The sequence below is a fragment of the Triticum urartu genome, chromosome 1, assembly GCF_003073215.2.
Source record: "Triticum urartu cultivar G1812 chromosome 1, Tu2.1, whole genome shotgun sequence".
Taxonomy (NCBI): domain Eukaryota; kingdom Viridiplantae; phylum Streptophyta; class Magnoliopsida; order Poales; family Poaceae; genus Triticum; species Triticum urartu.
The window spans coordinates 575,876,699-575,948,787 of NC_053022.1; the positions used below are offsets into that span (position 1 = coordinate 575,876,699).

At 46.4% G+C, this 72,089-nt stretch overlaps 3 protein-coding genes across 3 annotated transcripts; 2 read left to right on the forward strand and 1 right to left on the reverse strand.

The window, feature by feature from the left end:
- Window positions 1-23,020: 23,020 nt before the first annotated feature.
- Window positions 23,021-24,301, forward strand: LOC125540442 (protein RESTRICTED TEV MOVEMENT 2-like). Its single transcript, XM_048704061.1, has one exon. The coding sequence runs from the start codon at window positions 23,103-23,105 to the stop codon at window positions 24,063-24,065; it is 963 nt and encodes a 320-aa protein (XP_048560018.1). The 5' UTR covers window positions 23,021-23,102; the 3' UTR covers window positions 24,066-24,301.
- Window positions 24,302-31,692: 7,391 nt separating this feature from the next.
- On the forward strand, window positions 31,693-33,226 carry LOC125532143 (inactive protein RESTRICTED TEV MOVEMENT 2-like). The gene has a single exon (XM_048696304.1). The coding sequence runs from the start codon at window positions 31,784-31,786 to the stop codon at window positions 32,999-33,001; it is 1,218 nt and encodes a 405-aa protein (XP_048552261.1). The 5' UTR covers window positions 31,693-31,783; the 3' UTR covers window positions 33,002-33,226.
- Window positions 33,227-33,611: 385 nt separating this feature from the next.
- Window positions 33,612-38,162, reverse strand: LOC125532136 (stress response protein NST1-like). The gene is made up of 3 exons (XM_048696296.1): window positions 37,828-38,162; window positions 34,416-35,883; window positions 33,612-34,030 (listed from the first exon to the last, which is right to left on the reverse strand). Exon 2 carries the CDS (start codon window positions 35,781-35,783, stop codon window positions 34,455-34,457), a length of 1,329 nt encoding a protein of 442 aa, XP_048552253.1. The 5' UTR covers window positions 35,784-35,883; window positions 37,828-38,162; the 3' UTR covers window positions 33,612-34,030; window positions 34,416-34,454.
- Window positions 38,163-72,089: the final 33,927 nt, after the last annotated feature.

Here is a 72,089-nt window from a genome sequence, read left to right on the forward strand (position 1 = left end):
TGAACACTGAGCTACGGCTAATTCATCCATTAACAGGTTCAAACAAGCATGGCAAAAGTGCAAATGATAACAGGTTTCAGACTTAGTGAAATTAACACAAGTCTGGAATTTTATCATCAAGAAACAAACTTTAGAGCATGAAAACTACATGCTACAGGAACACATCATGGCAAAGCAAGGCATGGCATGAAGCTACTCTAAGAATATAACAAAAGTCCCTTAGTGACCTTGAGCCAAAAGGGATCATAAAATACAATTGCAAGCATGTGAACATAGCAAAAACACAAACAGATTCAGACTTTGTGAAAAACTGGAGCATGCAAAACAGATTAACAAGTAGACATGTTTACGAGCTTGATGCACTCACTACAGAGTATGGAATGACAAACTAAGGGCATCTCCAGCTGTTGGCCCCCAGGAGGGGCAAAAAATCGCCCCCTGGGGGCGCACCGGTGCTAAACCGCGCACTGGGGGCGTGATGCCCCCCAGTTGCGCCCCCCACGGGATTTTAAAAAAGTCAAATACGGCGCAAACACGACTCAAATTTAACGCAAACTTCGGCGAGTTCGTTCAAATTTAAACATACTTTACAAAAAAGGAAAAACTACCGCGGGCTACCCCCGCCGTCTCCCTCGCCGCCCGCCTCGCCGCCCGCCCATGCGGTTCTATATGCCGAGTAGGCGGTAGAACCGCGTGTAGTCACCGCCACTGTCGTCGTCGTTGTCGTCGCCCCCGCCGACGCCTCCGCCGTCCCTGCTGCATCCCTCCCCCGGTTGGCGCAGCGGGTTGGACGGTCCGGGGGCGTCGTCGTCGTCGTCGCTGAGGACCACGACGCCGTGCTCGTCCTCGCGCCCACGTTTGCGGGCGGCGATCTCCTCCAGGGCCCGGCGCTGTCGGACCATCTCGTCACGGAGGTAGTCGTCCCGCGCCCACCGCAGGGCGTCCTCGTCGGAGAAGCCACGCCGGGCTATCTCCTCGTACTCCACGGGGAGGCCGGGCTCCGGCTTGGGCTCGACGAGGAAGAAGCGGCCGGTGGGGAAGGCGTTGTCGCCAATGCAGACGCCAGAGCTGCGGGTGCGCATGCTGACAGGCGCGCCCTAGGGCTCCGGCTTGACGGGGCGGAGGTGGAGGCAGGGGGAGCCGCCGGACGAGGAGGAGGACCCCCCGGTCTCCATGCGCCTCGGGGTCCAGGAGCTTCCCCGGCGGCGCGTGAAGGACGGGGGAGCGGGGTACTCGAGGCGCGGCGTGTTGCCGCCCTCGATGTACTCGAGGACGGCCTCCAACGTGCGCCCGGGCACGCCCCACCACCGACGCCGGCTGACGGCGTTGAGCCTGTCGGAGGGCTCGACGCCGTTGGTGGCCTCGAGCTGCTCGGTGTGACGGCGGCGGAAGTAGGGCTCCCAGAGCGGGCTGTCGGGGACGTACCGTGGCCCCTCCCTCGCTGCACGCGGCAGGGACGAGCGGATGCGTGCGATCTCCGCATGCCGCGCCGCGCCGGTGGGTATCGGGGGCACCGGCACGCTGTCGGCGCTGATCCTCCACGCCCCGGGTACCCGCATGTCCGGCGGGACCGGGTACTCGGCCTCGAAAAGGAGGCGAGCCTCGCTCTCGTGAAGATGGCGGCGGCCGAAGCCGTTCGCTGCCGCGCCGTCGCCTGGGAAGCGCTCGGCCATGGGTGCTGGAGACGGCGAGGGAGAGGAGAAGGAAGAACGGCAACGGCGAGAGAGAGGCGAGGGAGGAACGGCGACGGCGAGAGAGTACGAGTCGCCGAGTGCTCTGGGGCGCGTCTTATATAGGCCGAGGCGCCGCCCGTGCGCGAGCCGCCGTGAGCACGCGTGGCGGGCGAGGGAGGGCGAGGGACGCGCGTCATCCGGTCTTCACTGCGCCGCCCGTGAGGCATCAATGGCGCAGGCTGACCGGCGTGGCAGCTTTGGCATTGATTCGCCGCGGGAAACGAGGCGATGAGGACGACGAAGGGCCGAGAAGAGGGTAGAGTCGCTGACGCGGCGGGCCCGCGGCTGTTTTGCGCCAAAACAGTTCGCCCCGGCGCCCCCGGGCGCCCCCCAGCATGCTGGGTTCGGCCTGGATCCGCCGGCGCTGTTTTCGGCCCAAGCCAGCGAAAATCGGGCTCCTGGGGGCGCGACTGGGCCGATTTTTCGGCGCCGGCGCAAAAAAAACGCCTGGGGAGGCCTTCCTGGGGGCGCGGCTGGAGATGCCCTAAGCATACACTCATCAAGAAGACATGGCATAGAAGCCAGACATGGCAAGAACAACAACATAGCATGCACGGATCAATAGCAACATCCTCGGCAAAATCGCTAAACATGTCAACAATCTGCCAGGAACAGTTTATAGCAAAAGTAGAGCTCGATTGACTCAAGCTAGGGTGCTCCAAAATTCCAAACAAAGACATGGATGGATAGATCACCACAATATTAACAAAACATCCTTAGTGATCATCCTCAAAAGAGGCACGGATCACTAGGAAACAACATGAACATATGGCATAAAAACAAAAACAGGACAAGGACTTAGAGAAATTCTAAGTCCCTGAAATCAGCATCAACGATTACGCTACTTTGCAAGCTTGTGCTAGTCACCACAAATATCACAAAAATACATGGCATACACCCCCTGTAAAGATGGCATGGCATTTAACAAAACACATGTAGAGCTCAGGATCATATCATGCACACATTAATCATGGCAAAAATGACAAAAGGCCATTTGCTGAAACACATCTGAAATATTCCTCACATAGCCCTCTTCCAACAGCATTTCGGGCATCAAGATGAGCTCAAATGAAAATGATGCAATGAGATGAAATGATGTACTCGACGAGATGAACATTTTTATATGCTACACGCACGAATCGGAGCTACGGATGCAGAGTTATGGCATGCGGAAAAATGCTAAAGAGCTAGGGTTTCAGGGAGAAGTCAAACCTTTGAAACTTCAGATCCAGATCCGGATCGATGGCGCGGAAACCAAGGTTCGACGGGGTTCGCTGCTCACCGGAGGAGGGCCGGATCCGGCGGCCGGAGACGAGGAAGAGGCGAGGACGGGGCGGAGTAAGGCGGGGCGCCGGGCGGCGAAGTCGGCGGCGGTGGCCGGAGCGGCGCCGGCGAGCGGAGGAGGGCGGCGCGGCGGCGGTGTCTGTTGGAAATATGCCCTAGAGGCAATAATAAATTAGTTATTATTATATTTCCTTGTTCATGATAATCATTTATTATCCATGCTATAATTGTATTGATAGGAAACTCAGATACATGTGTGGATACATAGACAACACCATGTCCCTAGTAAGCCTCTAGTTGACTAGCTCGTTGATCAATAGATGGTTACGGTTTCCTGACCATGGACATTGGATGTCGTTGATAACGGGATCACATCATTAGGAGAATGATGTGATGGACAAGACCCAATCCTAAGCCTAGCACAAGATCATGTAGTTCGTATGCTAAAGCTTTTCTAATGTCAAGTATCATTTCCTTAGACCATGAGATTGTGCAACTCCTGGATACCGTAGGAGTGCTTAGGGTGTACCAAATGTCACAACGTAACTGGGTGACTATAAAGGTGCACTACGGGTATCTCCGAAAGTGTCTGTTGGGTTGGCACGAATCGAGACTGGTATTTGTCACTCCGTGTAAACGGAGAGGTATCTCTGGGCCCACTCGGTAGGACATCATCATAATGTGCACAATGTGATCAAGGAGTTGATCACGGGATGATGTGTTGCGGAACGAGTAAAAGAGACTTGCCGGTAACGAGATTGAACAAAGTATTGGGATACCGACGATCGAATCTCGGGCAAGTATTGTACCGCTAGACAAAGGGAATTGTATACGGGATTGATTAAGTCCTTGACATCGTGGTTCATCCGATGAGATCATCGTGGAACATGTGGGAGCCAACATGGGTATCCAGATCCCGCTGTTGGTTATTGACCGGAGAGTCATCTCGGTCATGTCTGCATGTCTCCCGAACCCGTAGGGTCTACACACTTAAGGTTCGATGACGCTAGGGTTGTAAAGGAAGTTTGTATGTGGTTACCGAATGTTGTTCGGAGTCCCGGATGAGATCCCGGACTTCACGAGGAGTTCCGGAATGGTCCGGAGGTAAAGATTTATATATGGGAAGTCCTGTTTTGGTCACCGGAAGAGTTTCGGGGTTTATCGGTAATGTACCGGGACCACCGGGAGGGTCCCGGGGGTCCACCAAGTGGGGCCACCTGCCCCGGAGGTTTGCATGGGCCAAGGGTGGTGAGGGACCAGCCCCTAAGTGGGCTGGTGCGCCTCCCACAAGGCCCAAGGGGCAGCTAGGAGGAAAAAAAGGGGAAACCCTAGGCTTAGATGGGCCTAAGGCCCACCCTAGGGGCGCCTCCCTTGCTCCCCATCTAGGGCTGCCGCCCCCCTTGCTCCCCATCTAGGGCTGCCGCCCCCCTTGCTCCCCATCTAGGGCTGCCGCCCCCCTAGGGGTGGGAACCCTAGAGGGGGCGCAGCCCCTCCCTTCCCCTATATATATGAGGCCTAGGGCTGCCCATAAGACACGCGATTCGATCTCTCGTTGGTGCAGCCCTGCATCTCTCTCTCCCTCCTCTTCTGTGGTGCTTGGCGAAGCCCTGCAGGATTGCCACGCTCCTCCATCACCACCACGCCGTTGTGCTGCTGATGGATGGAGTCTTCCTCAACCTCTCCCTCTCCCCTTGCTGGATCAAGGTGTGGGAGACGTCACCGGGCTGTACGTGTGTTGAACGCGGAGGTGCCGTGCGTTCGGCACTTGGTCATCGGTGATTTGAATCACGACGAGTACGACTCCATCAACCCCGTTCACTTGAACGCTTCCGCATAGCGATCTACAAGGGTATGTAGATGCACTCTCCTTCCCCTCGTTGCTAGTATCTCCATAGATAGATCTTGGTGACACGTAGGAAAATTTTGAATTTCTGCTACGTTCCCCAACAGTGGCATCATGAACTAGGTCTATGCGTAGTTTCTATGCACGAGTAGAACACAAAGTAGTTGTGGGCGTTGATTTTGTTCAATATGCTTGCCGTTACTAGTCTTATCTTGATTCGGCGGCATCGTGGGATGAAGCGGCCCGGACCAACCTTACACGTACTCTTACGTGAGACCGGTTCCACCGACAAACATGCACTAGTTGCATAAGGTGGCTGGCGGGTGTCTGTCTCTCCCACTTTAGTCGGATCGGATTTGATGAACAGGGTCCTTATGAAGGGTAAATAGAAATTGGCATATCACGTTGTGGTCTTTGCGTAGGTAAGAAACGTTCTTGCTAGAAACCCATAGCAGCCACGTAAAACATGCAAACAACAATTAGAGGACGTCTAACTTGTTTTTGCAGGGTATGCTATGTGATGTGATATGGCCAAAAGGATGTGATGAATGATATATGTGATGTATGAGATTGATCATGTTCTTGTAATAGAAATCACGACTTGCATGTCGATGAGTATGACAACCGGCAGGAGCCATAGGAGTTGTCTTAATTTATTTATGACCTGCGTGTCAACTTAAACGTCATGTAATTACTTTACTTTATTGCTAACCGTTAGCTGTAGTAGTAGAAGTAATAGATGACGAGACAACTTCATGAAGACACGATGATGGAGATCATGATGATGGAGATCATGGTGTCATGCCGGTGACAAGATGATCATGGAGCCCCAAGATGGAGATCAAAGGAGCTATATGATATTGGCCATATCATGTCACTACTATTTGATTGCATGTGATGTTTATCATGTTTATACATCTTATTTGCTTAGAACGACGGTAGTAAATAAGATGATCCCTTACAACAATTTCAAGAAGTGTTCTCCCCTAACTGTGCACCGTTGCGACAGTTCATGTTTCGAAGCACCACGTGATGATCGGGTGTTAGATTCTAACGTTCACATACAACGGGTGTAAGACAGATTTACACACGCAAAACACTTAGGGTTAAGTTGACGAGCCTAGCATGTACAGACATGGCCTCGGAACACAGAAGACCGAAAGGTCGAGCATGAGTCGTATAGAAGATACAATCAACATGAAGATGTTCACCGATGTTGACTAGTCCGTCTCACGTGATGATCGGACACGGCCTAGTTGACTCGGATCATGTAATCACTTAGATGACTAGAGGGATGTCTATCTGAGTGGGAGTTCATGAGATGAACTTAATTATCCTGAACATAGTCAAAAGGTCTTTGCAAATTATGTTGTAGCTCGCGCTTCAGTTCTACTGTTTATGTTCCTAGAGAAAATTTAGTTGAAAGTTGATAGTAGCAATTACGCGGACTAGGTCCGTAAACTGAGGATTGTCCTCATTGCTTCTTAGAAGGCTTATGTCCTTAATGCACCGCTCAGTGTGCTGAACCTCGAACGTCGTCTGTGGATGTTGCGAACATCTGACATATACGTCTTGATAACTACGTGATAGTTCAGTTAAACGGTTTAGAGTTGGGGCACCTAAGACATTTTGAAACGTCGCGAAACATATGAGATGTTTCGAGGGCTGAAATTGGGATTTCAGGCTCGTGCCCACGTCAAGAGGTATAAGACCTCCGACGATTTTCTTAGCCTGCAAACTAAGGGAGAAAAGCTCAATTGTTGAGCTTGTGCTCAGATTGTCTGAGTACAACAATCATTTGAATCAAGTGGGAGTTGATCTTCCAGATAAGATAGTGATGTTTCTCCGAAGTCATTACCACCAAGCTGCTAGAGCTTCGTGATGAACTATAATGTATCAGGGACATATATGATGATCCTTGAGCTATTCGCGATGTTTGACACCGCGAAAGTAGAAATCAAGAAGGAGCATCAATTGTTGATGGTTAGTGAAACCACTAGTTTCAAGAAGGGCAAGGGAACAAAGGGATACTTCATGAAACGGTAATTCAGCTGCTGCTCTAGTGAAGAAACCCAAGGTTGAACCCAAACCCGAGACTAAGTGCTTCTGTAATAAGGGGAATAGCCACTGGAGCAGAATTACCCTAGATACTTGGTAGATTAGAAGGCTGGCAAGGTCGATAGAAGTATATTGGATATACATTGTGTTGATGTGTACTTTACTAGTACTCCTAGTAGCACCAGGGTATTAGATACCGGTTCGATTGCTAAGTGTTAGTAACTCGAAATAAAAGCTACGGAATAAACGGAGACTAGCTAAAGGTGAGCTGATGATATGTGTTGGAAGTGTTTCCAATGTTGATATAATCAAATGTCGTACGCTCCTTCTACCATCGAGATTGGTGTTTGTGTTGAGCATAGACATGATTGGATTATGTCTATCGCAATACGGTTATTCATTTAAGGAGAATAATGGTTACTCTGTTTATTTGAATAATACCTTCAAATGGTCTTACACCTGAAATGAATGGTTTATTGAATCTCGATCGTAGTGATACACATGTTAATGCCAAAAGATATAAGATAGTAATGATAGTACCACCTACTTGTGGCACTGCCACTTAAGTCATATCGGTATAAAACGCATGAAGAAGCTCCATGTTGATGGATCTTTGGACTCACTCATTTTTGAAAAATTTGAGACATGCGAACCATGTCTGTTGGTGTGTATGCATGAAGAAACTCCATGCAAATGGACCATTTGGACTCACTTGATTTTGAATCACTTGAGGCATGCAAATCATACCACATGGGCAAGATGACTGAAAGCCTCGGTTTCAGTAAAATGGAACTAGAAAGCAAATTGTTGGAAGTAATACATTTTGATGTGTGCAGTCCAATGAGTGCTGAGGCATGTAGTGGATATCGTTATGTTCTTTCTTCACAGATGATTTGAGTAGATGTTGAGTACATTTACTTGATGAATCACGAGTCTGAATTATTGAAAGGTTCAAGTAATTTTAGGGTGAAGTTGAAAGATCGTCGTGACAAGAGGATAAAATATCTATGATATGATCATAGAGATGAATATCTGAATTACGAGTTTGGCACAGAATTAAGACATTGTGGAAATTGTTTCACAACTAATACAGCCTGGAACACCATAGTGTGATGGTGTGTCCGAACATCATAACTGCACCCTATTGGATATGATGCATACCATGATGTCTCTTATCGAATTACCATGATAGTTTATGGGTTAGGCATTAGAGACAACCACATTCATTTTAAATAGGGCACCACGTAATTCCGATGAGATGACACCGTATGAACTATGGTTTAGGGAAACCTAAGCTGTCATTTCTTAAAAGTTTGGGGCTGCGACGCTTATGTGAAAAGTTTCAGGCTGATAAGCTCGAACCCAAAGCGGATAAATGCATCTTCATAGGACACCCAAAACAGTTGGGTATACCTCCTGTCTCAGATCCGAAAGCAATAAGGGATTGTTTCTAGAATCGGATCCTTTCTCGAGGAAAAGTTTCTCTCGAAAGAATTGAGTGGGAGGATGGTGGAGACTTGATGAGGTTATTGAACCGTCTCTTCAACTAGTGTATGGCAGGGCACAGGAAGTTGTTCCTGTGGCACCTACATCAATTGAAGTGGAAGCTTATGATAGTGATCATGAAACTTCAGATCAAGTCACTACCAAACCTCGTGGGATGACAAGGATGCGTACTACTTCAGAGTGGTACGTAATCCTGTCTTGGAAGTCATGTTGCTAGACAACAATGAACCTACGAGCTGTGGAGAAGCGATGGTGGGCCCGGATTCCGATAAATGGCTCGAGGCCATAAAATCCGAGAGAGGATCCATGTATGAAAACAAAGTATAGACTTTGGAAGAACTACTTGATGGTCGTAAGGCTGTTAGGTACATATGGATTTTTTAAAAGGAAGACGGACAATGATGGTAAATGTCACCATTAAGAAAGCTCGACTTGTCGTTAAGATGTTTTCTGACAAGTTCAAGGAGTTGACTACGGTGAGATTTTCTCACTCGTAGCGATGCTAAGAGTCTGTTGGAATTATATTAGCGATTACTGCATTATTTATGAAATCTTGCAGATAGGATGTCAAAACATTGTTTCCTCGACGATTTTTGAGGAAAGGTTGTATGTGATACAAACCGGAAGGTTTTGTCAATCCTGAAAGATGCTAATAAGTATGCAAAGCTCCAGGAATTCTTCTAAGGACTGGAGTAAGCGTCTCAGAGTTGGAATGTATGCTTTGATGAGATGATCAAAGATTTTGGGTTTATACAAAGTTTATGAGAAACTTGTATTTCCAAAGAAGTGAGTGGGAGCACTATAGAATTTCTAATGAGTATATGTTATGGATCAGAAATGATGTAGAATTTCTGGAAAGCATATAGGGTTATTTGGAAAGTGTTTTTCAATGGAAAGCCTGGATTAAGCTACTTGAACATTGAACATCAAGATCTATAAGGATAGATCAAAACGCTTAATGGTACTTTCAAATGAGCACATACCTTGACATGATCTTGAAGGTGTTCAAGATGGATCAGTCAAAGAAGGAGTTCTTGCCTGAGTTGTAAGGTATGAAGTTAAGACTTAAAGCTCGACCACGGTAGAATAGAGAGAAAGGACGAAGGTCGTCCCCTATGCTCAAGACATAGGCTCTACAGTATGCTATGCTGTGTACCGCACCTGAAGTGTGCCTTGCCATGAGTCAGTCAAGGGGTACAAGAGTGATCCAAGTATGGATCACAGGACAGCGGTCAAAGTTATCCTTAGTAACTAGTGGACTAAGGAATTTTCTCGATTATGGAGGTGGTAAAAGAGTTCGTCGTAAAGGGATACGCCGATGCAAACTTTGACACTAATCCAGATTATTCTGAGTAGTAAACTGGATTCGTATAGTAGAACAGTTATTTGGAATAGCTCCAAATAGAGCGTGGTAGCTGCATCTAGGAGATGACATAGAGATTTGTAAAGCACACACGGATCTGAAAGGTTCAGACCCATTGACTATAACCTCTCTCACAAGCATAACATGATCAAACCCAGAACTCATCGAGTGTTAATCACATGGTAAATGTGAACTAGATTATTGACTCTAGTAAACTCTTTGGGTGTTAGTCACATGGGGATGTGACCTTGAGTGTTAATCACATATCGATGTGAACTAGATTATTGACTCTAGTGCAAGTGGGAGACTGTTGGAAATATGCCCTAGAGGCAATAATAAATTAGTTATTATTATATTTCCTTGTTCATGATAATTGTTTATTATCCATGCTATAATTGTATTGATAGGAAACTCAGATACATGTGTGGATACATAGACAACACCATGTCCCTAGTAAGCCTCTAGTTGACTAGCTCATTGATCAATAGATGGTTACGGTTTCCTGACCATGGACATTGGATGTCGTTGATAACGGGATCACATCATTAGGAGAATGATGTGATGGACATGACCCAATCCTAAGCCTAGCACAAGATCATGTAGTTCGTATGCTAAAGCTTTTCTAATGTCAAGTATCATTTCCTTAGACCATGAGATTGTGCAACTCCCGGATACCGTAGGAGTGCTTAGGGTGTACCAAACGTCACAACGTAACTGGGTGACTATAAAGGTGCACTACGGGTATCTCCGAAAGTGTCTGTTGGGTTGGCACGAATCGAGACTGGGATTTGTCACTCCGTGTAAACGGAGAGGTATCTCTGGGCCCACTCGGTAGGACATCATCATAATGTGCACAATGTGATCAAGGAGTTGATCACGGGATGATGTGTTGCGGAACGAGTAAAAGAGACTTGCCGGTAACGAGATTGAACAAGGTATCGGGATACCGACGATCGAATCTCGGGCAAGTATTGTACCGCTAGACAAAGGGGATTGTATACGGGATTGATTAAGTCCTTGACATCATGGTTCATCCGATGAGATCATCGTGGAACATGTGTGATCCAACATGGGTATCCAGATCCCGCTGTTGGTTATTGACCGGAGAGTCATCTCGGTCATGTCTGCATGTCTCCCGAACCCGTAGGGTCTACACACTTAAGGTTCGATGACGCTAGGGTTGTAAAGGAAGTTTGTATGTGGTTACCGAATGTTGTTCGAAGTCCCGGATGAGATCCCGGACGTCACGAGGAGTTCCGGAATGGTCCGGAGGTAAAGATTTATATATGGGAAGTCCTGTTTTGGTCACCGGAAGAGTTTCGGGGTTTATCGGTAATGTACGGGGACCACCGGGAGGGTCCCGGGGGTCCACCAAGTGGGGCCACCTGCCCCGGAGGTTTGCATGGGCCAAGGGTGGTGAGGGACCAGCCCCTAAGTGGGCTGGTGCGCCTCCCACAAGGCCCAAGGGGCAGCTAGGAGGAAAAAAAGGGGAAACCCTAGGCTTAGATGGGCCTAAGGCCCACCCTAGGGGGCACCTCCCTTTCTCCCCCTCTTGGCCGCCCCCTTGCTCCCCATCTAGGGCGGCCGCCCCCCCTAGGGGTGGGAACCCTAGAGGGGGCGCAGCCCCTCCCTTCCCCTATATATATGAGGCCTAGGGCTGCCCATAAGACACGCGATTCGATCTCTCGTTGGTGCAGCCCTGCATCTCTCTCTCCCTCCTCTTCTGTGGTGCTTGGCGAAGCCCTGCAGGATTGCCACGATCCTCCATCACCACCACGCCGTTGTGCTGCTGCTGGATGGAGTCTTCCTCAACCTCTCCCTCTCCCCTTGCTGGATCAAGGCGTGGGAGACGTCACCGGGCTGTACGTGTGTTGAACGCGGAGGTGCCGTGCGTTCGGCACTTGGTCATCGGTGATTTGAATCACGACGAGTACGACTCCATCAACCCCGTTCACTTGAACACTTCCGCATAGCGATCTACAAGGGTATGTAGATGCACTCTCCTTCCCCTCGTTGCTAGTCTCTCCATAGATAGATCTTGGTGACACGTAGAAAAATTTTGAATTTCTGCTACGTTCCCCAACAGTGTCGGCGGCGGCGACCGGAGCGGCGCCGGCGAGCGAAGGAGGGCGGCGCGGCGTCGGGGCGAAGATGCGGGCGGCGGAGCTCGCAGGACGGCGGCGCGCGGGCGACGTGGGCTCGGGGGTCGGCCACGGGCTCTCCAGGCCGCGGCGCGGGGGCGGCTTAGCTCGCCATGTGGCGGGTTCTGATTGATGCAGGCGGTGACGGCGACTTCGTCCGGCGGCGGCCGGACGTGTCCGGTGGCGGCGGGGCGATTTTTTTAGGGTTAGGGTAGGAGAAGACCCGGAATTTTGTGGGGGGGTCTTTATATAGAGGTAGAGAGAGCTAGGAAGCTCCAAATGAGGTGCAGTTTTCGGCCACGCGATCATGATCGAACGATCTAGATGATGGAGTGGTTTTTGGTGGGTTTTGGGCCAAATTGGAAAGGTGTTGAGCTGAAACACACATGAGGCCTTTTCGGTCCCTCGGTTAACCGTTGGAGTATCAAACGAAGTCCAAATGGTACGAAACTTGACAGGCGGTCTACCGGTAGTAAACCAAGGCCACATGACAAGTCTCGGTCCAATCCGAAAACGTTTAACCCCCACACACGAAAAGAGGTAGAAAGGACCACCGGAGGACATAGGAGCGCCGGAATGCAAAACGGACAATGGGGAACATGCTCGGATGCATGAGACGAACACGTATGCAAATACAATGCACATGATGACATGATATGAGATGCATGACAAAGACAAAACACACGGAGACAAAACCCGACAACGAGGAAATAAAATAACTTAATGCCAGAAACGGCAAGAGTTGGAGTACATATAAGGTAAATTGCATCCGGGGTGTTACAATACTCCACCACTACGAAAGGATCTCGTCCCGAGATCTAGGACTGGAAAAACTCTGGGTACTCAGAACGGAGGTGATCCTCGCGTTCTCAGGTGGCTTCACGGTCGGAATGATGTGACCACTTGACTTTCAAGAATTTGATTGTCTTGTTGCGAGTCTTGCGCTCAGTTTCTTCAAGAATAGCAACTCGGTGCTCACGATAAGAAAGGTCTTCTTGGAGATCATTGTCTTCAAAGTTGACGATGCGGTCAGGGGTCTTGAAGCACTTGCGGAGCTGAGAGACATGAAACACGTCGTGCACGTTTGCAAAGCTGAAGGGAAGCTCAAGTTGATAGGCGATATCGCCTCTCTTGCTGACGGTCTTGAAAGGACCCACGTATCTAGGGGCAAGCTTCCCTTTGATACTGAAGCGACGAGTACCTTTCATTGGAGAGACGCGGAGGTAAACAAGGTCTCCGATCTCGAAAGCCAAATCACGATGCTTACTATCATAGTAGCTCTTCTGGCGCGATTGCGCTGCTTTGAGGTTATCACGAATGACTTTGCACATCTCTTCTGCCTCTGTGATCAAGTCATTTCCAAAAATTTGACGTTCACCAGTCTTTGACCAGTTAAGAGGAGTACGGCACTTCCTGCCATAGAGGATTTCAAATGGGGCCTTGCCCGAACTCGCTTGAAAGTAGTTGTTGTAGGAGAACTCGGCATATGGAAGACAATCTTCCCACTTCATACCGAAAGAGATAACGCTAACCCTGAGCATATCTTCAAGAATCTGATTGACACGCTCGACTTGGCCACTAGTTTGAGGATGAAAAGCTGTGCTGAAACGGATGTTGGTGCCCATGGCCTTCTGAAAAGAATCCCAAAACTTCGAGGTGAAGATGCCGCCATGATCTGAAGAAATCAACTGCGGAATGCCGTGCAGAGAGACAATCCGGGAGGTATATAGCTCTGCCAATTGAGCTGCTGTGATGGATTCTTTGATAGGCAGAAAGTGAGCCACTTTAGTGAGTTTGTCGATGACAACGAAGATAGCATCATTGCCACGCTTGGACTTTGGAAATCCAGTCACGAAGTCCATCTCAATGTGGTCCAACTTCCATTCTGGAATGGCAAGAGGTTGGAGGAGACTAGCTGGTCATTGGTGTTCTGCCTTCACTCTTCTGCAGACATCACATTCATTCACGAACTGAGAAATCTCGCGCTTCATTCGAGTCCACCAATACAACTGCTTGAGGTCATGGTACATCTTTGTACTTCCAGGGTGGATGGAGAGGAGTGAATTGTGAGCCTTGTTCATAATGACTTTACGAAGGTCACCTTTAGGCACAACAATGTGATCCTCGAAGAATAGAGAATCCTTGTCATCAAGGCGATAGCACTTGTACTTGGGTTGACTCTTGGCAATCCCAATCTTCACCTTCTTCACCATAGCATCAAGAAGTTGAGCCTCGTGAATCTGATCTTCCAAGGTAGGAGAGACTTGGAGGTTGGCGAGGAAACCTTGAGGAACAACTTGCAGATTGAGTTTGCGGAAAGCTTCACAAAGCTCGGGTTGGTAAGGCTTGAGAATCAAACTGTTGCAGTAAACCTTCCTGCTCAATGCGTCAGCAATTACATTGGCCTTTCCTGGAGTATATTCGATACTCGGATTATACTCTTGAATCATTTCGACCCAACGAGTCTGCCTGAGGTTGAGATTAGGCTGAGTGAAGATGTACTTGAGACTCTTGTGGTCAGTGAAGATGTCCACTTTTCTTCCCAATAAGAGATGTCTCTAAGTCAAAAGAGCATGCACAACTGCCGCCAACTCAAGGTCATGAGTGGGGTAGTTCTTTTCGTTGGGCTTCAACTGGCGAGAGGTATAAGACACAACTTTCTTCTCTTGCATCAACACTGCACCAAGACCTTGAAGAGAGGCATCACAAAAGACCTCGAACGGTTTGGATTCATCAGGAGGAGTCAGAACTGGAGCAGTGACTAATTTCTCTTTCAGGGTGTTGACAGCGATGTCACATTCAAGAGACCAAATGTACTTCACGTGCTTCTGGAGAAGGTTGGAAAGAGGCTTCGCGATCTTTGAGAAGTTCTCAACGAACCTTCGACAATAGCTTGCGAGCCCAAGGAAGCTACGGAGTTTCTTCATGTTCTGAGGTGGTTCCCAATTCACAATTGCAGACACCTTCTCAGGATTCACAGCAATTCCCTCGGCAGAGATGATATGCCCAAGGTAGAGAACCTCATCGAGCCAAAACTCGCACTTTGAAAACTTGGCATAGAATTTATGTTCTCTGAGCTTATCGAGCACCAAACACAAGTGCTTGGCATGATCTTCCTTGTTCTTGGAAAAAACCAAAATGTCATCGAGGTAGACCAAGACGAAGTCATTTGTGTAGGGGTTGAAGATGAAGTTCATCATGCGAGAGAATGTCGGAGGAGCGTTGACGAGGCCAAAAGACATGACAGTGTATTCATATGAACCATAGCTTGTTCTGAATGCTGTCTTGGGGATATCTTGCTCGCGAATTCGAATCTGATGATAGCTCATACGGAGATCAAGCTTGGAGAATACTTGAGCACCTTTGAGTTGTTCAAACAGCTCATTGATGTTGGGAAGTGGGTACTTGTTCTTTATGGTCTTCTTGTTCAATGGACGGTAGTCAACACAGAGTCGGTCCGTTCCATCCTTCTTCTTCACAAAAAGAACTCCACAACCCCACGGAGAAGAACTAGGTCGGATGAGACCCATTCGCTCTTTAATATCGAGTTGTTTCTTCCGATAATAAGATCAATATCCGAGTTACCAAGGACCACTAGAGAGGACAGAAACTTATACTCACCCAACGTGATAGTAACATCCGGGACGCAATTGTTAGATGCCATTTGCTTGCCTGGGGACACAATCTTCAACGGAAAAGGAATCCTTTCGGTCACAAAATCATGCTTGGCAACAAATGGTCTTGAAATAAAAGAAAGCGATGCACCACTGTCAAAAAGAACTTTTGCAGGAACATCTTTAACAGGAAGGTTACCCATGATGACATCTGACGAGTCCTCTGCCTGAGCTGCATTCAACAAGTTGACCTTGGCGTGCTTGGGGTTATGCTTGACCACAGCTATACTTGCAGATCTCATAGGAGGAGGAGGATGAAGACGCCTCTGATTGAAGCATTTGTTGGCATAGTGACCCTTTTGTTGGTACTTGTTGCACGTGACCTCCGAGAGCAGACGGTGATACGGAGCACTTGATCTTGGAGCTTGAGACGAAGTCTTGTTCTGAAAGCCAGGGTTGGGTGGGTGGGAAGATCCACTGCCACCTTTGCTCTTCTGCTGATAAGGCTGACGGAACGGAGGAGGAGGCAGCCAATACTTTTGCTGCTTAGCCACTTGAGTTGAGGAAGAAGGAGTTGCATCTCTGACTCGCTTCTTGGAAGCATCGCACTTCAGTTGGGCAGCCTCTTGCTTCATTGCCATGTTGTAAAACTCATCATACTTCTTGGGCTCAAAAAGGACGAGAGCTAGCTGGAGTTCTTCTCTGAGACCACCGCTGAACTGATATATCATGCTCTTCTCGTCAGGGACATCTTGCTTAGCGAAACGGGCGAGCTTCTGAAACATGATGTTGTACTGGTAAACAGACATAGTGCCTTGCTTCAGGTTGCGGAATTCCTCACGCTTGCTCTCAACCACACTCTGAGGAATATGATGAGCTTTGAAGTCTTGACGGAATTCATCCCAGGTAATCACACGGCCTCCTCTAGAATCTTTGTACTACTAAAACCATTCTGCAGCTTGGTCTTTGAGTTGGAAGGAGGCAAACTTGACAAAGTCCTCAGGCCTGACGTTACTGCACTCGAAATGCTTGCATATGTCCACAAGCCAATCATCAGCGTCTGTTGCCTCAACACAATTGCTGAAGGTCTTTGGCTGGTTAGCAAGGAACTGGTTGAGTGTAGCAAACTGATTCTGATTGTTGCCATGGCCATGATTCCCTTGGTTGCGCTCTTGAAGAATTTGCATGATCAGCTGCGTGTTTGCATTGGTAGCAGCCATCACAGCTTGCCATGCCTCCGGAGGTGGAGGTGGTGGTGGCGGTGGCGGATCCTGATTCTGATTGTTGCCCTTAGCAGGAGCCATCCTGAAGAGGGTGACATCCATTAGCATATTGACAGACAAATATTCAAGCTGAATCGAATGGATTGAAATTGCAACATATAGTCTTCACATCCGAACAAAATGAACGAATGCATTCCAATTGAAATGGTCACATTTCCATAAATTGAGAAGCCACTAGATAGAGGTAGAAGAAAAAACAACAAGGTACAGACAAGAGCAAATACTTGGTGACGATTACCCAATCCCAAACCAAATATCCGCGGAAGAAGAGCTAGAGCTACAAGAATTCCCACCTATGAAACTCCCGGACCTTTCCGGTTATCCAATCAGGTGTTGGGGATACAGGGGAAGCATAATATCTCACCCAAAGCTAGCAAATCCTACATCCAGCTGTATTCATCCTTCAACACATAACCAAGAAACCTTCGGAAATCATTTACCTCAACCTTCGGAAAGCATCCGTTATACAAGTTATGGCGATACTCCCGAACTCCCGCCCCAGTACTGGGTGGCGTCGAGGTTATCTCACCAACAACTGCATAAAAGAGATTTTCGATGTCGGCGAAACTCAGGTATTCCAGAATCTCAACGATAAAATTGTGATGACAACACCTCGGAGCTCAACTCCCCGGGACACTGCCACAACCCCTAAATGACAGGAGGCACCAAGAACAATGTTCTCGTCACAAAACCATCGGAACGATTCCAAGATACCCGCGTGATCCTAAAATTTTTTTAGTGAAATTTGAGAAGAGAAGAGTCAAAACTCTACGTCAGGATGCCTCACCAGAGCGACGAAGGGACTGAGTAAAAAGAATTCCTAACTCTCCGATATATATAATCCTAAATGACTCAAAACATTTTTTTCTAGACTCAACAACGCCAATGATTCGATCAAGCAGGGGGCTCCTAAGGTCGGGGAAGGCTCTGATTACCAACTTGTAACGCCCCAGACACACCCGCCGGTGGTCGTTACACCTGGCGGGATCTAGACTGGCCCCACAGATCAATACTAGTCTTTTCTGCGCACTTTGTCCTCACTCGTGCGCACCCGGGAGCAACTTCCTGGTCGGTCACCCATCCTGACACTACTCCAAGCTGAGCACGCTTAACTTTGGAGTTCTGTCCGAATTGGCTCCCGGAAAAGAAGGAATTCCTTATTGATATGAGTAGTTTATCATCCCTAATAAGCTAGGCCATCACATCAGTGTTGCCAACACCGGGCATACGTAGACGAGGGACCTGCACGAGCTTTATGCCATGTCGGAGAAGTCGGAGAGGCCAGCAGAGAAGAACTTGACGACGATTGCGGCGTCCACCGGCGCGGGGCCAATGTCGCCCGCGGATGGCGGAGTAGATGAAGCGGTCGGGGTAGTTGACGGCGACGCTTGTGACGAGCTGGTGCTGGATGAAGACGAAGGGGATGGACGGGCGGCGGCGGCTATGAAGGTAGTGGCGGCGGCGACCAAAGAAGAGTGGCGGCGGCGGCCTGACGGCGGCGGCGGCGGCTAGGTTAGGAGTGCGGCGGCGGTGCTCGCGGTAGGCGAAGAACCCTGATAGCGTGACGAAGACCGGCGCGGACGATGGTGTTCCCACGCCAAGGGAGACGGCACGGCGCATACCACGGGAGGTCGACGCGCGGTGACGGCGGAGTGGACCGCAGGCCGCGGCGCTACGGCCCGAAGGGGCGACGTAGCGGCGGCAGGCGGGTCGGGGCGACGACGGGAAGACCTCGGGGCGGCAGCGGGGACTGCGGGCCACGACGCTGCGGCCCAAAGGGGCGACGCAACGGCGGTTCGCGAGTCGGTGCAACCGCGGGGACGGCCTCGAGACGGCAGCATGGACCGCGTGCCACGCTCGCTACGGCCCGGCGGGGCGACGCAGCGGTGGCGCGAGGGTCGATGCAGCCACGGGACGGCCTAGAGCGGACGCCCTCGGGGCGGCGGGGGACCGCGGGCCGCGGCACTACGGCCCGAAGGGGTGACGCAGCGGTGACGCGGGTCGGTGCAGCCGGGAGAAGAACCACGGGGAGGCGGCGCTGCGGCCCGACGGGGCGATGCAGCGGCAGCCCGATGCTCGATCGGTGAAGAGGCGTGCTGAACTCGGGGACGATCTTCACGGGGCCTACGGAGGTGCGCGCAACTGACGGGCCAGGTCGGTCGCACGACGTAGATGAGGCGGATCGCGGCGGCGGGCGGGTGATGAATCGGATTGCACGCGAGATCGGGGGCGCCACTCGGTGGAGGCGCGGTGGCGGCGGAGTCCAAGATGAAGCCGGCGGCGACGGGCGGTAATGATTGGCCGCCGCATGGCGAGAGACCGCCGGGTCGGGGTGATGCAAGAGTCCCGGTCAAAGTAAGGCGGTGACAGCCGGCGTAGATCGACGGGCGGGCCATCGCGCGGATGGCGGCGGTGAAGGGCTGCCGCATGACGTGAGGCCGCCAGGTCGGGGCGACCGGCTGGCCGACGCGTGAACGACGCGCGAGGCCGCCGAGTCGGGGCAACCGACGGGCAGACGCGCGGACAACGCGTGAGGCCGCCGGGTCGGCGAAGAAGCCAGCCAATCGCGCCGGTGTTGGAGTAGAGGCGCACGGGGTCGACGGCGGCGGCGGGCGACGCAAACCGGATCACATAGACCGGAAAACCAAAAAGTAGACGCCGATCAAACCGACCGGCGAGAGAGAGAAAACCCGGACCAAAGGATTGGGAAAAAAGACTCTCTAGGGCAGCCGGCCAACACGGCAGGCGGACGAACCCTAGGTACGGGCGGCGCGGCCCCCGGCGGTGATCATGGAGGCCGACCGCCCCGGGGCCGGCGCGCGGGTGCGGAAGCGGCGGCGGCTAGGGTTTATTATCGACTTGCGATAGATACCATGTTAGAAGGGAGAGAGGGGTTTGGTGGAATATGATGGATGTATTATTAAGCCTCGAGGGCGAGTATATATTGAGTACAAGACTTGAAGGGTAAGAAGCCTCTCCTGGAGATAAGGTAGGAGACAGATTTTAAATTCTAGACTACCAAATAGAAGTATCTCAAGTATATCTCTAACAGTTTTCATTTTTGTTTTGGGTTGTGATGGTTGTCATCTGTATTTGTGTGTGTGTGGCCTAGTCAGGCTGTTTCGGTGTTATTCTTTTTTGGGCTAGTCTTGTTCACAAGCTTTTTATTTATTGTTTTATTTGCCTTTTATTCATTGTAGTTAGTATACCGGCTGAGGCACTCTATATTGGAGTGTCGCCCACCTTGGATAGCCAAGAAAAACCACGCCTCCAACTTGGGGCCAAGCAGCTGAGAGTTAACGTAGTATTTTTCATTTGCGAAGTAGTCTGCACTGTTGGATAATGATAATAGAGCTCGTGTAGTACATGAGTACGAGGAAATAGTAGTATTTTGTGAGTATGTGGCCTTTTATTAGAAATGAACTTTAGATAAAATCACAACTTTGACACCTTCATTATAATTTTTTAATAAAGCATAAACTATTATTTTGCTTGAACAAAAATTCATATGAGAATAAATGTTTTTAAAATTTTAAATATGTACCATGCACATATTTTTTCCCGTAGGAAAAAATATTGATATGAATAAATAAAATATTTCCCTATATTCCAAAAAGTGTTGTGAGAATAAATGTTGGTGCATCTGTAAACAAATGTTCATGCCTACACACACAAATTGTTCACGAATATGAAATATAAGTGTTTATTCATTTTTCTAAATGTTCATCAAAGACTCAAAAGGTGCACGTACATTCCAAAGAAATTTTGTGAAATTTTAAAAGCATACTAGCATATTTTCAGAATGTTTGTGTAATTCTAAAAAATGATCGCCTTTTAAAAGTAAAAATTCATAAAAGGTTAGATAAAAATGAAACAAAAACACATGCAACTGTGCTTGCACGTGGGTGTGCGGGAGGTGGGGTATTGTGGTTGTGCGATGGTGACTTCATACAATCTCAAGATGCTATGTCGGCTCAATCTCTCAAACATGCTTATAGGGGTACGGTGTGCGAACGTGTGTTCATACGGGTGACTGTATGCTCACGTATATGAGCATGTTTGATTCTACTTTGTTAAAAAAAAGGACCACTCGCATTGTCTAAAAAAAAGGACCACTCTTATTTTAGGTTTAAAACAAAAGAACACCTCTCGCCTCAGGGCAATTCTCGACTCGCATCTATTGGGTTGGTCCAGTAGCCGGTTCGTCTTCTTTTTTCTCATAATTTTATTTCATAGTTTGTTCGTTTGTTCATTTTCCTTCTTTTTTTCTTTTGTCCCAATTTTCAAAATATTCAAAATACATATTGTCCACAATTACTTAATAATAATGTTCTGGGCCGGTGATTCACATTTAGAAAATGTTCATGCAGTGCCAAAAACTTGTTCAAGCAAATTTTAAATTATTCATACCACTAAAATAAGTTAGTGATATTTAACAATATATGCGCATTTGAAAAAAAATTGACATTTAAAATATAAGTGACATTTAAAATATTATAAAATGTTCATATAATTAAAAATGTATTTTTCCATTCAAAAAATATTGTGAATTTTAATAAAAAGCAGTATTGTAACTTCTAAGAAAAAAATATTGTGACTTTTTTTGCATAAATACTTTAAATGTCACGGTAGCGCACACGTGCAAAACCCTGTTCCTGAAAGAAATATTGTGACTTTTTTTGCATAAATATTTTAAATGTTTGTATAAATATTTTAAATATTGTCCTGCTTCCCGAAAGAAAGCCTGTTTTAGCAGCACTGACCCACCCAGGGCCTGATTTCAGTTGCAGCCGTGGATTACTTTTTTTCTTTTTTGGGGGCGCTTATTTTGCGGATTACTTTCTTTCGGTTTCGTTTGGACTGGGAAAAGAGTGAAAAATATCAAATATGTCAAGTTATGAAAGGAGAAAGCATATGCACATATATATAGTAGACAACACCATTGTGAAATACAGTAGATGGTAGAACAACACGATAAACTCTGGGCTGAAAGACAATAACAAAGTAGTTAGAAAATAGAATGACAAAGTTAGCTACTGTACACCAAGATGAAATTATCGCAACAAATAATTGGATAGTGTTTCTGCATGTGGAATCGATGTGATAATTGCTGCATGAACCTTCTTTCAGATGTGGGGAAGGATAAAACCTTTTTATCTCCCAAAAAAAAATATCTCCATCGATAAGGTTTTTCGAAAATCTGATGGCGCGAGTTTATTCTTTATTTTTTTGTGAAATCTATTATGATTGGAAGGGGTTTTGCCTGTGGTTGAGTTGGTTAGGTGGACAGTGGTATCCCCAACCCACCAGGGTTCAAATCCTGGTGCTCGCATTATTCCTGGATTTATTTCAGGATTTCCGGCGATGCGCTTTCAGTGGGAGGAGACGTTCCCGTCGACGACGAGGCGCCTACGGTGACTTCATAAATCTCAAGATGATATGCCGGCTCAGTCTCTCGGAGGTGCTCATAGGGGTAGGGTGTGCGTGTGTGCGTTTATAGGGGTGAGTGTATGCGCGTGTATATGAGCGCTTGTGTCTGTACTGATGCTCATAAAACAAAAAGTAGAAAATCGAAATGGTTTTGACATTTTTCCGTAAGAATACAAACGAATATGCCCGGATTTTATTTTTTGACCGAGGGTCCGTCCTCCGTTCATGCGTGCGCTCGCCAAGTGGAAGAATGCACATCCAGAAGTTGTGCCACCATCTTACACAAGTTACATATACTTGGCGCTCAAAAAAAAGTTGCATATACTTGAAGTGAGATAGAATTAAGATGCGATGCATGTCCAATTGGGTGCTAGTGACATACCCCATGGATCGCCGGCCGCACATAGCTTGGCTGCCACGATGATGCACATCCATGGCTAGCTTCCCTAAGCATTCTCCTTTCTTTCTTTTCTTTCTTTCTTTCTTCACCTCCATAGCTAGCTTCCCGAAGCATTCTCCTTTCATTCTTTCCTCACCCCCATAGGGTTAGCTTGCCACCCTGGAAACCGATTTACCCTCCCGCGCAAATATCCCTAAACCTTTCCTCCTCACCCATGCACGACTCCATGGATGCACTAGCTTGCAAGCTAAGCTACACCTCTTCATACCTACACGTATGCATGCATGGTCGGCCCGGCCGGGTTAATTCCATACAGCAATCTCCTCCTTCCACCTCACCTTCATATATATATACACGGCGCATCATGCCAACCTTCCCATCTCATCTCACCTCTCGATCATCTAAGCACCACCACCAACCAACCACAGAGCTTGCCTACGATTCCTCATGGCGGCCACCGGCACCAAGCAGCAGCAGCCGACGGCAACACCGGTGGCGACGGTGGTGGACCCCAAGTTCGAGTGGGCGGAGAAGGAGGGCAGCTACGTGCTCCGCCTTACCCTGACGGGCTTCAGGAAGGACGACTTCCGGGTGCAGGTGGACGGCACCGGGAAGCTCACCGTGCGAGGGGCGACCAGGCCGAGCGCCGGCGGGCCTGGCTCCGCCCTCTACAGGGTCTTCCAGCTGCCCGCAACCGCCAGCCTTGACGACATCGCCGGCCGCTTCGAGGCCGGCGTGCTCACGCTCACCGTGCGCAAGCTCGCCTCTTCCGGTGCCGGTGTGGCCAAGGACAAGGAGGACGGTGCACCGCCGATGTCCATCGAGGAGATCAAGAGGAAGCCCACGAAGGAGGCTGCCAAGGCGGCGGCACCCGCAGAGGTTGGCGGCGCTGAGTCCAAGGAGAGCACGCTCGGCCGGACGAGTCGGCAGGTCGCTGAGCGCGTTCGGCGCATGGAAGAGGAGGCCAACAGACGCAAGCAGGAGGAAGAGAAGAAGCCAGCACCGGCGGCGAAGAAGGACCAAGACCCTAGGCCTAAGGCTCCTCAAGCGGCAACACCAGCTGCGGCGACACCTGAGAAGCCTGCCATCGGCGAGAAGGACAAGGCGGCAGTTGACCGGGAGAGCCTGGAGGACAGGGTTAGGCTGTGCGGCGACGGCGAGGAAGTGAGGGCCAAGGCAGCTGCCACGCCGACAGCCATGGATGCGAAAGCGGAGCACGAGAAGAAGGCGGCGGCGGCGACATGCACCGCCTGGAAGGAGCGCATTGTAGGGGAGCTGAAGGGGCTGACAGACATGAAGTGGGCGGACAACACATTCGAGATTGCGAGGAAGAACAAGGAGGTGGTCGCCGTCGGCGTCGCCGCCTTCTCGCTAGGCTTCTTCGTCTCCCAGAGGCTCTTCGGTAAGTGAGCAGCAGCAATGCATACGAAGGATGACCATCTCACATACACCAACAGTTGGCACGTAATATGTACAGGCTATTGTTGTGTTAGTAAAATGTACATTAGTGACTTAACAACCATGTAAGCTATTGGTGGCATCAATCAAAGTGTGTACAGCATCAAAGTATATTTGTGGAACAATTCCATACCACTCTCTCTGCTATTGCTTTTCAGCAGCTAAATGAACTTGCACCAATTGTGCAACAACTTGGAAATTCTGCTGATGCATGGAGTTATGACTTATGAGTGGAAGTCTGGCTTATTTTCTGTCAGTAAAATGTATAAGCAAATGATAGGACCCTCGGAGGTACACCACCTGTTTAGGGACTTGTGGAAGGCTGCAAGCAGAATCAGACATAAATTTTCTTCTGGCTCCTTCTATATCATAGAATCAGCTCTAGAAATCTCCTCAAAAGATAGAACTTCCTGTTACAAAGCTACGAGTATGCACTCTGCCAAGAGCAAGTTGAAGAAACATCCTTACATCTACTCTGGGATTGTCAGTTTGCATTATCATGTTGGGACATCATTGCCCCAAGTAGACATAGAGGGATATCTGTTTTTGATGACATCCTCCTCCTCGAACAAGCCTTCCCACCACAGATCGCCATGAACATTGTTGTCATGGGATGCTGGAATATATGAATGCAGAGGAATGGGGAAAAAATTCATAACAATTCCCCGAGCCTGGAAGCATGGAAGCATGGAGTGCACCACGATCTATCTCTAGTTAAGCATAGAACTAAAAGTAAAAACATTGCCTGTCTAGAGCAATGGATGAAGTCCCTCTTATCTTAGTTCCCAGCAACTGATTTAGTTTTCATGTTAGAGAAAACGGGAGTTGGATAGTCCGCTTGTACTCTTTTTTTTTCTTTTCTTCCTTTGTACCGGGGTAAAAAAAAAGTATGTATATTCAGACAACAAACATGGAGTCAATCATCATATCTCGTCTTATACGACCATGAATTATATGACATTGACTCAAGAGCATATAGTACAAAATATATGATGAAAATCCTAACTTCATCCATCCGTCCCTCACCTCTACAACTCCCTAGCATCGCCACAGTCATCAAGTCTCCGCTATTCATCGACCGTTCTTGACCCTGCAATCTCAACCTATAATGTGGTCCCTATGTGGCCCACTCCAGACCTCCCACCATTGGCTACTACCTCATCATTGCAACAACCAGTGACCCTTAGCCGAAACCAGATGCTATTTCTTAGACCATGGTCGCCCACCTTCAGCAGCATCCAGGTCCCAGCACAAACTCCACGGCAACTATCCTACTTCCCCAACTCTTTCCTACAAAGTCATTGGGAATGGCCTTGTTCCTAGTAACATTTCCATCCCCAACTTTCTCCTTTCACTGCTCCTTTTCATTGTGCCCTTCTCGCACAAAAGCTATCTTTTGTTGTGGAGGAGGAGCTCTATATTTCTTCTTGTTCATCGTCTTCTTCTTCTTCTTCGAGTAAGGATCAAACCCAATTCCCTCCTTAGCAACATATTCCCTTCGATTGATTAAAGGTCATTAAGGTTATTTTCCCTTTGAATGCAAGACACAAACCTTTTCTCCGCTGATATTTCAACTTCTTATTCTCCTCAAGGAGTAGTCGAGTGTAGAGTTAGAAGAACATGCATCATAGTGAATATCAATGGGGGCAATGCTGGCAAGAGACTTAAAGGTAGATTCTTTAAGTGGAGCATATGACTTGGTGAGAGCTATGAGCTCTCATTTGACAACATTGGAGCTTTTCTCAAGGAGCTCAAAGCCCTCAACAAGCCTAGCATGGTCAACTTGAAGCATATCATGTTTACTCTTTATGTCACTTGACACCTCAAGTTCACTAGCAAGAGAATTAATCACTGATTTTAACAAAGTCAATTTCATAGCCAATAATGTATTCCTCAAGGGAAGCCTTCATGATTCCCAGTTCTTGGAGTTCATGCTCAAGGAGTTTGACTCTCTCTTTTTCCACTATAAGGAGGTTTTCAACAGTCTCAACAAAGTCACCGTGCTCAGAGAGTGTCTTCAAGAGATTGCCAAAGAGAGCACAAGTCCCACCATGAAGATTTTTCATAAAAGGTCATTGATGCATCCACGCCATCCTCCTCACCACCATCACACTCATCCTCCAACCGCTCACAAGGAGAGTTGGGCATGAAAAGAGGTGGGTTAGGGGAGTCAGACTTTGTTATTACCTCTTTAGCCATGAGGCAACGATGAGTGATAGGCTCAATCTTGTTGGGTACGTCAAAGAGGTCGCTAGAGGAGAAGGATGGCATGGATTGCATGGCTATGGAGACAGTACCCACATTCTCCCCGTCCTTGTTCTCATCGTTGTTGGACATGTACTCCTCATGGATTGGCACCTTGACATCATTTTCTCTTAGAGAACTTGGAGAATATATTTTCTTTAGTACAACCTTATATGACTTGTCTTCTCTTCAAGGGACAATCCACAACAAAGTGTCGAGACTATCACAAGTATAGAAATTTCTTCTCCGAAAGGATCTTCCCTTGAGATTCTTCCCCTTGTTAGCCATGATGCCTGAATATTTCTTAGTCATTTGTTGAGCACGACGTATCATCTTCTTCTTCAACACATTTCACTTCTTCTTCTTAATCTCTTGAAGCACGCACAACCACCTTCTTAGCCTTCAAAGGGTGCATCATATATCACAAGAAGCCACATTTTAATGGATATGTCGTGGACTCCCCTACCGAGGGGCAATGTTAAGATCAATCATATAGCCTGCTACCTCCATGTGAGCAGGTGCCGCTAGGGATTCGGTTACCGGACAAAAAATACGGTTACCGCCTGATAACTATGAATCTTGGCACCCACATGAAATCGCTTTACAGAGAAAATATTCCGATTTTTTGAATTTGAAAGAATTATAAATGAATTTTGTTCAGATTGAAAATTCATTAAAAATATCCACCCGGTATTTTTTATTACAACGGTAACCGGAAATATCAGTGCCACATGAGATTTTTTTCCGCATCCGGAATCCAAAACTTTTGTTTATGTCCTCTCATGCTCCCGTGCATGCAGTTAAGACGGCTTGAACTTTTCTTTGTTGAATCCTTATAATAACTGTTTTTTAGATGTTCGGTATAATAATTATTGAATGAAGCTCCTTGTCCCTTTCTTCGCAAGGAAGGATAAACCTTTTCATCCCCCTAAATAAAATGAGATTTCTACATTGGCATATGTTTCCAAAATTCTCGTGAGGAACCCAACCTTTATTTTGTTTGGAGGCTTTTTTTCTAAAGAATTGGCTACAAGCCAATCGATTGAAAACATAATTTGGGTCAGAAATCAACTGAAAATATAATTTGGGTGAGTCAATTGACCCAAACTTCTTCTTTCAGCCTAAAGAAAGAAGGGGCGGCAGGAGTAGCAATCGACAGCACCCGACGGTGTTAGCAATAATCTTGAGTTTAGTGTTAGGCAAGTGCTAGTTAGATGCTACTTTGCTCGCTGCCGTGTAGTAGTACGTATTGGAGTCAACCTTGACGTAAGTGTGGGTTGTGATCGGAAAAAAATTATATGGGACCAGGTCTCGCGGTTTAGCAGGTGAGACCCATCCTGACCCCCCCCCCCCCCGCTGATTTTAAATGAGGGGTGAGGGATGCTTTATGATTTATGAATGCCACGTGTCATCTATCAGGATGGATCTCGCGTAAGATCTGGTCTCATAAAATTCTTTTCCGTTGTGATCATGTCCGGCTTGTAATTAGCTTGCATGTCGACTCGTCATAGTACTTGGCCCGTATGAGCGTTGGAGTCTAGTCCGGTTAGGATTGTTGTCATCGTGTGATAGTAGGTTTAGGTCATGGTCGGTTGGCCATGTATATATATACAGCCCTACGTGAGAGTTTGTAACATCGATCGGTTGGGCATTGTTGTCCTCGTTGTTGCCCCTTCTGCGTCTACGCCGACATCTTGGAGTGGAATTAGGGGTATCCGTCGTGTAAATGTTGTAGGTGGATATTGCGGTCCACTTGCCAGTGTTTACCATAGGCGGAGTGTGTTCTGCAGGGCCATTAGCATCTTCATCCATGTCTGTGGCCTCGTCATAGTCCAACACGTCGGTTAAGTCATCGACTATGGCAACTAGGTGGGTGGTGGGTGGGATGTAAATTTCCCTGTTGTCGGCTTTAAGTCCGATGTTGTCGTAGACCGAAGTCTTGTTGTCCGAGATTGACATTCTCTGGATACGATCTAGCATCTCATTTATGTGAGACAACTCTTCAGGATCCATGGCCTGGCTGTAGGTAGGGCTGACTCGAAGTACACCCGGCTTATAGGTCGGTATGGTTTCGGCGCCGAGGAGATCCGAGGGTTACTCCGAATCCAGCGCCGTTGTCGGTTCTACATCCGACATGTCTTAAGAGATAGGGGCTGGACCAGAGTCTGAGCCGATGGTCGAGGCGAGATCGCCTAGAGTTGTCATGTCGGGGTGCTCTAGCGACGCCGAGGGGTTTGACCCGGCATCCATGAAGGGGATCGGATCCGACGTCGGACCTCCGATGTCTGCTGAATCCTCAATCCGGCCGGGAGTCCAGCCTGACAGGATGAGCTCGCCGCGAGAATCTGTGACGTATTCTAAGACTAGCCACAGTGGGAGTAACTTTAGCAGTAACATCGAGTCCAACTCAACAAATTTGCTTATGTGGCAATGAGTTAATAAGGAGAGAGGTAGTTTCAGTAACTTAGCTAGTTACTGTAACATCACATGTCCCAATGCAATATGAGTCTATAACCTAATAAATTAAGCTTTGCATGTTACCGCACTTATGTTACTACCGACTATAAAAATAGTAACATTCTAGGGATATATAAATGTTACTAGTGTATGTTACTCTCTATTATGGCTAGTCTAAGCCTCCAAAGATCATGATCTGGTCCGAGGCGTAATTCTCGACAGAAGCCAGATGACCCGTCAAGTCGGCTCAAAAAATCATGCTACCAAACACAAAAGGTTGTCCGGGCATGTTGGCCGGTTAGCGACTTGCATGCGTGACTACACCCGCTAAAACATCCCCATGTCTCGTGGCCAAAAACATCAGCATTGGTTTGAAGTGTTTCTCCAAAAATGTTACACCTGCAATGCAGAGAGGTTGATTCAAATCAAGGACCTTTTGGCACAAGTGGAGAGGACTTCACCACTGCACCAGGCCTACCCTCTTAAAAGAAAGAAAATATAAAATAAATAAATAAAATAATATTATAGGTATGTTTAATCCTAAATTAATCAAATACAAATTTAGAAAGGAAAAATAACAAACTATGTATAACATAACAGAACATAAAAACATCTACTTTCTCTAGCCTTATGATCCCCTATACTAAAAAAATGAAGTTTCCTAAAAAAAACCGTGGCATTGATATTACATATTTTTTTATAATATACAAAAATAAGCATGCAATAATGATTTTTTTTTGCAAAAAAAAGTGTTTCCTAAAAGTAATGGATTAGTAACATCAGTATTACCCTTGGCAAATTTTAACATGCTCCCTCTGACCCCCTCTTTTTGCATATGAGGTAAGAAGGTAAGAGTTAATCAGGCCATTAATTAATGAGATCAACGGCCCAGATCTATTATATACTCTTATCTCTCATGTGAAAATAGGGGATAAGAGGGAGCGTGTTAAAACGGCTCATTACCCTTACAAAATGAACTGAAATAAAAAATAAATCAAAATAAAAAATGAAGGTTTTTAAGAAAAAATTGAATTAGCGGTATTGGTATTACCCTTTTAGAAGAAAGAAAATAAAAATAATAAAGATTTCTAAGAAAGTATGAAACCCTTTAAGAAGAAAGAAAACAAAAAATTAAATTAAAACTTGCACACAACTTTGCACTAAATTGCACTTTTTGCAATATGCAAAGAATTGGCATATAATAATGCATTTTCGTGTTCCATATAATTTACACACATATTATTTGGTGCCTGCACGTATACGTACACACACACAAATAAAAAGAGGTTTTCTAAGGAATGAATTAATGACATTGGTACTACCATTCAAGAATAAAGAAAGTGAAAACAATAAAGGAAAACAATGACAAAATGTTCACACAATTTAGACGAAAATTGTGTGTTTTTAATAATATGCAAGATAAGAATACAATAGTGGTACTCTGCAAAAAAGATGTTTAATACTACCTCCGATCCATAATATGTGTCGCAGTTTTGAACTAACGGTAGTTCAAAACTACGACACACATTATGAATCAGAAGGAGTAAGACGTAATGAATTAATGGCATTGGTATTACACTTTAAAAAGAAAGAGAATGAAAAATATAAAACAAATTCAAAATAAATAAATTTTCTATGGAAGAATGAACTAGTGCAATTAGTATTTACCATTTAAGAAGAAAGGAAATGAAAAAAGAAACAGTGAGATAATTTGTACAAAAAATACATAAAAATTGCGCTATTCTAAAATATGCATGAATAAGCATATAAAAGTGGAACATTTACAAAAAAATCTAAAAATGATTCAATTAGTGGCATTAGTATTAACTTTAAAAAATAATGAAAATAAAACTAAAACAATATCAAAATAATGATGTTTTCTAAGAAAAAATGAATTAGTATAGTTTGTATTTCCCTTTAAGAAAAAAAATACAAAACTTACAAAGAATAATCATATAGCAGTGAAATTTGGGCACATATTATATAGTATCTGTGTGTATATAGATACACCCACCCTACATCCCAAAAGTACTCACAAAAGTAAAAAAATAAAAACAACTAATAAAGATAAGGAAGAAACAAAAGCAAAAATGCATTAAAAACAGAAAAAAAAAGAGAAAGAGGAAGGTTATTCGCTCTGGAATAGGCTTCGGCCCGTTAAAGAATTGACTGCCCAATATGTATTTAGGCAAGAAAAAAAAACAGCCGAAAACGACACGCTGACCGTCCTAGAATAAAAGTACACGGATCTTAAATCAGAAATGAACAGCCCAAAAATCGACTGACCTAAAATTAATTTTTGAGGCGATTTACATATAGCTAAAATGTTTTTCTAAGCGCGGCACCATTTTTATGCAGAAAATCTCAATAATATCGACAGAAAAACATAATCAAATTATGCCAGAATATAAAATTCTAAGTGATGAGAAACCGAGCATCCTGAAGTCGTGCCACCATTTTTTGACAAGTTATACATAAGTGATGTAAAATTGAAGATGCGATTTTGATCCAGTTCCAGTCACGCGCGCGGCCTCCAATCGATGTGAACACGGTGCTGCACACGCGGCCGGCGGACGATGACATGCACACCAAGCAAGCATTCCTTCTTCACCTCCATAGCTTAACTTCCCTCGCTTCTGAATCCGTAGATTTAGATCCCAAAACCTTTCCCCACCCAAGAGGCCATGACTCCATGGATGTAGTACTAGCTTGCAAGCTAAGCTACACTTCTTCTTCATACCTACACTACACTACACGTATGCATCCATGGCCCGGCTCTCCTCCTTGCTCCTCTAGATCTCCTCACAGCCCAAGCTTCGAACCAACCAAACATTCCATGCGTCACCTACGTACGTCGTATATATACACGGCGCATCCTTCCCATCTCATCTCACCTCACCTCTCGATCATCCAACAACAGAGCAAGCATCACTCTTCAGGCCATCACGATTCCTTCCCTACGCTTCCTCATGGCCGCCACCGCCACCAGCCAGCAGCAGCCGGCGGCAACACCGGCGGCGGCGGCGGCGGTGGTAGACCCCAAGTTCGAGTGGGCGGAGAAGGCCGGCACCTACGTGCTCCGGCTCACACTGACGGGCTTCAGGAAGGACGACTTCCGCGTGCAGGTGGACGGCGCCGGGAGGCTCACCGTGCGCGGCACCAGGCCGGGCGCCTCCCTCCACAAGGTCTTCCAGCTGCCCGCAACCGCCAGCCTCGACGACATCGCCGGCCGCTTCGAGGCCGGCGTGCTCACGCTCACCGTGCCCAAGCGCGCCGGTGCGGCGCCGGCCCCACCGACGAGCATCGAGGAAATCAAGAAGACTAAACCCGGTGGTGCGGCCAAGGAGGAGAAGGCCAAGCCGACGCCACCCGCAGAGGTCGACGACGCCGCCAAGAGCATGCCCGCCAAGCCGACGCCACCCACAGAGGTCGATGGCGCCAAGAAGATGCCCAGGGAGGAGGGTGCTGCCAAGCTGACGCCACAAGCAGAGGTCGATGGCGCCAAGAAGATGTCCAAGGAGGAGGGTGCCGTCAAGCCGCCGCCGCTAACCTCCCACCAGCTGCCATCCAAGGACGGCGGGGCTGGAAAGAAGGAGAAAAACGGCGCCAAGCAGCCGGCTACCAGGGACGACGGCGGCGAGAAGAAGGAAGCCGTCATTGGCAGTGAGCCTAAGGAGAGCACGCTCGGCAGGACGACACGTCAGGTCGCGGAGCATGTTCATCGCATGGAGGAGGCCAAGAGGCGCAAGCAAATTGAGCATATGCCGGCGCCGGCGTCGAAGAAGGAAGAAGAAGTGAAGCCCAAGGCACCCCAGCCAGCAGCTGCTGCGATGACACCAGAGAAGCCAGCGCCGAAGGCAGAGGTTGCCGACGGCGAGAAGGCCAAGGCGGAGGTTGACCCGGAGAGCCTAGCGGAGAGGGTGAGGCGGCGCGGCGAGGAAGAGAGGGCCAAGGCTGCTGCCGCGGCGACGGCCATGGAAGCAAAAACGGAGCAGGCGAAGAAGGCGGTGGCATCGACATGCACGGCCTGGAAGAACCGCATCGCCGGGGAGCTCAAGGGGCTGACGGACATGAAGTGGGCGGACAACGCGGTGGAGATGGCGAGGAGGAACAAGGAGGTGGTCGCCGTCGGCGTCGCCGCCTTCTCCATCGGCTTCCTCGTCTCCCAGAAGCTCTTCAGGAAGTGAGCAGCGCTGCATACGTAACATACACAGACACTGGGTAAATATGTACCGAACTAAGCTATTTGTGTGATCAGAGTGTACAGAGACATGTAAAGATATGTGTGCAAGTTAAGTGTGTACATAGAGACAACCAAAGCTGACTGAAGATTGATGTGCAACATACACCTTCGGATTGGTGCTTTTATTCACACACAAAAAAAATCATACGGCAGTGTGTTTCTCATGGTACCAGCAGAGTATTAAGTTTTCAGAAGTTACATCACTTCTGAAAATTTAATTCATTTGGTTGAACTAATCAAGGTCGTAGGATATCCGAAGTTTCTAAGTTTGCATCCTTACTTTTCTCTATGGTAATCCTAACTGGCGAACGTTGGCTGAGAAGGAACTCCCAGCGAATCCCATTGCGGTTCTTTATTTAGTTTTCTATGGTAATGATAACTGCGAACGTTCGTTGGGAAGGAACCCCAGCGAACGCCCTCGCAGTTCTCCTAGAGAAGTTGCCACCCTCCCAGCTAGTGTTCACCAAATAAGAGGGTCCTTTTTCTATGGGACGAAAACAGCACACCTGTTATATGATGTCATTCACAAGAGGTGGAACGGGACCCACACACACTGACAAAATATACCGTTCTTGCATACAACCGCAGCATATGGATAATGTGATACCTTCACACAATTCAATTAAGCTTCCAACTGCTCGATCCCAAAAGGTACGAGATGCTAGTCTGAATCTATAAAATGTGACAGTCTGAACCTTAGGGTAGTTTTCAAACTTCCATGTGAACTTTCCTTGTCCGGCACACATTTATTATATGTTCACCATAACCGAAGAAACCGTCACCGAAAGAGCTGAGGAACTAGTTATCACCATGATGTCACATGCTTACTGCAAGCCTGGTAGTACAACAAATGTTGGCAACAACAACAACGAGAGGCAACTAGAAGATCACTCGACAATGTCCAACGGGTCTCGAGTTGGTCTTCAGGGTTTTTTCTTGAACAGCCATATTCTTGTCAAAAGCCAACTTCGACCTGAAACAATGGAAAGGAATGATATCAAGCATGCAAAACCCAGGTACACTGTAATATGCTAATATGCCATATGGTTTATTGTCTGTAGTCTGCACCTAATCTGCTATCCGATAATTATGTATCACCCAGGTACACCATGTAAATGACAGGCATTATGGATATTGTAGTGTAAATCACTCACAAGTAGATGCTTTTTCTTATTTATGCAAATCCATTAATGCTCTAATTAACGCCTTTCTTATATTTATGCAAAACCCTTATTGTACACCTGCAAAGATATCTCAGGGACACAAATATCGAATCGACTAAAATCTGACACTGACACATGTTTTCCAGAGAATGTGAAAGCTATTAAAAAAAGAATATCCATAACATTCATGCTTACCATACTGCAAACCAAAGCTTTTGACTGATCCAACATAAATCATTCATGGTCTGGATTGCCTTTTAGCTTAAGCTCAACTTCTAGCTCCTTGTGCTTTAGCTGAAGTTCCAAACGCTTGTTCTCGAGCATCATTTCTTCATTCTCCGATTCCATCCTTTCAATTTCCCTGTCCTTCTTCCTCTTGAATCTCTCCCACTTTAGACGTTGCTCTGTTACTTCCAGTTCCTGTGCTTCAATCTGCAAGCGACGTTTCCGAAGCTCTATTGCTTGGGAAGCCAGTTCCTTCCGCACAACAGACAGGTTGGTTCCATCCGTAAAATCCTTGTTGATATCCAATGCGATGCCATGGGGATCCAAACTCCCACTACCATCATTCGAGCTTGAGGTGAGAAAACCTGCATCACCATGATCCAATGCATGACACATCCTTTTATTCATGGAAGGATCCCTCATACTGTGATGAACTGCTTGATGCTCTTCGTCATGATCCTCGTAATCAGAATCTGCACTATGGTCATCTTCTTCAGCATCTCCACTTGCATCCCTCCTTGGATCATGCTCCTCTTTACATCTAAGAGCAACCTGTAGTGAGTGCTGAAGTGCAAGATCTTCGGGTAAATTCACACGGTTGTTGTTATGATAGGAACACATCATCTCATAGAATAAATGCTTAGAGTTCAATATCTTCCTTGCATCTTCTTTCATCTTATCGGAAAGATTATTCATGCAATCAAGGAGTGCTGGATTATCCACAACATTGCAAGCAGTACCACGACCAAGGATATCCGTAAGCCTTTTGTATCTCTTGTTGAGGTCATTGAACTTATCCTCGCACTGCTGCGGTGACACATTGCAGCCCCTTTCGCCCATGACCTTTGATATTGCTTTCCACTTGCCCTTCTTCTGCATTACTGTAATGTTCCTCCTCCCGCCGCCCAAATCCGCCCCAGGATCCTCCCCCGTGTAAGATGCTGCGGTAATCAAAAGCTTAACCATCGAACCAGTCCACTTCATCCGATGCCATGCTGAGCCTTTCTTGCCCTTGCCACTCTGGGCATCAGTAGCATCCTCAGTCATATCATGCTCCTCGTCGTCACTGATGGAGTTCTTTATGAGATGGTTGTGCTGCTGCTGCTGCTGGTGGTGATCCTTTTTCCCATGTTCTACAAACTGAAATCCGGATCCGGGGTTATCATGTTCTGTAGCCCGGTTGATAGGCATTGTGAAACTCCCTGGCATCTGAGATTGGTTAAATAGATGTTTTCCTGAGCTTGGAGCATGCATTTGCAAGGAGTTACCATGTAGATTCAAACTAGCATAAGGAGTTCCTTGCGTCGTGTTTCCAGGAGGTAGGTTACTGCGGTCCATTTTCCCAAAATAATCACCCAGGCAGTTGAACTTCTTGTCAATACCATACAAAAGGTACAGGAGGTGCCACAGGTCTTCACTTCAATATCACAATATAGCCCTGCATAGCAATTTGGACAAATTGTCAAAAGCCCTGCACATGCATATTTGCACATCTGTATACTTCTCAATGTTGCCACAACCAAATATTTAACTGACTACCTAACTACTGCAAGCATCAAATGAAAAGGCTGCCATGTTAGGCATGTCAAGGCACTAACAACCTACAGAACAAAAAGGTTATACAATATCATAATATAAGATGATAGGTTTAAAACATAACCATAACATCGTCGGTCATAAGCTGCTGCGGTGAATAGAGTTTGGGGCAGACAGCCTGTATGTCTGACGCGTATTCAAATATGATATCGCATACAAAAAATTAGCGTTTTAGTGACAAAAAACAGGACAGTTGTTATCTCACTGACAATTAAACCTTTCTTGTATGCATTCACCATATCTGGATGATAGCTTCACTGTGTCCTATGAAGTTCGATATGCTAGTCAGAACCTACAAATGTGGCAGTCTGAAGCTAAAGATTGTTTACAAACTTCCATGTGAATTTTTACTTGTCTGGCATGTATGTTCATAGGCAATGGTTATCTTGCAGTTTGATCAAAAAAAGGGACATCGTGGGTCAAACAGAAACTTAGACAGGACTGAGTTACGCTGCTAATTGAGTCCAGTTGGGTCGTGTGCATAGATGAGACGGACCAATAAACACAGAAGGATTTAGGTGCCATCCAACGGTCTATATAACTGCAATAAAGGCTGCTAGACATGATTTCTTGATAATTAAATGTGGAGGCTCAATGGAGCTTCTGACTTGCAAATATACAAGATATTAACTTACGCATGCAAGGTAAATCCCAGCAGTTCATCACAAAGGGATTGAAAAGGGGGGAGAATGCAAACATTACAATAAGAACACCGTATATGTCATGATGCTTACAACCAAAGTAATTGTACAGATGTAGACGTAGCTACATCTCCTCTATTTATGACACATAATCTAGACTGTTCGAAGTTTTGCCTCATAAACTGTGGCATGCTCTTTCAACGGGAGAAGATGAAATTACTGAAAGAAGAGAATTGCAATATATAGGAAAACTGCTGTTTGGCAACAGGGCAATAAGTTCGGTTAAGCCAGCAAAACTACATCAAACCGTAGCATAACCATAGTGGAAGGCAAAGCCAGCTGAGGTGGAACCAATGTTCAGGATATCGGTAACTTGTAGCTGCTCGGTCGGGTGGAGTAGGGATTAATCGGCTAGTCAGCCTATTGACTGAATTTACGTGCTTAGTATTCGGCTAGAAATTTCCATTCCGTTCTCTTTGCAAAATGGGATTGCATAAGTCCCATATATACCAAAACTGGTCAAGAGTGCCACAAGGTGGGGATAGTCTCACAAGACAAGGGTCCCAAACAAAAACAAAAGTAATTTGATCAAGGAGGATATCGTTTCAATTATCTTGCAGGAGATTACTTATTCTTATTACTCTTTATTAAGTACTCCCTCCGTCCGGAAATACTTGTCCGAGGAATGGATGAATCTAGATGTATTTTAGTTCTAGATACATCCATTTGTATCCATTTTTCCGACAAGTATTTCCGGACGGAGGGAGAAATACTTACTACAAGAATTTGAACTCCCCTCACTACCCTCCCCGAGAGGCATAAATCCCACACACCCCGGCTGTCGCGCCGTCAAGCCAGGCACCCTACCCTCACCGTGCATCAGGCCAGCCGGGCATAGTGGCTCCCCTTTACCACCGCCCCCGGCATAGCTCCCCCCAATTCCAGCAGCCCTGTAACCCTAGACCTACACCCGCTCTACCATGTCCATCCTATACTCTCTACCGCCTGTCTGCTACACCTTGTATCTACTCTACTCAGTGATGGACCTGCAGCTACAGGGACAGACGTCTATAAATCAAACTGGCGGAAATCAATCATGGTCACTGGGCGATGTGGCACCACAGTAGAGCTGCTGCTGCTCTTACCGTCCACGGCAGCGGAGCCTTCGCGCCTACTCCCGCTTCCGCGCCGAGACCTACCCTCCTCCGCAAGCTACTACGGCAGCGGAGCCTTGGCCCTTCTCCCCGGTCGCCGACGGCCGGCGTCCTCGAGCGCGCGGCAGTCCGCCGGCCGGCCGGCCACCCCGCGGTTGTAGATCGGCTGCGGTGGATGGTGGTGAGGGAGGGCGCGAGGGAGAATGGCAGGCGGGCGGCGGAGAAGGATTCCGGCGCCGGCGAGGGATTGGGGATTTGCGGCGTTGGGGTGGGGGAGACGAAGGAGAGAGTGGGGCCCTCGTGTGTTTTGTTTTCTCCGTTCGGGCTCCAGGTGCGACGGAATATGCCCAAGCAGCAATGTTAACTGGGTTTGGGCTGGACATGAAGATGCGGGCCGCTTCTGCGTGTTGAGCCGGCCGGGCCGGAGATGAGACGAGGCTTCTTTTTGTGCGGCCCAATCTACGCAGCCTATATTCCCTCCTCAAAATATCTTTGTCTCAAAAAGAAAAACTCCTCCTAAAATAAATATCTCAAAAAGAAAAACCCCTCCTAAAAGAAGAGCCTATATGCCTTTTTCTCCACCTTGATGATGGCGGCCATGGAGCTATGAGAATCTAGCAACATACCCCACTTGAGATCGGATGTTTGGTCGGCGTCGTTTCCTTTCTGTAGGCGTCGCCGAGGAGGCCTGAGAGGCGCGACTAGTGTGCGAGTCCATGTCAATGGTCACAGCTCAGCTAGTAATTTGACTATTTCTCAGAAAAAACTACTAATTTGACTAGTGCGTGACTCATGCTTTTTTTTTGAAAGGCGGGACTCTATGATTGGATGTTCTTTATGTTCGTATCTTTACCTCTTTTACTTTAGTTTAGAGTCTACAAAACTTTTCAGGCTAGTAAAATAATTTTCTACCCCAATACATTTTGGAGGCCACTACGCGTCGGCCGTCGGATCTTTTAAAAAGATCCGCCGCCTCGCCGGTCGTTGGATGTGGCATAATCGTGTGGCTCAACGTCTCTCTTTACTTCGCAACAAAGGTCTTGTTGCGGAAACATTTACAATAAATATTATGTCGTAGAATATATTTTTTGCAACATATGATGTGTTGCAGGATTTTTTTTGCAACATAGTTTTTGTTGTAGATTTGTTTTTTTGCAATAGAGGTTTTGTTGCAGTTTTTTTTGCAACAGAGTTGATATTACAAAAGATTGTTTAAGTTGCAGTCGTCGTTCGATGTTATGGTTCGGAACACCACCATTGTTGCAGGATAAGATAGAGGACACATGGTTGACAAGAGAAATAACGGAGTATGTGTGCGAGCGTGGCCGGTGAATCTTTTAAAGAAGTCTGTCGGCTCACGAGCCATCGGATCAAGTGGATTGAGCGACCAAGCGTCACTTTTTATCATTGCAACATAGGTCGTGTTGCAGGAAATTTTCTGCATCACGGGTCATGTTACAGAATTTTTGCCACGTATGTCAAGTTGCATTTTTTTACAGCACATGTCTTTTTATAGTTTTTTTTGTAACAGAGTTTTTGTTGCAATTTAATTTTTTTTACAATATGTTTCTGCAACATAAGTCTTGTTACAATATGTTGCAGAAAATATTGTAAAGGATAGTGAACAGCGCTCAGCGGTCACGTTGATCGAAAGAAAGAAAAAGATGAAACCGTCCAGGCAGGACACGAGTCACATGAACGAGCCGGCGGATCGCACGCGAGCGTCCGCCGGTTGAAGCCAAGCTTTTTCCATACATTTTTCTCGCTGACCATTCCAACATTTTATTTAATAAAAATAGGAAAAAGTGAACTCTTGATACGTAAAATTTTCAACGTGAGTGTGAGCATTTTGCTAATATAGATGAGCTTTTTAATGAAGACTGAGATTTCTGAAGAACGTTTTATTAGGATTTTCTTTTTTTTTTGAACTACAAAACATTATTAACGTAGATGATCATCACTAGCATCGCCACAAGCTCTTCCCCCAGAAGTAAACAATACATACAAAATAAATGGATAAAAATTGTACTCATTGAATAAAAAAAATAACTATTTGCGTAACCACAGTGTTACATTTTTCTAAAAATAAATAAAGTGGGCATTTTTCCGGCGAAAAAATATATTGTATATTATAGTATTTCTGTAAATAAAGATGTGCACGTTGACACAAGAAACTTCGAGTCTATTATCACATCTGCTACAAACAGAAGTTAGCAAAATTTTACGGTTTTCAACTGTTGAGTATAATGTTTATTTAGAAAATATAGAATAGCGTAAAGTTTATTTTACCTTGTCTTGTACTTTAAGATAATCATGTACTTCTACATATATGCCAACAAGGCTCAAGCAATAATCATCAATTTCATGAATCTTTTTCTATTCTCTTCTAACATGGCATTAGCCTAACCCTGATCCAAACTCTAACCGCCGCCGCTTCCGCACAACGCCGCCCTCGGAACATTCAATCTTCCCATGATCGCCACCGGAGGCCGTGCCGCCCGTGCCTAGAGTTTATCTGCCAATCATGTTGATCGGCTGTTCTCAAAAGTCCTCCTTCTTATCTATTGATCCAGGTTTTTTTTTATCGATCGACTAATCGGTGTCCCTTTTTGATTTTCCGATCTGTAAATCGGTTTGCGTCGCCCACCGCCCCGTCGGTCCTAGTGCGCAGCTACTCCAACCTTGACGGGGACTACACATCAAGCGCGGCCGTGGCACCCGAGGGACGCCCGCATCCGTCCGCGCGTCGCTCTCCACTGAGATCGGCTTCATGCAGGACGCGTCCATGCACGTTGTGCAGCGCAGCTGCGACGTCCGGCAGCTCGTGCGCGCTAGCCCGTCCTTCGTCCGCGCCGCGTGACCTGTGGGCTGTGGCCTGTGGCCCTCAAGCATCCCGCGTTGGCGCACGCAGGCGTGGATTGTAGGTCGTCTTCCAGCGTGATTTGTTGCTTGGTGATCTAAATCCACCGATCCATGTCACGGTGTACAGGGTGGCTTGTACGTACGTCCCATGCATGTACAGCTTTGCTGCCTGCACCTGCTACGAATATCGTCATCGCGTATGCACACCTCTTCATTGACTGAGCACCGGGTGGCCGCAACATGGCCGCTCCCGTGCCTACACCAACCCTCGCGCTGCCGTTGTATCGCTCCGTCGGGTCATAGCAAGCGTGACACGAAGTTTCTGTCGCTGTCCCATGGTTCTCCTCGCAGCTGCATTGACCCGCGCACTGCCGCTGCGTCGCTCCTTCGGTCCGTAGTGTTGCAGCCCGCGGTTCACCGCCGCCCCGAGGCCGTCTGCTTCAGATCGTCCCCGTGGCTGCATCACCCCTCGCATTGCTGCTGCGTCGTCTCATTGGGCCGTTGCGAGCGTGGCACGCGGTCTCTGCCGCCGCCATGAGGTCTTCCCCGCCGTCGCCCCGACCTGCGCGCTGCACCTGTGTTGCCCTTCGGGCCGTAGCGCCGCGGCACGGTCCACTCCGCCATCCCCGCGCGTCGACTTGTACGTGGTATGTGCCGCGCTGCCTCCCTAAGCGCGGGAACACCACCGTCCGCGCCGGTCTTCGTCATGTTGTCGGGTTCTTCCTCGCCTACTTCGAGCACCGTCGACGCGCTCCTAACCTAGCCGCCGCCGGCGCCTCCTCGGGCCACCATCGTCGCTCCTTTTCCTGGTCCACAACGACTACCTCGACACCGGTCACCCCGACTCGACATCGACCATGGCTACACCACCCTACGCTCTCGGCTACCTCGACCACAATTATACCATCTTACGCTCTCAGCTATCTCGACAACGGTACAAAGGGCATGCCGTCAAGTGAAGCCGATCACGATCACGAGGCGGCCAACAACAGGGAATGTAGCAACCGAACCAAATAAACACACCCACCCAGAACACGCCAAACGAGCAGCCCCAAGCAAACCGAGCGGACCCAACAACGTTGAACGTATCCGGCTAGCCACCAAAGGTCAACAACCGGCCAAACAACAACTGAACTCCCTGGCATGCCGTCTCCACCAGCGCAGGAAAAGCACACGCAACACGAGTCAAAAGACGGCAGGCGACAGGGAGATGGGCGCGCACCCGGCCCACACGCCATGGACTTCTGAAGCAGCTGGCACGACGAGGGACAGAACGATGTGAGCGGAAGGCAGCATGACGCGTCGCGGGCGTATCGGACGTCTAAGATGCCCTGCGCAGAGAGGTAATCAAGCATCGTTTAAAGGAGTAATGTCTTTCAATGAATCTAATGCTTGAAGTTTGAGTGCTTAATACTGTTATTAAATGGTTCGTACTAGTCTGGTCAGCTATAGTTGCATTTTTCTCATTATCAGAAGGTTATTAATGAATGAGGCAATTGGTGCAACATGAGAAAGTGAACTATGGGCTTTTCAGTTTACAACTGGGTTTTTAGGATTCTCGAGCCAGCTATGTGCGTCACTGGCTGCTCAAGGGGAAGTGTGGAGTTTGGAGTTTCGAAGGAAGGGGCCCAGGTGTGATGTGATGTGATATGATTCGATTTTGTTGTATTGAAAGGGGTTAAAAATTGAAGGCTTTGATTTTTTTTGAGTAATAAATATCATAATAGAAGAAGATTTGGATCTGGATCCACATTTGAGTTGCTACCCGAGAGGTACTAAAAGTCAACTCCGGCTCATGGCCGACTCATCATGGACCCACGGAGCCACCACCGTGGTGAGGGACGGAGCGACAGAGCGGACGATGGGGAGGGCTCCAAGCAGGCAGCATGGATGCCCTGTGCAAGCGGGTACTCCGGCATCCTTTAAAAAGGAGTAATGTCTTTGCATGAATCTCATGCTTGAAGTTTGAGTGTTTGATACGTCTTCAACGTATTTATAATTTTTGATTGCTCCATGCTATATTATTTACTGTTTTGGACATTATTGGGCTTTATTACCCATTTTTATATTATTTTTGGGACTAACCTATTAACCGGAGGCCCAGCCCAGAATTGCTGTTTTTTGCCTGTTTTAGGGTTTCGAAGAAAATGAATATCAAACGAGGTTCAAACGTATTGAAACCTTCGGAAACGTGATTTTCTCATCAGATAAGATCCAGGAGACTTGGACCCTCCATTAAGAAAGCCACGAGGCAGTCACGAGGGTGGAGGGCGCGCCCCCTGCCTCGTGGGCCCCTCGAAGCTCCACCGACGTACTTCTTCCTCCTATATATATCCACGTACCCCCAAACGATCAGATACGGAGCCAAAAACCTAATTCCACCGCCGCAACTTTCTGTATCCACGAGATCCCATCTTGGGACCTGTTCCGGAGCTCCGCCGGAGGGGGCATCGATCACGGAGGGCTTCTACATCATCATCCAAGCACCTCCGATGAAGTGTGAGTAGTTTACTTCAGACCTACGGGTCCATAGTTAGTAGCTAGATGGCTTCTTCTCTCTTTTTTTGGATCTCAATACAATGTTCTCCCCCTCTCTCGTGGAGATCTATTCGATGTAATCTTCTTTTTGCGGTGTGTTTGTTGACACCGATGAATTGTGGGTTTATGATCAAGTCTATCTATAAATAATATTTGAATCTTCTCCGAATTCTTTTATGTATGATTGGTTATCTTTGCAAGTCTCTTCGAATTATTAGTTTGGTTTGTGTTGGGGATTGTAGCAGAAATTTAAAATTTTCTACGCATCACCAAGATCAATCTATGGAGTAATCTAGCAACGAGGGGAAGGGGAGTGCATCTACATACCCTTGTAGATCGCTAAGCGGAAGCGTTACTAGAACACGGATGAGGTAGTCGTACTCGTAGCGATTCAGATCGCGGTCGATTCCGATCTAAGCGCCGAACACGTGCAGCCCGGTGGCGTCTCCCATGCCTTGATCCAGCAAGGAGAGAGGGAGAGGTTGGGGAAGAATCCGTCTAGCAACAACACGACGGCGTGGTGGTGGTGGAGGAGCGCAATACTCCAGCAGGGCTTCGCCAAGCACTACGAGAGACGAGGAGGGAGAGAGGTAGGGCTGCGCCTAGGGAGAGAGAGACTCGTGTGTTGTGCAGCCCCAAAACCTCCACTATATATAGGAGCAAGGGCAAGGGGAGGCGCCCTAGGGTTTCCCCTGGGGGGGGGGGGCGGCAGCCAGGGCAGATGGGATCTTCCCCTAGGGGGGCGGCGGCCAGGGCAGATGGGATCCCCCCCTTGGGTGATTTGGCCCCCAAGCCAGGAGGTGGGAACCCTAGATGGGGCGCCCCAAACCCCCTGGTCACGTGGGAATAGGTGAGGGGGGCGCACAGCCCCTTAGTGGGCTGGTTTGCCCCCTTCCCTTGGCCCATGAAGCCCCCCAACACTTGTCGGGGCTCCCGAAACACCTTTCGGTCATGCTGGTCATCACCCGGTACCTCCGGAACACTTCCGGACTCCAAAACCCTTCGTCCAATATATCAATCTTCACCTCCGGACCATTCTGGAACTCCTCTTGACGTCCGGGACCTCATCCGGGACTCCGAACAACATTCGGTAACCGCGTACATACTTTCCCTATAACCCTAGCGTCATCGAACCTTAAGTGTGTAGACCATACGGGCTCGGGAATAATGCAGACATGACCGAGACATCTCTCTGGTCAATAACCAACAGCGGGATCTGGATACCCATGTTGGATCCCACATGTTCCACAATGATTTCATCGGATGAACCACGATGATAAGGATTCAGTCAATCCCGTACACAATTCCCTTTGTCTACCGGTATAGTACTTGCTTGAGATTCGATCGTCGGTATCCCGATACCTTGTTCAATCTCGTTACCGACAAGTCTCTTTACTCGTTCCGTAACACATCATCCCGTGATCAACTCCTTGGTCACATTGTGCACATTATGATGATGTCCTACCGAGTGGGCCCAGAGATACCTCTCCGTTTACACGGAGTGACAAATCCTAGTCTCTATTTGTGCCAACCCAACAGACACTTTCAGAGATACCCGTAGTGCACCTTTATAGCCACCCAGTTACGTTGTGGCGTTTGGTACACCCAAAGCATTCCTACGGTATCCGGGAGTTGCACAATATCATGGTCTAAGGAAATGATACTTGACATTAGAAAAGCTTTAGCAGACGAACTATACGATCTTGTGCTAGGCTTAGAATTGGGTCTTGTCCATCACATCATTCTCCTAATGATGTGATCCCGTAATCAATGACATCCAATGTCCATGGTCAGGAAACCATGACCATCTATTGATCAACGAGCTAGTCAACTAGAGGCTTACTAGGGACATGTTGTGTTCTATGTATTCACACATGTATTACGGTTTCCGGTTAATACAATTATAGCATGAACAATAGACAATTATCATGAACAAGGAAACACAATAATAACCATTTTATTATTGCCTCTAGGGCATATTTCCAACAGTCTCCCACTTGCACTAGAGTCAATAATCTAGTTCACATCACTATGTGATTGCAATGAATCCAACACCCATGGGGTTTGTTCATATCTTGCTTGTGAGAGAGGTTTATTAGTCAATGAGTCTGAACCTTTCAGATCCATGTGTGCTTTACAAATCTCTATGTCATCTTGTAGATGCAGCTACCATGCGCTACTTGGAACTATTCCAAATAACTGTTCTACTATACGAATCCGGTTTACTACTCAGAGTCATCCGGATTAGTGTCAAAGTTTGCATCGACGTAACCCTTTACGACGAACTCTTTTACCACCTCCATAATCGAGAAAATTCCTTAGTCCACTAGTTACTAAGGATAAGTTCGACCGCTGTCGTGTGATCCATTCCTGGATCACTCTTGTACCCCTTGACTGACTCATGGCAAGGCACACTTCAGGTGCGGTACACAGCATAGCATACTGTAGAGCCTACGTCTAAAGCATAGGGGACGACCTTCGTCCTTTCTCTCTCTTCTGCCGTGGTCATTTCTTGAGTCTTACTCAATATTCACACCTTGTAACACAGCTAAGAACTCCTTCTTTGCTGATCTATTTTGAACTCCTTCAAAATCTTGTCATGGTATGTATTCATTCGAAAGTACTATTAAGCGTTTTTTATCTATCCTTATAGATCTTGATGCTCAATGTTCAAGTAGCTTAATCCAGATTTTCCATTGAAAAACACTTTTCAAATAACCCTGCATGCTTTCCAGAAATTCTACATCATTTCTGATCAACAATATGTTAACAACATATACTCATCAAAAATTCTTTAGTGCTCCCACTCACTTCTTTGGAAATACAAGTTTCTCATAAACTTTGTATAAACCCAAAATCTTTGATCATCTCATCAAACCGTACATTCCAAATCCGAGATGCTTACTCCAGTCCTTAGAAGGATTGCTGGAGCTTTGCATACTTGTCAGCATCTTTCAGGATTGACAAAACCTTCTAGTTGTATCACATACAACCTTTCCTCAAGAAAAATGTCGAGGAAACAATGTTTTTTACATCCTATTTGCAAGATTTCATAAATAATGCAGTAACTGCTAACATAATTCCAACAAACTCTTAGCATCGCTACGAGTGAGAAAGTCTCATCGTAGTCAACTCCTTGAACTTGTCGGGAAACATCTTAACGACAAGTCGAGCTTTCTTAATGGTGACACTTACCATCATTGTCTATCTTCCTTTTAAAATCCATCTGCACTCAACAGCCTTACGACCATCAAGTGGTTCTTTCAAAGTCTATACTTCCTTTTATACATGGATCCTCTCTCGGATTATATGGCCTCGAGCCATTCTTAGGAATCTGGGCCCACCATCACTTCTCCATAGCTCGTAGGTTCATTGTTGTCTAGCAACATGACTTCCAAGACAGGATTACGTACCACTCTGAAGTAGTATGCATCCTTGTCGACCTATGAGGTTTGATAGTGACTTGATCCGAAGTTTCATGATCACTATCATAAGCTTCCACTTCAATTGGTGTAGGTGCCACAGGAACAACTTCATGTGCCCTACTACACACTAGTTGAAGTGACGGTTCAATAACCTCATCAAGTCTCCACCATCCTCCCACTCAATTCTTTCAAGAGAAACTTTTCCTCCAGAAAGGACCCGTTTCTAGAAACAATCACTTTTGCTTCTGAATCTGAAATAGGAGGTATACCCAACTATTTTTGGGTATTCTATGAAGATGCATTTATCCGCTTTGGGTTCGAGCTTATCAGCCTGAAACTTTTTCACATAAGCATCGCAGCCCCAAACTTTTAAGAAACGATAGCTTAGGTTTCTCTAAACCATAGTTCATACGGTGTCGTCTCAACGGAATTGTGTGGTGCCCTATTTAAAGTGAGTGTGGTTGTCTCTAATGCCTAACCCATAAACGATAGTGGTAATTCGATAAGATACATCATGGTATGCACCATATCCAATAGGGTGCAGTTGTGATGTTCGGACACACCATCACACTATGGTGGTCCAGGCGGTATTAGTTGTGAAACAATTTCCACAATGTCTTAATTGTGTGCCAAACTCGTAACTCAGATATTCATCTCTATGATCATATCATAGACATTTTATCATCTTGTCACGATGATCTTCAACTTCACTCTGAAATTACTTAAACCTTTCAATAATTCAGACTTGTGTTTCATCAAGTAAATATACTCAGCATCTACTCAAATCATCTGTGAAGTAAGAACATAACGATATCCACTGTGTGCCTCAACACTCATTGGACTGCACACATCAAAATGTATTACTTCCAACAAGTTGCTTTCTTGCTCCATCTCACTGAAAACGAGGCCTTTCAGTCATCTTGCCCACGTGGTATGATTTGCATGTCTCAAGTGATTCAAAATCAAGTGAGTCCAAACGATCCATCTGCATGGAGTTTCTTCATGCATATCTACCAATAGACATGGTTCGCATGTCTCAATCTTTTCAAAAACGAGTGAGTCCAAAGATCCATCAACATGGAGCTTCTTCATGTGTTTTATACCAACATGACTCAAATGGCAGTGCCACAAGTACGTGGTACTATCATTACTATCTTATATCTTTTGGCATGAACATGTGTATCACTATGATCAAGATTTAATAAACCATTCATTTTAGGTGCAAGACCATTGAAGGTATTATTCAAATAAACAGAGTAACCATTATTCTCCTTAAATGAATAACCATGTGGCGATAAACATAATCCAATCATGTCTATGCTCAATGCAAACACCAAATAACAATTATTTCAGTTTAACACCAATCCCGATGGTAGAGGGAGCATGCGATGTTTGATCACATCAACCTTGGAAACACTTCCAACACATATCGTCAGCTAGTCTCCGCAGCCTTTTATTTAGAGTTACTAACGCTTAGCAACCGAACCGGTATTTATTACCCTGGTGCTACTAGGAGTACTAGTAAAGTACACAATAATATGACGTATATCCAAAATACTTCTGTCGACCTTGCCAGCCTTCTCATCTATCAAGTATCTAGGGTAGTTCTGCTTCAGTGACCGTTCCCCTCATTATAGAAGCACTTAGTCTCGGGTTTGGTTCAACCCTGGGTTTCTTCACTAGAGAAGCAACTGATTTGCCGTCTCATGAAGTATCCCTTCTTTCCCTTGCCCTTCTTGAAACTAGTGGTTTAACCATCAACAATTGAAGCTCCTACCTGATTTCTACTTTCGCGGTGTCAAACATCGCGAGTTGCTCAAGGATCATCATGTCTATCCCTAATATGTTATAGTTCATCATGAAGCTCCAATAGCTTGGTGGCAGTGACTATGGAGAGCCATCACTATCTCATCTGGAAGATTAACTCCCACTCGATTCAAGCGATTGTAGTACTCAGACAATCTAAGCACATGCTAAATGATTGAGTTTTTCTCCCTTAGTTTGCAGGCTTAAGAAACTTGTCAGAGGTCTCATACCTCTTGACGTGGGCACTAGTCTGAAATTCCAATTTCAGTCTTTGGAACATCTCATATGTTCTGCGACGTTTCAAAAACGTCTTTGGTGCCACAATTCTAAACCGTTAGTATTACCTACTGAACTATCACGTAGTCATCAAAATGTGTATGTCAGATGTTTCCCAACATCTATAGACATGCTCGAGGTTCAACACACTGAGCGGTGCATTAAGGACATAACCCTTCTGTGCAGCAATGAGGACAATCTTCAGTTCACGGACCCAGTCCGCATAATTGCTACTGTCAACTCTCAATTAAATTTTCTCTAGGGACATATCTAAAACAGTAGAACCAAAGCATGAGCTACAACATAATTTGTAAAGACCTTTTGACTATGTTCATGATAATTAAGTTCATCTAATCAAATTATTCAATGAACAACCACTTAGATAGACATCCCTCTAGTCATCCAAGTGATACATGATCTAAGTCAACTAGGCCGTGTCCGATCATCGCGTGAGACGGACTAGTCATCATCGGTGAACATCTTCATGTTGATCGTATCCACTATATGACTCATGTTCGACCTTTCGGTCTTCTGTGTTCCGAGGCCATGTCCGTACATGCTAGGCTCGTCAAGTTAACCTAAGTATATTGCGTGTGTAAATCTGGCTTACACCCGTTGTATGCGAATGTTAGAACCTATCACACCCGATCATCACGTGGTGCTTCGGAACAACGGACCTTAGCAACGGTGCACAGTTAGGGGGAACACTTTCTTGAAATTATTGCGAGGGGTCATCTTATTTATGCTACCGTCGTTCTAAGCAAATAAGATGTAAACATGACAAACATCACATGCAAATCATAAAGTGACATGATATGGCCAATATCATCTTGCGCCTTTGATCTCCATCTTCGAGGCGCGGCATGAAGACCATCATCACCGGCATGACACCATGATCTCCATCATCATGATCTCCATCATTGTGTCTTCATGAAATTGCCTCGCCAACTATTACTTCTACTACTATGGCTAACGGTTAGCAATAAAGTAAAATAATTACATGGCGTTTTCATTGACACACAGGTCATAAATAAATTAAGACAAGTCCTATGGCTCCTGCCGGTTGTCATACTCATCGACATGCAAGTCGTGATTCCTATTACAAGAACATGATCAATCTCATACATCACATATATCATTCATCACATCCTTTTGGCCATATCACATCACATAGCATACCCTGCAAAAACAAGTTAGACGTCCTCTAATTGTTGTTGCATGTTTTACGTGGCTGCTATGGGTTTCTAGCAAGAACGTTTCTTACCTACGCAAAACCACAACAGTGATATGCCAATTGCTATTTACCCTTCATAAGGACCCTTTTCATCAAATCCGATCCGACCAAAGTGGGAGAGACAGACACCCGCCAGCCACCTTATGCATCAAGTGCATGTCAGTCGGTGGAACCCGTCTCACGTAAGTGTACGTGTAAAGTCGGTCCGGGCCGCTTCGTCCCACAATGCCGCTGAATCAAGATAAGACTAGTAACGGCAAGCAAATTGAACAAATCATCGCCCACAACTACTTTGTGTTCTACTCGTGCATAGAATCTATGCATATACCTAGCTCATGATGCCACTGTTGGGGATCATAGCAGAAATTTAAAATTTTCTACGCATCACCAAGATCAATCTATGGAGTAATCTAGAAACGGGGGGAAGGGGAGTGCATCTACATACCCTTGTAGATCGCTAAGCGGAAGCATTACTAGAACAAAGGCGCCTCTGCGTTCAACACACATGCATCCCGGCGACGTCTCCCGTGCCTTGATCCAGCAAGGAGAGAGGGAGAGGTTGGGGAAGACTCCGTCCAGCAGCAGCACGACAACGTGGTGGTGGTGGAGGAGCGTGGTACTCCAGCAGGGCTTCGCCAAGCACTACGAGAGACAAGGAGGGAGAGAGGTAGGGCTGCGCCTTGGGAGAGAGAGACCCGTGTGTTGTGCAGCGCCAAAGCCTCCACTATATATAGGGGCAAGGGCAAGGGGAGGCGGCGGCCAAGGCAGATGGGATCTCCCCCTTGGGTGACTTGGCCCCGAAGCCAGGAGGTGGGAACCCTAGATGGGGCGCCCCAAACCCCCTGGTCACGTGGGAATAGGTGAGGGGGCGCACAACCCCTTAGTGGGCTGGTTTGCCCCCTTCCCTTCGCCCATGAAGCCCCCCAACGCCTTCCCTTCGCCATGACCCCCCAAACACTGCCGGGCTCCGCAAACACCTTTTTCTCATGACTGTCATCACCCGGTACTCCGAACATTTCCGGTGACCGTAAACCTTCCTAATATAAATCTTCACCTCCGGACCATTTCGGAACTCCTTGTGACGTCCGGGATCTCATCCGGGACTCTGAAACAACATTCGGTAACACATACAACTTCCTATAACCCTAGCGTCATCGAACCTTAAGTGTGTAGACCCTACGGGTTCGGGAACCATGCAGACATGACCGAGACATCTCTCCAATAACCAACAGCGATCTGGATACCCATGTTGGATCCCACATGTTCCACGATGATCTCATCGGATGAACCACGATGTCAAGGATTCAATCAATCCCGTATACAATTCCCTTTGTCTACCGGTACGATACTTGCCCGAGATTCGATCGTCGGTATCCCGATACCTTGTTCAATCTCGTTACCGGCAAGTCTCTTTACTCGTTCCGTAACACATCATCCCGTGATCAACTCCTTGGTCACATTGTGCACATTATGATGATGTCCTACCGAGTGGGCCCAGAGATACCTCTCCGTTTACACGGAGTGACAAATCCCAGTCTCGATTCGTGCCAACCCAACAGACACTTTCGGAGATACCTAGTGCACCTTTATAGCCACCCAGTTACGTTGTGACGTTTGGCACACCCAAAGCATTCCTACGGTATCCGGGAGTTGCACAATCTCATGGTCTAAGGAAATGATACTTGACATTAGAAAAGCTTTAGCACACGAACTATACGATCTTTGTGCTAGGCTTAGGATTGGGTCTTGTCCATCACATCATTCTCCTAATGATGTGATCCCGTTATCAATGACATCCAATGTCCATGGTCAGGAAACCATAACCATCTATTGATCAACGAGCTAGTCAACTAGAGGCTTACTAGGGACATGTTGTGGTCTATGTATTCACACATGTATTACGGTTTCCTAATACAATTATAGCATGAACAATAGACAATTATCATGAACAAGGAAATATCAATAATAACCATTTTATTATTGCCTCTAGAATTCAACAGTTTGGCCTACTAGATTGGTTGTTCTTGCCATGGGAGAAGTGCTTAGCTTTGGGTTCGATCTTGCGGTGTCCTTTCCCAGTGACAGAAGGGGCAGCAAGGCACGTATTGTATCATTGCCATCGAGGATAACAAGATGGTTTTATCATATTTCATGAAACTATCCCTCTACATCATGTCATCTTGCTTAAGGCGTTACTCTGTTTTTAACTTAATACTCTAGATGCATGCTGGATAGCGGTCGATGAGTGGAGTAATAGTAGTAGATGCAGGCAGGAGTCGGTCTACTTGTCTCGGACGTGATGCCTATATACATGATCATACCTAGATATTCTCATAACTATGCTCAATTCTGTCAATTGCTCAACAGTAATTTGTTCACCCACCGTAGAATACTTATGCTCTTGAGAGAAGCCACTAGTGAAACCTATGGCCCCCGGGTCTCTTTCTCATCATACCAATCTCCATCACTTTATTATTGCTTTGCTTTTTATTGCTTTGCTTTTTTACTTTGCTTTTACTTTGCATCTCTATACCAAAAATACCAAAAATATTATTTATCATCTCTATCAGATCTCACTTTCCTAAGTGACCGTGAAGGGATTGACAACCCCTAAACGCGTTGGTTGCGTTGAGCTATTGTTTTTGTGTAGGTACGAGGGACTCGTGCGTAGCCTCCTACTGGATTGATACCTTGGTTCTCAAAAACTGAGGGAAATACTTATGCTACTTTGCCGCATCATCCTCTCCTCTTCGGGGAAATCCAATGCAGTGCTCAAGAGGTAGCAGTGTTTAATAATGATGAATTATTAAGTGCGTTGTACTAGTCCTTTTATCCCTAGATGCGTTTTTGGAGTAGTGCGTACTGTTGGAAATATAAGCATCTTTTCGATTAGACTAATCCACGAGTAAACAGTAAACATAGCAATGACAGTATGCAACTCATACCAATACCTAAGCATCTGAGCATGTAGAGTACATAGATTCGAAACATCGATGAACACAACATATACGGCTAGCAGAAGAACAAGTTGAAGGAAATATGCCCTAGAGGCAATAATAAAGTTATTATTTATTTCCTTATATCATGATAAATGTTTATTATTCATGCTAGAATTGTATTAACCGGAAACATAATACTTGTGTGAATACATAGACAAACAAAGTGTCGCTAGTATGCCTCTACTTGACTAGCTCGTTAATCGAAGATGGTTATGTTTCCTAACCATAAACAAAAGAGTTGTTATTTAATTAACGGGATCACATCATTAGGAGAATGATGTGATTGACATGACCCATTCCATTAGCTTAGCACCTGATCGTTTAGTATGTTGCTATTGCTTTCTTCATGACTTATACATGTTCCTATGACTATGAGATTATGCAACTCCCGTTTGCCGGAGGAACACTTTTGTGTGCTACCAAACGTCACAACGTAACTGGGTGATTATAAAGGGGCTCTACAGGTGTCTCCAAAGGTACATGTTGGGTTAGCATATTTCGAGATTAGGATTTGTCACTCCGATTGTCGGAGAGGTATCTCTGGGCCCTCTCGGTAATGCACATCACATAAGCCTTGCAAGCATTGCAACTAATGAGTTAGTTGTGAGATGATGTATTACGGAACGAGTAAAGAGACTTGCCGGTAACGAGATTGAACTAGGTATTAAGATACCGACAATCGAATCTCGGGCAAGTAACATACCGATGACAAAGGGAACAACATATGTTGTTATGCGGTCTGACCGATAAAGATCTTCGTAGAATATGTAGGAGCCAATATGTGCATCCAGGTCCCACTATTGGTTATTGACCGGAGACGTGTCTCGGTCATGTCTACATTGTTCTCGAACCCGTAGGGTCCGCACGCTTAAGGTTTCGATGACAGTTATATTATGAGTTTATGAGTTTTGATGTACCGAAGGAGTTCGAAGTCCCGGATGAGATCGGGGACATGACGAGGAGTCTCTAAATGGTCGAGACGTAAAGATTGATATATTGGATGACTATATTCGGACATCGGAAAGGTTCCGAGTGATTCGGGTATTTTTCGGAGTACCGGGTAGTTACGGGAGAAGCAATGGGCCTTGATGGGCTTTAGTGGGAAGAGGAGAAAGGGCCAAGGGGCTTCTGCGCCCCCCTCCCCTCTAGTCCGAATTGGACTAGGGAAAAGGGGGCCGGCCACCTCTCCTTCTCCTCCACTTCCTTCTCCCTTCCTCCCCTCTTGGTGGACTCCTACTAGGACTTGGAGTCCTAGTAGGACTCCACATCCTGGCCGCACCTAGCCTTGGCCGGCCTCCTCCTCCTCCATCCTTTATATACTGAGGCAAGGGGCACCCCATGAACACAAGTTGATCCACGCGATCTTATTCTTAGCCGTGTGCGGCGCCCCCAGCCACCATAGTCCTCGATAATATTGTAGCGGTGCTTAGGCGAAGCCCTGCAGCAGTAGTACATCAAGATCGTCACCACGCCGTCGTGCTGACGGAACTCTTCTCCGACACTTTGCTGGATCGGAGTCTGGGGATCGTCATCGAGCTGAACGTATGCTAAAACTTGGAGGTGCCGTAGTTTCGGTGCTTGATCGGTCAGGCCATGAAGACGTACGACTACATCAACCAAACGCTTCCGTTGTCGATCTACAAAGGGTACGTAGATCACACTCTCCTCTCGTTGCGATGCATCACCATGATCTTGCGTGTGCGTAGGAAATTTTTTGAAATTACTGCGTTCCCCAACACAAGTAACTAAGGGATGAACAAATCTTACCTTCCAGTTGCCCAAGCCAACGCGGTGGCAGCGGCGGCAACCTCGGCATCGTCCGTGGTCGTCTTCTTGATGGCGGCGTCTTCGACCGTGGTGTCAATGTAGGGGAAGTAGTGGAAGTAGAGGAGGATCGTGACGGGTACAGAGTGGGAGCAGTCGCGTCGGGACGCTCCCCAAAAACCTTATTGTCGTTCTCTCGGGCAAGATCTCAAACGACAGGTTTCCGGAGGCACTTGCTCTCCCGACCAATCATGCACGCGATCGTCGGGATGGGATCGCTGGAAGCAGCACAGACATAGGAACAATAGATGACAGCTAGTATTGTGTGGGAGTGAGTGAGTAAGTTAGGGTTCACTCCATTGGCCATCGCTTCCTTATATAGGCTGTCAAGTAGATGGGTCTGGGCTCAGGCCCACGACCGAGTCTGGCACTATTGTAGCAGCTCGTCAATTAATCTAAGACGGTAAGAATGGCTCCCACAAAGACAGTGGTGGTCTCCCTGAACACCTTCTCCTGTTTAGGAGCAATTGTTCCCGCGGGATCCACAACACCAACCCATAATTTGTTCATAGCTGTGAGTCACAAGGTGCTCCTCGTCTGCCAATGCTTAAAATGCGTTCCAGTAAACTTTTTCGGTTTCAGTGTAGAGGAGAAGCCTTGAATCAAAAAGTGCCTACCATAAGGTTTTTGAATTGTTGGAAATATCAACACCTTTTCGATTAGACTAATCCACAAGTATAAGTAAGCATGGCAATGACAGTATACCGCTCATACCGATACCTAAGCATATGAGCACATAGAGTACATATAATTATAACATCTATGAACACACTATATACGGCTAGCACAAGAACGAGTAAATGAGGGATGAACAAATCATACCTCCAGTTCGCCAGGACAACACGGTGGCGGCAGCAGCAGCCTCGACGTCGTTTGTGGCCTTCTTCTTGACGACGGTGTCTTCAATGACAGGAATGGACCGGGAGCAGTTGCGTTCAGGCACTGCCCAAAAACCTTATCGTCGTTCTTCCCGGCAGGATCTCGACAGGTTTCTGGAGGCACCTTCTCTCCCGGCCAACCGTGCACGTGCTCGTCGTGATGGGATCGCCGGAAGCAGCACAGAGTGAGGAACAATAGATGGCGGCTAGGGTTGTGCAGGAGGGAGGGAGTGGGCTAGAGGTCACTCCACTGGCCAGCGCCTCCTTATATAGGTCGTCAGGTAGAAGGGCCTGCGCCGAGGCCCACGGCCGAGCCTGCGAACAACCCACGGTCGAGTGGCGCTACTGTAGCATCTCGTCAATTAATCCAAGATTAATTAACCATTCTTGACCGACAAAAATAAGGCTCGGCTCATTCCCGCGCCGGTGCGAGGCGTGGTGGGCGGCGGCGGAGGAGGAGCATGCGTGTACAACCCCTTTTCCCAAGCTCCCAATAACATGTGGTAGAGCAGGTCTTATAAATGAGTCTCACTCTCACTCCAGTAGCAGTATGATACTAAACTTTCCACCACTTGCCATGCACCTAAATGGATCTTAGGAATTAACTAGTAGGAATTATTGTCTTATATGACCCAAAGCTCATCTATAATCCGAGACGTACTTGCATTTTTCTCATCACAAAGGTTCTTAGTTAATGAGGCAATTGGTGCAACATAAGAAAGTGCACTATGGGCTTTGAGTTTGCAACTGCGTTTTTAGGATTTTCGAGCGAGTGGCCAAGGAGAAGCCTGGAGTTTGGACTCTGAAGGGGCCCAGAAGCATCTTGTGTGATGTGATGTGATTCGATTGGATTGGATTAGATTTTGTTGTACTTGAAAGGGATTAAAAATTGAAAGCTTTGTTTTGTTTTGAATAATAAATATTATCACAGAAGCAGATTGGATCTGGATCCGCATGCATGTGAGTTGGTACCCGAGAGAGGGAGAGACTGCTGCGCATGCACGGCACTGCTACCAGAGAGAGGGAGACACTCCGGCAATGGCGGAAGGAGGCATGATCCAAAGACCCTATAAATGCAGAGCAGCATCTGGATTCATCCATCCACATCATATCTCACTAGTGGTTGGGGCGCGCCTCTGCGCGCCTCTTGAGACGTTTATGTTCTCAGCATATTGGTCTGCCTTGTTAGGTCCGTAGTCTCGCTCCTGAGCAATTTGAGTTAAATATGTTAGTTGCCACTTCTGACTTGGATTGATGAAACGAGAGGATTATTCGATTGGATTGTTGGAGATATATAACATTATAGCTTAGATGGATCAACCCAGAAACAAAGATAAGGTCATGTGCGTATGTTATAAGAGTTCATACCATGACTGATCAATCATTCGTACAAACTGAATTTTGCTTACATCGTAGCTTAAAATCTTACAAAGATTCATTTGGCCTCTTCTCACTTCTAGCAACAAGTCACAAATGTACCACATAATATGATTCACAAACAAAGTTTCTGATCTCTTACAACACCCTTCCATTGAAGCCTGCAAATATCCCTTTATTTTAATACAAACAGTTAGTGTAATTATTTACACAGAAATAGAACAAAAAGTATGAAGCAGACGTAAACCAGCAAAGGCGAGCATTTGTAGTAATTGAAAGTAACATCGCACAAACTCGTATATGTGGAATAATATGGAAACATATTAATCTTCTTGAGATCTTCCTCCTCTCCTTCGTCTGATTATGTGTCCCTACAGCAGCAACTTAGTGGCTTCCACAAATCAAAGTGATAGAATAAAGAGCTAGATGTACATGCCCCATTTTACAGTCAGGTGTTTGGTCACTTCAACATTGGCATACTGAGTCTCACAGCTTCATTCGCTTGATCAAATGCTAGGTGGATGACCGCGGACATGTTCCTGTAATTGTCGACGGACCAATTAATACGTATATCTAGATGTTACTCGTTTTCTTTTAATTTACAAAATACAATGCTTAGAAAAAAGAGTAGCTTTGTCAATGTATTTAGTCAGTAAAGCAAATGCATTAGTCGTACCACTAACTCTTGTAGAATTTGGCATACGAACACTCTACGGCCTGGTATTATATAATAGCCATCATTTATGAGAAATAAACATGGAACTACTGGGAGGGGGAGACAAGAAAGTTCCAGGTTCCACCTCCACCTTACCTACACGTAGCTTTTGCTACTACATAAACTTTAATGATGACGGAATACATAGAACTACAGAAAACAAAATGAACTTACAGGTTCAGAAACACCCACTACCTTTAGCGAAACCTTCATTGTGACACTGTAAAAATCATTAGTTCAGCTCCCACAGTCCTTGAGCTTACTAAGACATCCAAGGATATGTTAGTTAATCACATATGAGGTTATGACACAGGTCTGTTCAGCACCAGTTTGAAGCCAAATATAAGGAAGAAAAGATGACATATTTCATTGGGAAAAAATAGTACATAACATGCAAACAGAATGAAAGAAAAAATGTCTCCCATTCAGCATCACTGTACTTAAATATGCTCACTCATGTGTATTGGAAAAAGAAAGAATATACATCACAGCCCTGAACATGGAGATACAAATAGTAAAGCTAGCAAAGTAAGAAAAGTATCAGCTGCATAGCCTAAAAAATAGAGATCTAGAATTGATAGCTTAAATGTGTCTTCTTCTCAACAATGATGTTCACCACGTTCATATAGGTGAATCCTAAAGAAGAACCAAGACATACCAAGGTTCAGTACCATAACAAAGCAATGGAAGATTTTCTGCCAAACACTCCTGGACAATTCGAAATTATGATCTCCTTCTACACCTTAGAAGGGTGAACAGATATATACCTTCGCTTACCGAATAAACATCAAACTGAAACGGTATGATTATCTCCGAGGAGATACAAATAATATAAGATCAATTTTTAATATTACTAAATATTGAACAATGCCTTAGGAACTTGATGGCATGATGAATGGGTGTCAATCTAGTATGCTAGAACTCAAATTGTTGCATTGAACGAGAGGGACAGTCGAAATTTTAGTTCTGTTGGCACGATTTATCAATGTGGAAGTAAGAAAGAGACACATGTCGACATGTCAATTTGCTAGTACCTTTTATATATCTACATCTGCATCATTTAATTTGTTGACATACGACAAAGATAAGAAATCCAGTTGAGGGTTGTCACTTTGACAACAATTGATGAGCATGTGACCAAGCAATACATATCCCAAAAAGCCATCGGCCAATGAAACCTGCAGAAATCCATATACTGAAGATAAGGCAGCAACAGTGATTTTTTTTAGGAAACACTCATGCCAAGATGAGATGTGCAGATATAAAACAAAACTGCATATCTGAAGAATGCAAAGTAGCCGGAAAACTGATGGATGTAGTCATGGAGAAGTTGAACTTGCTCATGTGATTCATCGTGGCCACACTCATGACCCATGGCGGTCAGCAAACTCAACCTGGTAGAGGAGCTTGTAATTGGATAAGGACGATAGAGATGACGCTACGCACTATTCGACCTCCTCGTTCGTCTCTCCGGCGCAAGGGGCGGGGATGACAGGAACAAACGAAAGAAAAACAAACGAGCGCAGCCTCATGCGATGGGATTCCCGAACTGCTCCTATCGCTCCGGCCGGCCATCCTCCCTCAACTGCCGCCCGTCCGCATCCGCCCCTCCACCAACCCTGCTGCTTCCGCCTACAGGTGCCCAACTCGCCACGGGCTTCTGCCCCCACCCTGACCCAGCCGTCACTAAGGGGAGGGTCAGACCTCCTGGCTTGCTGCTCCTCAAATTCCCCCACCTTCACCCCCTGAAGAAGAGAAACACAGAAAGAGACTCAGAACAAGCAGAGCCAAATTGGAAGAAAAACAGAGAAAACCAAAGGGGCGGGATTTGTGTGACTGCAGCAAACTGCCACTGACCTCGGCCGCTGCCATCTCGTACGACGCCGGCTCCAATGGGAAGAAGGCCAGCGCCGCCTTTATCAACGACATCTTGTTCCCCATGCGACCTCGCCTCCACGGCTCTGCCACCTCGGCGCCTCATCAGCCGATCCGCTTGAAGGAGAGGAGAGAAAAGCAGCACGGGGGCAGCGGCGGGCGCATCGCCAGATGGAGCAAAATTTTTGGGAAGGGGATGAGACGTTGCGTGAATCAGGAAGGAGCGGGGGTCTCGAGGCCCTCTTTCTTCTGGACGAAGCAAGTGGTGCGTGATAGTACGTGGGCATGGGGCTGGATGCGCTTTTCCGCTCCCAATCGTCTCGTTTGTTTTTTATCTCAACGACGGACAAGTTCACGCCTTTTTTTTCATGTTACTATGCAAATCCGACGTGGACATGGCTAGAGATCGCCCTTACCGCGACTGTTATTGGGTTTCATACTACATACTACTATCTTTTTTTTGAGAGAATACTACGTACTACTATCTTACTAAACGCAGGGTAGAAGTAGCCACCACACCGCCATGGCGAAGCTTGCCATTCTCCTTCTCGTCGCCGCCTTCTTCCTCGCTGGCGCTGGCGCTGGTACCAACAGCGGGGATCCTGCGTACTACTACGGTCTCGAGATCGCGACGGCCGACGGGGGCACAGATGCGCTCGTTGCCTTCGAGTTCCGTGATTCCACCCGCACTCTCGGTGTGACGCGTTTGGTGGATGGCTATGGTCCCGTGTTGGACAAGGGCAGCGTTGACGCTTTCAACTTCGCTGACTCGGAACACATCCAACCGTGCCGCCTCGTTGACAGCTCGCTTGACAGCAAATGGGAGTGTAAGTCGGTCAAAGTCGTCAACTTCCATCTCAGGAAGGATGTGGAGAAAGAATTCCCAGTGAATCAGTGGGTTCTCCCTGGGAAGGGCGTCCACATCGACTTGTGCGACTATAGTATAGCGAAGTAGTACTATCCATATTACCGGGTCATAAAATAATATGATGCCAGGTCATAATTGTTGTTGACACCGGGTCATATAATTGATCTTATATCCATATTACCGATAATATGGATATAAGATCAATTACATGACCCGGTGTCAACAACAATTATGACCCGACATCGTCTGTTTTATAACCCGGCAATTTTGATAATAATAAACCGGCAAGTTTTACATCTTCAAGCCAGCTGAAAGTCACATGAGTATTTCAAGACCAATATTTTTTAATCCGGCGCTTTGGAAGCCGGTTCAAATGGATTATTTCTTACAATATTTCTCTACAAGAGACCAATGTCAGCAAATTGACTCTGAAGCTGGCTTATTGACCCAGATTTCTCAAGAAAAGTATCTGGATTTTTTGCATTCACAAAGTTTGAACGTATCTACTAAAGGAGATTTGCTATGAGTTCATGGGCATGTATCAAGAAGGAAATGACAAGGACTTAAAGATGATCAGATGCCGGTTTACAATAATTTTTAACCCGGAGTATGACTTGTCAAGCTTGTTCTTGTGTTTGTTTTACAGGATCAGTTTAACATGAATAAATCAAAATTAAACTGGGGGCTAATGTCGGGGATATACCCCGCGGTATGACCGGGCCAGAAATATGACCCGACCGGACTTGGCGATTTACTTGAGACCCGGTTGACACTTGGCGATTCACTGGTGATCCGCCCTGACCAGACGGTTTACAAGCAACCTGCCTGAACATTATGACTCACTAGTAACCCGACGGGCGGGACAGACGGATGACCAGGCCCAAGCCTAGAAGACCGGTTTATGTTAATGATGGGCCGGTTTAAGAGGAAAGGCGTGATGAGTTAAGACCCAAACTTGTATCCAGTTTGTATTAGAAGGTAGACTAGTCCTAATCCTAATAGGACTCCACATGTAACTCACCCCTTCAACATATATAAGGAGGGACAGGGCTCCCCAAAGAGGGACAAGTAAGAAGCAATAATCTTTAGGGCTAGACATAACTAGAAGAGAGCCGGCTTACCGGCGACTCCCTCATGAGCATAATGAGACCTAGCCACAAACAGCATGTAGGGCTATTACCGGATGATGTTTTCCGGGGCCCGAAGCTGTCTAAACCCTCGTCTTGTGTGTTGTGTCTCTCGATTCTGATCAACCCCTCTCAAGCTACCACATATATAGATGCGCTGGCCTTATGACTAAGTCCTCACACTAGGACATTTGCCATGACAATTCCACGATAGAAACCCTACATCATGAATAGCTCTTCTTCTTGCTCGTCAACTAGTTGACTTTTTTTGAGGCAACGTCACAATGCTTTATTAATTCGTCACAATGTTTACAGGGACGGAAGGTAGGTTCCCGGGATGGCCTAACCAGACACGGCAGCCACCACCGAGAGATAATGCATGCCTCGCTAAGTTGTGAGCTTCATAATTGGAGCTCCTAGACTCATGTTTAAAATTATAGAACTCAAAAACTGAAGAGTGGGCTATTATTTCATGTACAATTGCAACGTAGCTCGTAAGATTGTCCTTCTGTAAGTCTTCCACGACCACTTTGCAATCCGATGCAACTTCAACCCGCCTCAAATACAGATCATCCGCCAGTGCCAAGGCTTCTCTAATGGCTAGAGCTTCGAGGGTCGGTGGGTCTGCAATGTTGCTGAAGCCACAAGTTGATATGCCGATGAACATGCCTTCATGATTTCTACAAATCACTCCAATTGAGCCGAACCCTTGCCTCGATACAGCCGCATCAACGTTAATCTTGGCATTCCCCGCCGACGAGGCCAGCCACCCCCTTGGGTTGACGCGTCTCTGCGCCGTGACAGCCGGGGTTTTGGCATTGATCACCAGCAACTCCCCCAAGTAGCTAGATATGAAGCTGTCGACCGAGTGAGGAGATTGGAAGATACTCTCATGAATGGCCTTCCTCCTGGCTCCCCATATTGCCCAAAGAGACACCACCAAACGATCAAACTGCTCTTTTGTTAATATTTCATGTATAGCAAAGAGCCAATCTTTTGGGTTCTCCTCTCCTCGTTCTACCATGTGTTGCACCAAATCCTCCGGAGCCAGAGCCCATATACTCGCAGACATAGGGCATGTAATCGGTGCATGCTTCCATGTGTCCACGGCTCCACAGAGTAAGCAAGAATTTTCGGTTGACATATGACGGTGATGCAAAACAGTCCCAGTTGGCATAGATTGTCGGGCCAATCGCCATAGAAACATCCTGAGTTTCGAGGGTACTTGGATATGCCAAATCATGGACCAGTTGTTGGTCTCACTGGCCTCATATGAGGTGCCTCCCTCCTCATGCAACCATGCTTCCCTGTCGTGCTTAGTCTTGAGAATCATGTGATAGGCAGACCGAACACGGAATCTCCCCCTAGGGTCATGATGCCACGCCCAAAAATCGTCAACACGACGCGTGCACAAAGGGATCTTGAGAATTGCCTCGGCATCGAAGGTAGTGAAAATCGTTCGGACCAGGCCCTCATTCCAGCTAGCCGATGTGACATCAATGAGTTGTCATACTCGGTCCGGTGGATTTTGGACGAGAGCTGTTATAGGGCGCTTGTAATTATCTCGCGGTATCTAGTTGTGTCGCCAAATATTAGGGGATGCACCATCTCCTATTCTGTGCACCAAACCGTGTGCCAAGATGTCACGCCCGTCCAGTATCGCCCTCCATATCTGTGATGGGTGGGCTCCTAGCTTAGCCTGAAGTAAAGAGCAATCCGGAAAATATACTGCCTTTAGAATCCGGGTGCTGAGAGATGTACTGTCTGTGAGCGTACGCCATGCCTGCCTTGCTAACAATGCAAGATTGAAGATCTCCAAGTCACGAAATCCCAAACCTCCTAAATGCTTCGGCAAAGTCATGGTATCCCATGCTACCCAGCTCGGCTTCCTCTTCCCTTGTTTTGAGCCCCACCAGAACTAACGAATGATCGATGTGATGCTATCACAAAGACCTCTTGGCAGACGGAAACATGCCATCGAGTAGACTGGGATCGCTTGTGCAACCGATTTAATCAAAATTTCCTTGCCTGCCGCAGACAACAATTTCTCCATCCAACCTTTAATCTTTTCCCAGACACGGTCTCGGAGATATTTGAACGTACCATTCTTCGAGTGACCAACATCTGTTGGCATACCCAGGTAGCGTTCACTCAATGATTCATTCTGGACCTGCAAATTGTTCTTTATAGTCTCTCTCAACTGTGCCGGGCAACCCTTATTGAAGAAAATCGAAGATTTATCATTGTTGATCCTCTGCCCCGAAGCGTTACAGTAAATATCAAGTAGGTTTGACACCTGAACTGATCCTTCCCCACTGGCTTTGAAAAGCAACAGGCTATCATCTGCAAACAGGAGATGGTTAACGGTAGGAGTCGTAGGAGCCACCTAAATACCTGTCGGAGACGACTGAGAACTTGATTTAAGGAGGCACGAGAGGCCCTCTGCTGCGATCAAGAATAAGTAAGGGGAGATCGGGTTTCCCTGCCGGATACCTCGTGTAGGCTTGAATGATTCTATCCTTTCTCCATTGAAACACACCGAAAATGAGACTGAAGAAATCATGCGCATGACAATATATATCCAGTGGCCGTCAAAACCCAATTTTTTCATGATCCCTCACAAATAGTCCCACTCTAATCTGTCATACGCCTTCATCATATCTAGTTTTAGAGCACAGAAGCTGTTGGACTTTGATCTGGACCTCTTCATGAAGTGCAAACATTCATATGCGCAAATGATGTTATCAGTGATGAGCCTTCCGGGGACAAAAGTAGATTGCTCCTCCGATATTATGTCAGGTAATATCACTTTTAATCTATTGGCTATCACCTTTGAGGCTATTTTATACAAAACATTGCACAGGCTTATAGGACGAAATTGAGCAAGCACCGTAGGAGTAGTTACCTTTGGGATTAACACAAGCACGGTGTCATTGATGGATTCTGGGCTCTCCTCACCGCTTACAATTCTCAGCACTATGCTTGTTACCTCATCACCACAAACGTCCCAATGCCTCTGATAAAAGTGGGCAGGAAAGCCGTCAGGCCCCGGTGCTTTGGTTGGGAACATTTGGAAAAGAGCAATCTTGACTTCCTCCTTAGTATATGGAGCACATAGTTCCATATTCATAGCTGCTGTCACCTTGCGTGGCACATGGTTTAAAACAGCGTCCATGTTTTGCACCCCCTCGGAGAGATATAAGGACTGATAAAATTCATAAGCCAAAGTCTTTAGCTCTCCAGGATCGGATATCTCCACTCCCAACGAATTCTGAAGGGCCTTGATCATATTTTTTTTCCTCCTGAGACTGGCTCGCAGATGAATTTTTTTTGTGTTTTTGTCTCCCGCTGAAAGCCACTCAACTCTTGCTCTCTGACGCCACATAATTTCTTCTCTATGATACATCTCTATCAACCTCTCGTTGATCTTAAGCTCTGCATGTGAGGGGCCTGTCCTCAAGGGGTCGTTCTTTAGTTCATCCAAAGATTTCTTCAAAGATTTTATCTCCTTTCTCACACTTCCAAACGTGTCACGGCTCCACCTTCCCAGGTCTCTTGCAAGGTTCTATAGCTTCTGACGCAGCTCATCCACTGTCGAGCATGGCGGGCTTGCACCCCATCCCTGATTTATTACATCTCGAAAATTGTCATGTCTCTCCCACATTGTTTCATATTTAAAAGGACGATTGACTCGATCGTTGGTCCCGGCATCCAGATTTAGCAGCAAAGGAGAGTGATCCGAAGTGACTCCCGTCAAGTGTGTTACCGATGCCAAGGGAAACATTGACAGCCAATCAGAATTCACAAGAGCTCGATCAAGTCTACATCGTGTGTAAGTTCCTCCCGTTACTTTCTTCTCGAAGGTCCAAAAATTACCTTTATAGCCTAAGTCGAGCAGCATGCAAACATCTAAAACATCACGAAAAGCCTGGATTTGAGAATTACTCCCGCTGTCCAATCCCAGTATGTTCATCTGGACGTAACACTTCGTTGAAATCACCCAAACAGAGCCAAGGAAGGGTGCTCAAAGTACTGACGTTTTTCAAAGTTGTCCAGGTTTGATGCCTCAAGTGTGTTTGCGCCTTCCCGTATACACATGTCATCCGCCACTTCTCTTTGCCTGGTTCCTCAACGGATACATCAAGATGATAATCAGAATAACCAAGGATTTCAACATTTATTAAATTTCTCCAAAACAAACCTATTCCTCCACTTCTTCCTCTACTGCTTACAGCATAAGCGCTATCAAAACCCAACGAGCCAGCTAATGCTTCTACCCTACCACTTTCCAACTGCGTTTCGACAATGCATAAGAGGGTAGGAGCAAATTGCCTCACGAAACCACGAAGCTCTCGAACTGTCGTGGCTTTGCCCGCGCCGCGACAGTTCCAACAGAAAATATTCATTGGGCTCAGCGGCGCCCCTCGAAGGAGCCCGCCAATGAAGAGACGATCCTGCCGAGATCGGCACTGTTTTCCAAAACATCCTCCCCTGCATCTGTACTCATCTTGGTCCTCTTTTGGTCCTGTTTACTGCTCGGACTAGCTGGAACCGTTGAGGGAGCTGGAAGCAAGAGCATCGCTCCCTGGCTTGTGTCGCTCGTTGCATTGTTCCCCGGCTGTATCACAAGTTGTGTTTGGGCCGACGCCCTCTTCCTGTTAGTATCTGCATCATCCATAATCGTATCTGACGCACTGCCGAAACGCTGTTTCCCGTCGCCGCCCTTGTCATGATCATGGCGCGGCTCGGTTGCACGACCAGCACGACCTCCTCTCCGGCCGCCTCTACGGCCTCGACCACCTCCCGGCCCCTGTCCGGTTCTGAGAACACAAGAAGCACGCTAATCTTTGAAGACCAAGGATGACGGAGGATGGATTCCATTGCCATGTTCTTTAAACTGATGTCCAAGCATACCACAAACCGCACACCAATCCGGAAGTTTCTCATATTTTAGCCTATATATTTGGCGCTTCCCATCCCTTATCATCGACACAGCATTCTTCAGCGACTTGTTGACATTGATCCTGATCCATACACGATGGAAATTGCCCGTGAAATCTTGTGACTGTGGCTCGGCATATAGGACTTCTCAACCGGTATCTAATACCCTAGATACTTGGTAGATGAGAAGGCTGGCAAGGTCGATAGAAGTATATAGGATATACATTGTGTTGATGTGTACTTTACTAGTACTCCTAGTAGCACCAGGGTATTAGATACCGGTTCGGTTGCTAAGTGTTAGTAACTCGAAACAAAAGGCTACGGAATAAACGGAGACTAGCTAAAGGTGAGCTGACGATATGTGTAGGAAGTGTTTCCAGGGTTGATATGATCAAGCATCGCACGCTCCCTCTACCATCGAGATTGGTATTAAAACCTAATTGTTATTTGGTGTTTGCGTTGAGCATAGACATGATTGGATTATGACTATCGCAATACGGTTATTCATTTAAAGAGAATAATGGTTACTCTGTTTATTTGAATAATACCTTCAAATGGTCTTACACCTGAAATGAATGGTTTATTGAATCTCGATCGTAGTGATACACATGTTCATGCCAAAAGATAGTAATGATAGTACCACCTACTTGTGGCACTGCCACGTAAGTCATATCGGTATAAAACGCATGAAGAAGCTCCATGTTGATGGATCATTGGGCTCACTCGTTTTTGAAAAGTTTGAGGCATGCGAACCATGTCTATTGGTGTATATGCATGAAGAAACTCCATGCAAATGGAGCGTTTGGACTCACTTGATTTTGAATCACTTGAGACATGCAAATCATACCACATGGGAAAGATGACTGAAAGCCTCGTTTTCAGTAAAATGGAACTAGAAACCAACTTGTTGGAAGTAATACATTTTGATGTGTGCAGTCCAATGAGTGCTGAGGCATGTAGTGGATATCGTTATGTTCTTACTTCACAGATGATTTGAGTAGATGTTGAGTATATTTACTTGATGAATCACGAGTCTGAATTATTGAAAGGTTCAAGTAATTTCAGGGTGAAGTTGAAAGATCGTCGTGACAAGAGGATAAAATATCTATGAGATGATCATAGAGATGAATATCTGAATTACGAGTTTGGCACAGAATTAAGACATTGTGGAAATTGTTTCACAACTAATACAGCCTGGAACACCATAGTGTGATGGTGTGTCCGAACATCATAACTGCACCCTATTGGATATGATGCATACCATGATGTCTCTTATCGAATTACCACGATAGTTTATGGGTTAGGCATTAGAGACAACCACATTCACTTTAAATAGGGCACCACGTAATTCCGATGAGATGACACCGTATGAACTATGGTTTAGAGAAACCTAAGCTGTCATTTCTTAAAAGTTTGGGGCTGCGACGCTTATGTGAAAAAGTTTCAGGCTGATAAGCTCGAACCCAAAGTGGATAAATGCATCTTCATAGGACACCCAAAACAGTTGGGTATACCTCCTGTCTCAGATCCGAAAACAATAAGGGATTGTTTCTAGAATCAGGTCCTTTCACGAGGAAAAGTTTCTCTCGAAAGAATTGAGTGGGAGGATGGTGGAGACTTGATGAGGTTATTAAACCATCTCTTCAACTAGTGTGTGGCAGAGCACAGGGAGTTGTTCCTGTGTCACCTACACCAATTGAAGTGGAAGCTTATGATAGTGATCATGAAACTTCAGATCAAGTCACTACCAAACCTCGTGGGATGACAAGGATGCATACTACTTCAGAGTGGTACGTAATCCTGTCTTGGAAGTCATGTTGCTAGACAACAATGAACCTACAAGCTATGGAGAAGCGATGGTGGGCCCGGATTCCGATAAATGGCTTGAGGCCATAAAATCCGAGAGAGGATCCATGTATGAAAACAAAGTGTAGACTTTGGCAGAACAGCTCGATGGTCGTAAGGCTGTTGAGTGCAGATGGATTTTAAAAGGAAGACGGACAATGATGGTAAATGTCACCATTAAGAAAGCTCGACTTGTTGTTAAGATGTTTTCCGACAAGTTCAAGGAGTTGACTACGATGAGACTTTCTCACTCGTAGCGATGCTAAGAGTCTGTTGGAATTATATTAGCGATTACTGCATTATTTATGAAATCTAGCAGATAGGATGTCAAAACATTGTTTCCTCGACGTTTTTTTGAGGAAAGGTTGTATGTGATTCAAACCGGAAGGTTTTGTCAATCCTGAAAGATGCTAATAAGTATGCAATGCTCCAGCAATCCTTCTAGGGACTGGAGTAAGCATCTCAGAGTTGGAATGTATGCTTTGATAAGATGATCAAAGTTTTGGGTGTATACAAAGTTTATGAGAAACTTGTATTTCCAAAGAAGTGAGTGGGAGCACTATAGAATTTCTGATAAATATATGTTGACATATTGTTGATCAGAAATGACGTAGAATTTCTGGAAAGCATATAGGGTTATTTGGAAAGTATTTTTCAATGGAAAGCCTGGATTAAGCTACTTGAACATTGAGCATCAAGATCTATAAGGATAGATCAAAATTCTTAATGGTACTTTCAAATGAGCACATACCTTGACATGATCTTGAAGGTGTTCAAGATGGATCAGTCAAAGAAGGAGTTCTTGCCTGAGTTGTAAGGTATGAAGTTAATACTTAAAGCTCGACCACGGCAGAATAGAGAGGAAGGACGAAGGTCGTCCCCTATGCTTTTATCATAGGCTCTCTACAGTATGCTATGCTGTGTACCGCACCTGAAGTGTGCCTTGCCATGAGTCAGTCAAGGGGTACAAGAGTGATCCAAGAATGGATCACAAGACAGTGGTCAAAGTTATCCTTAGTAACTAGTGGACTAAGGAATTTTCTCGATTATGGAGGTGGTAAAAGAGTTCGTCGTAAAGGGTTACGCCGATGCAAACTTTGACACTAATCCAGATTATTCTGAATAGTAAACTGGATTCGTATAGTAGAACAGTTGTTTGGAATAGCTCCAAATGTAGCGTAGTAGTTGCATCTACAAGATGACATAGAAATTTGCGAAGTACATACGGATCTGAATGTTGCAGACCCGTTGACTAAAACCTCTCTCACAAGCAAAACATGATCAAACCCAGAACTCATTGAGTCTTAATCACATGATGATGTGAACTAGTTTAGTGACACTAGTAAACTCTTTGGATGTTGGTCACATGGCGATGTGACCTGTGAGTGTTAATCACATGACGATGTGAACTAGATTATTGACTCTAGTGCAAGTGGGAGACTGTTGGAAATATGCCCTAGAGGCAATAATAAATTGATTATTATTATATTTCCTTGATCATGATAATCGTTTATTATCCATGCTATAATTGTACTGATAGGAAACTCAGATACATGTGTGGATACATAGACAACACCATGTCCCTAGTAAGCCTCTAGTTGACTAGCTCGTTGATCAATAGATGGTTACGGTTTCCTGACCATGGACATTGGATGTCATTGATAACGGGATCACATCATTAGGAGAATGATGTGATGGACAAGACCCAATCCTAAGCCTAGCACAAGATCATGTAGTTCGTATGCTAAAGCTTTTCTAATGTCAAGTATCATTTCCTTAGACCATGAGATTGTGCAACTCCCGGATACCGTAGGAGTGCTTTGGGTGTACCAAACGTCACAACGTAACTGGGTGACTATAAAGGTGCACTACGGGTATCTCCAAAAGTGTCTGTTGGGTTGGCACGAATCAAGACTGGGATTTGTCACTCCGTGTAAACAGAGAGGTATCTCTGGGCCCACTCGGTAGGACATCATCATAATGTGCACAATGTGATCAAGGAGTTGATCACGGGATGATGTGTTACGGAACGAGTAAAAGAGACTTGCCGGTAACGAGATTGAACAAGGTATCGGGATACCGACGATCGAATCTCGGGCAAGTATCATACCGCTAGACAAAGGGAATTGTATACGGGATTGATTAAGTCCTTGACATCGTGGTTCATCCAATGAGATCATCGTGGAACATGTGGGAGCCAACACGGGTATCCAGATCCCGCTGTTGGTTATTGAACGGAGAGTCATCTCGGTCATGTCTGCATGTCTCCCGAACCCGTAGGGTCTACACACTTAAGCTTCGGTGACGCTAGGGTTATAGAGATATTAGTATGCGGTAACCCGAAAGTTGTTCGGAGTCCCGAATAGATCCCGGACGTCACGAGGAGTTCCGGAATGGTCCGGAGGTAAAGAATTATATATAGGAAGTGCTATTTCGGCCATCGGGACAAGTTTCGGGGTCACCGGTATTGTACCGGGACCACCGGAAGGGTCCCGGGGGTCCACCGGGTGGGGCCACCTGCCCCGGGGGGGCACATGGGCTGTACGGGGTGCGCCTTGGCCTATATGGGCCAAGGGCACCAGCCCCAAGAGGCCCATGCGCCAAGAGAAGAGGGAATGGAAGAGTCCTAAAGGGGGAAGGCACCTCCGAGGTGCCTTGGGGAGGAGGGACTCCTCCCTGGCCGCACCCTTCCTTGGAGGAAGGGCCAAGGCTGCGCCTCCCCCCTCTCCCTTGGCCCTATATATAGTGGGGGGAAGGGAGGGTAGCCCACCTAAGCCCTGGCGCCTCCTTCTCCCTCCCATGACACATCTCCCTCCTCCCGCAGCGCTTGGCGAAGCCCTGTTGGAATCCCACTACTTCCACCACCACGCCGTCGTGTTGTTGGATCTCCATCAACCTCTCCTCCCCCCTTGCTGGATCAAGAAGGAGGAGACGTCGCTGCTCCGTACGTGTGTTGAACGCGGAGGTGCCGTCCGTTCGGCGCTAGGATCATCGGTGATTTGGATCACGACGAGTACGACTCCATCAACCCCGTTCTCTTGAATGCTTCCGCACGCGATCTACAAGGGTATGTAGATCCACTCCTCCCTCGTTGCTAGATGACTCCATAGATTGATCTTGGTGACACGTAGGAAAATTTTGAATTTATGCTACGTTCCCCAACATATGTGATGTGCATTACCGAGAGGGCCCAGAGATACCTCTCCGACATTCGGAGTGACAAATCCTAATCTCGAAATACGCCAACCCAACAAGTACCTTTGGAGACACCTGTAGAGCACCTTTATAATCAACCAGTTACGTTGTGACGTTTTCTTAGCACACAAAGTGTTCCTCCGGTAAACGGGAGTTGCATAATCTCATAGTCATAGGAACATGTATAAGTCATGAAGAAAGAAATAGCAACATACTAAATGATCGGGTGCTAAGCTAATGGATTGGGTCATGTCAATCATATCATTCAACTAATGATGTGACCTTGTTAATAAAATAACAACTCTTTGTTCATGGTTAGGACACATAACCATCTTTGATTAAGAAGCTAGTCAAGTAGAGGCATACTAGTGACACTCTGTCTATTTATATATTCACACATGTATTATGTTTCTGGTTAATACAATTCTAGCATGAATAATAAACATTTATCATGATATATGAGGAAAT

Bases quoted from the DNA above. Each gene is read 5' to 3' on its own strand.
- LOC125532143 (XM_048696304.1), top strand. From the start codon at position 31,784: ATGGCCGCCACCGCCACCAGCCAGCAGCAGCCGGCGGCAACACCGGCG.
- LOC125540442 (XM_048704061.1), top strand. From the start codon at position 23,103: ATGGCGGCCACCGGCACCAAGCAGCAGCAGCCGACGGCAACACCGGTG.
- LOC125532136 (XM_048696296.1), bottom strand. From the start codon at position 35,783: ATGGACCGCAGTAACCTACCTCCTGGAAACACGACGCAAGGAACTCCT.